This window comes from Phragmites australis, chromosome 10, assembly GCF_958298935.1.
Source record: "Phragmites australis chromosome 10, lpPhrAust1.1, whole genome shotgun sequence".
Lineage (NCBI taxonomy): Eukaryota > Viridiplantae > Streptophyta > Magnoliopsida > Poales > Poaceae > Phragmites > Phragmites australis.
In genome coordinates this window covers 16,130,469-16,202,557 of record NC_084930.1, presented here as the reverse complement: position 1 = coordinate 16,202,557, position 72,089 = coordinate 16,130,469, and the positions used below count along the sequence as shown (strand labels likewise).

At 45.2% G+C, this 72,089-nt stretch overlaps 2 protein-coding genes and 1 pseudogene across 5 annotated transcripts; 2 read left to right on the top strand and 1 right to left on the bottom strand.

The window, feature by feature from the left end:
- Positions 1-1,920: 1,920 nt before the first annotated feature.
- On the bottom strand, positions 1,921-2,716 carry LOC133883445 (agamous-like MADS-box protein AGL62). Its single transcript, XM_062322776.1, has one exon. The coding sequence runs from the start codon at positions 2,636-2,638 to the stop codon at positions 2,078-2,080; it is 561 nt and encodes a 186-aa protein (XP_062178760.1). The 5' UTR covers positions 2,639-2,716; the 3' UTR covers positions 1,921-2,077.
- A 1,678-nt stretch (positions 2,717-4,394) lies between these two features.
- Positions 4,395-10,122, top strand: LOC133930124 (uncharacterized; annotated as a pseudogene).
- A 21,016-nt stretch (positions 10,123-31,138) lies between these two features.
- LOC133883702 (uncharacterized) lies at positions 31,139-36,723 on the top strand. Of its 4 annotated transcripts, none has more exons than XR_009902944.1 (4): positions 31,139-31,692; positions 34,946-35,231; positions 35,318-36,301; positions 36,379-36,723. XR_009902944.1 is itself a non-coding variant. In XM_062323121.1 (4 exons), exons 2-4 carry the CDS (start codon positions 34,472-34,474, stop codon positions 36,003-36,005), a joined length of 1,257 nt encoding a protein of 418 aa, XP_062179105.1. In that variant the 5' UTR covers positions 31,554-31,692; positions 33,378-34,471; the 3' UTR covers positions 36,006-36,723. The 4 variants fall into 4 exon arrangements, 3 of the variants coding, with proteins under 3 accessions (XP_062179103.1, XP_062179105.1, XP_062179104.1); XM_062323121.1 differs by adding an exon at positions 33,378-34,754 and having other exon boundaries at positions 31,554-31,692; positions 35,318-36,723; XM_062323119.1 differs by having other exon boundaries at positions 35,318-36,723.
- Positions 36,724-72,089: the final 35,366 nt, after the last annotated feature.

Sequence of the window (72,089 nt, the reverse complement as noted above, 5' to 3'; positions counted from 1 at the left end):
CCTTTCGACACGAAACTTCAGCTTCTTTTCTCACAAAAAAAAAAGAAACATCAGCTTCTTGAAGTGGACGCAGCCAGAACAGCTGCTTGATCAAGCACTGAGCTAACTTCAGGGTGCCTAGGGCAGCCTAGTATTTTCTTCCGGTGCTAGTTTTACCACTTGCTCCTATCCCTTCAATAAAAATGACCAAAAGAACAGCATGGGATGTCTAGAATTGTTGTACGTGCAGCCATTCAAAAGAATCAAACAGTGTCAGTTTTCGCTGTTCTGTCGGTCCAAAGAAGAAATTCACCTTACTGGCTGAAGTTGTGCTGGGAGATTGGGACCGAATTCATGTTGATTTGATTATTCTTTTTGACCACATTTTGGGAAATAAGAACAACAATGTACAGGATTACATGATAAGTTGTGTAACTCTATTAAACAGTAGCGGATTCAGAGAAAAAAACTAAGGACTCTTCCTCTTCTTCCTCCTCCCCTCATCTTTTTCTCTCCCTCCTCCTCCACCTCCTCTTCTTTTTCCTCTTCCATGCCCAAAAATTGAAAGAGAGGGCTTGGGGTTTCCAAGTGCGCCCGGAATAGGGACTTGAGCCCCCCAACCCCTGGATCCGCTCATTCTGTTAAACTTATTCTCACTATACTTGAATTAAGATGAAAGATGCACCTCCAGAAATTCTCTCAATTTACTAGGTAATCATCTTGTAAGTTCCAATTGGTCATGCAGATCATCGAGAAATCCCATGCTCAAAACCTAAACCCTTAAAGAATAAAGGCCTTTTTGATAGAGAAACTCAGGCTTCATAGTTTTAGTTAGTAGAAACCTGATTTATCAAAATTCTGTCCAGTAAAACAGAATAAATTTCTACAATGGTAGGTGCAAATGTCGTGAATAAGGCACTGTGATCCCATAAAAGGAGTAGCCCCCAATCCAGTGTTATTTTCTTGTAAGATTATTAACTCCAGCGCTTGGATTCACAATGCACTTGTAGAGCCATTCGACAGTAATCAATGTAAAGACAAACTCAGCCACAGGGAGAAGGGAGAAGACGTATCTTTGGCTTTGCCGTAAAAGATGGGAGCACCAAACCCTTTAGGAAGGTACTCACACTGTCACATGCGGGTTCAAGCCGGGGTGAACAACCTCTCAACTAGAGGCTCTATCAACATAACTTTACTGACGCTCATCATCATGTCACCCAGTAAGATTCAAGACCAAGAATATTTATATATTCACCTAGGATTCAAACCTTCATTTGGCTCCTTGTTACAGTAGCACAAACACTTCATATATGGATCCCTACATATTCTGAGTACTATGCTTAGATGAAATTGAAATAGATGAAACAATTTTTTTATTTGCTCTTATGCTAAAGCTGTTTGGTTTCATATCCATCTAGCTGAGAGATGATAAACCCTGCTTCCAAGGTTAGTCATGCACTGATATTATTCATATGATCCTTGGTCAGGTTCATGGTCAGCAAGACAGAGAATGTATCTTCCATACTCTCTGGTGCATCTGGAAAGACCAAAGATGAGCATCCATAATGCCATCTATGAAGCAAATGCTTCTAATATTCCGATAACTGAATTTATTCAAATAGATGACAATAATGCTGCAAACATTTCTGTTACTAGTCATGCCTACCATTACTAGTTAAGACTTAAGATGTTAGCTTGATGATTTTAAAAAAGATGTTATGTCAAGGTTTGGTCACAGGCCGGTCTGCACGGCCTTGGGAGTGCATTGCATGCAATTTCTGCCACTGCAGCTTGCAGGTTACAAATTCAAGTTAAGGATCAGGTTCTGCTGCACTTCACTTGGAGGCCACAGCGCTACATCTATGTACCAAATATAACTGCTCAGAAGTTGCAGCTGTCTGCCATTTCTTATCTGACTGCCAGGTGCTGTTTAAGCTTGTCAAAGTAGCAAATTCCACCAAAATGCAGAAAATCAGAAAATAGGAAGCAGTTCGTCAGGCGAAACAAAGCAAGTTCGTCAGGCGAAACAAAGCATCAGTTACAGAGTTAAGTCAGATTTTTAGTTGTCTTACTGAAAATCAAGCAAGACGCAGCCCGGTCATTGCATCCATATGTAACTTTCCCCAGCTTTGAGCAGCTGCTCGGCGCGGCATCGCACGTTGTCCCTGAGCCGCTGCAGCGCCCTGGCGAACTCCGGCAGCTCCGCTTCCCCGAGGGCCTCCACGTCCGCCTCCCACCAGAACAACCTCCCGCCCCTGGCCTGCAGCACCTTCTCTCCGATGGCGTCCATCCGCGCCTGCTCCGAGGCCACGCGCGCCTTGGTCTCCTCCAGCTGCCGCAGCGTCGCCTCCACCACCTCTCGGTCGGCGATGGCGTCGGTGTCGTCCTCAAGTGCTGAGGCGTCGTCGCCAGGGAGGGGGTCGAAGCGGCGGAGGACGTGGTCGACGGAGGGGTTGCCAATCGCGTACGCCTTGTCGGTGGCGGAGGAGAAGACGGCGACGGCGACGTGGGCGCCGCAGAGCACGGAGAGCTCGCTGGTCTTCTTGAAGAGACCGGTGCGCCGCTTGGTGCAGGTGACCTGCCGGCGGTCCTTGTTGTCGATGTAGCGGATCTCGATTCGCTGCCGCCCCTTGCTCGATCTCCCGCGCGGCGGCACCATTGCCGTCGCTCGCCCTCCTCTTATTGCTTTCTTGGCTTTCTTGCCCACCTGCGCTGCCTCCCTCTCTTCTCTCGATCAACGTGAAACGAGTAATGCGATGGAAAGATTGCAGGCCGCGACCGTGCGTATTTGTACAGGCAAACATACCAAAAATGCGCGCGGGGAGGAGGTGGTAGGAAAGTTCGCAGCTTGGTAATCCTTGCGGGGATGGACCTAGTGATTTCTTTCCATGCCGGAAAGGAAGATTTGATTCTGCTTCCATACCAAGTTAAGAGGACATCAATGCAAGCGTGTTCCAAAAATAAGAAAGAGAAATCATGACGACGCGTCGATTTCTCGGCCTGGCATTGAGCCACGTCAGCCGTTTGTCTGGCGCCGTCCGATGTAAGGTAGCGATGACGATGGCCGTCCGATGGCTCTGACCACGCTGCGGGCTCCCGTGTGTTCTAGAGAAGCACGTCGTCCCCATCTCCGGAATCGAGCCCACCTCTCTATTTCCTTCCGCCTCCGGCTCCGCCGCCGCCGCTACCCGAGCAAGAGAGATAGAGACTCGCTCTTCCTTCTCCTCCGCCACCACCACTGTCCACCGCCGCGCGCGCACCCACCCCCGCACTGGCCGATCCAATCTCCCCGCCGGCGCGGGTGACTCTTTCTCCGGCGACGAGGGACCCTGTCTCGGAGGGTCCGGCGGCGGCGGTGGAGGCTGGAAATGAAGCCACGGGTTCGGGCTCCGTCGTCCCCTCCTCCCCCCCCCCCCCCCCCCAATCGATCTTTCTCGATCCTCCCCGGCTCCCCCAGTTCGCTCTCCTCCTTCCCCCATACGCGCTGCGCCGCCTCATCCGTCGCTCCTCCGCTGCACCATTCCCCACATGCGCTGCCGCCCTCTGCCTGCACGGCAGTCGCCTCTGCGTGGCTCTTGTAGGCGGGCGGCCACCAGCGGCGCGGCTCCTGTCGACATACAAGTGCGGGGCGACGGAGGCAGCAGAGCAGAGGCCCCGATCCGGCAGCGCGGCCAGAGCCGCTGTGGCGCATCGCCGCTGCTCATGTCGGCCAGCGGCTCCCAGTGCAGGGCGGCGCTGCGTGTACACGCGCGGGGCGGCGGAGGGCTCCACCACGGTGGCAGAGCAGAAGCCCTGGTGTCGGCTCCGTGGGCCGGCGTGGCTCCGGCGCAGAAGCTGCTCCCCCATCCAGTAGCCCCGCTAGAGCCGGCGTGACTCCTTGCCGCAGCTCCCTGGGTCGGCGCAACGAGACGGCCGCGCGCACGTCCGCGCGAGTCCTTGGTCCCAGCGGTCGCCTCCTCCACGACCCCGGTGGGCACCGGCCACGTGCAAGCCCATGTCATGACCCAACGGCCGGAGAACACAAGGAGGGCTCAGATGCAACGGTACCTCCTTGAAGTGAAGATGAACGGCTGAGAGTGGCTGATGCCTTTCGAACGCTAAACAGTTATTATTACCATCAAATTGAGCTCGTTAGCTATAAGCGGAGATTATTACCGTTAATTCGTATTAGCTTAAGGTAGTGATTAAGCTGTAATCATACTGGGTTGTTTAACCAGCCGAAACCCTCGAGTGAGAACACTTCTGTAAGAATACCAGTTCAGTATGATAGTTCAATGGCGATTTCCCCCGTAATCCTCTGATTCCCTCTGTTCTTCCTAAAATTAGATAGGATCCTTTGTTGTTCTTACAGCCCACGCCGTCTTGACCGAGCCAGTCGCACGTGCTACGTGCTCGCCACAGCATCCGCCTACCTCATGGCGCAGCACCTCTCCTCTGCCCCGCCATGTCCGTTTCGCCCACCGGCTCTCTCTACCTTGTCCGTTGCCATCGCCCTCCACTCCTCCAGCCTCTCCCCCCCCCCCCCCCCACGCGTGTGCCACCATCGCCACATCCTTTTCTGATACCATGAACTGGAAGGTTGCGAGTTCTTTTCTGCATGAGCTTCTGATCAAGCCTCTTGAACCTGAAGTTGATGATGATGGGAACCAGATTGCTATTGGAGACGGCGTGAGCCTTGGTGGAGACAAAGAGTGGGCGAAAGCAGTGGCCGAATTGGCCAAAAAGGTGCATTCATCAGTCCAATTGTCTTCATGCAGTGGATGCATTGTCTCGCTGTGACAGGTCTTCTTCTTGAGAATACTTCAACCTTGCGGACACTGCAGGGCAGAGCAATTGAGCCTTCAGAACTGCTTCACTCTTTGTTGCTTCCTGCAGTAAGTCCAATTGTTCCACAGTCCTCTAGGTGTATACTACTTTATATGCTAATATTATTCAGTTCTTGTACATACTACATTTGCTCTTAAGGCTATTGCATTGAGCTGTAGTCCTGAAGTTGCTGACCTTGATACTTTCTCATGCAGGCAAAACAGAATCATGTTGATGTACAAATGGCTGCTTTGAGATGCCTTTGTCTTCTCGGATTGTTAGATAATAGACCAAATGCAGAGTTGGTGAGGCAGCTGTGCTTATCTTTCATCAATGCACCTGACCTTGTTAGTGGCATGGCATGCAAGGCCTTGATTGATCTTGTAACTTGGCATCGTCCACAAGAAATAGACCAGGCCATTGCAATTGAATTGCCGGATGCTAGCTACGAAAAGTCTGGTTCATTCCAGTTGGCATCTCTGATCTGAATGATGATGATCTAAACATTGGAATTCTTGATTTTCTGTTTTCTGGATTTCATAAAGATGACTGGGAATTCAGTCTAGAGGGTGATAATCATGATAATGTCCTAACCATTCTTGGATTTTGCAATTTTGCAAGTATATCTGCTGATTTGCAGACTGTTATCCTAGCTCAACTCGTTAGATTGTATTTCTCAGAGGAAACTAAAGAATTTGAAAGGTCCATTGCTCATTTGTCCTCTGTTGTTTCAAGGCATTTGTTTGTCGCACATTCTCACATGCGTTTGTTTGTCCAGATTGAAACAATGTCTGTCTGTCTTCTTTCAGCATTATCCTGCACTTTCAGACAAACACAAGGCACGTTGATAAAGCGTACCATTCATCTCAGATTGACATTATTTCATGAAACTTAATTTTAAAGTAAATTTATTGACTGCACCTTTCTTTTTACAGAGTTGTATCTCCAACGCATTTGTAGCAGTCATGAAAGCCATGTGGCCTGGTTTATATGGTAATGCTGGGGGTAGTTCTCATGTTATTTCAAAGAGGCGGAAACAGGCGGTTCAAGCTGCTCGTTTTATGGTGCAAACCCAATTACTTTCAACAGAAAGTACAGACCAAGCTTCCAAGAGTCCTAAAAGTGCTTCAAATGCAGCAGATGCATCAAACAAATTTGACATCAGCGAGGAAGGGCTTGCCATCCGTATTGCAGTGGAGGTATATCGAATACTCATGAAATAACACATGAAATTTGATGGAAAACCAAACGACCTAGCTCCTCGAGCCACATGATGAGACCGAATTAGATTAGTATTTCATGCTGATTTGCTCTAACTAGTAGACAGTTGTTTCAAATTACAGTACGACTCCATGAATTAATAATTTACACTGTCATAGTATGGCCCCTTACACATTGCGAAGCTATATTGTCATATAATTTTTTTTATTTGAGTTGATTCCGGTATCTTGCATTATTCTTCTATTCTACAAAGGCTGTCGTAGATCTTGAGAGCATATGTGTTAGATCAGAACTATTTGGAAGTTATAATTACAAACGGCATTTGTATTTTACCCCTTAATCTGGAGGACTGAAAGCACCAGGATCTTAATTAAGAAATATAAGTATGAACCATTACGAAACAGTAAAAAGTATGACATTTGAAAATTGCATAATTTATGCAGGTATAATGAATACGTTCAGCCCATCTGTAGAGTCTGCAATATTACGATGTAGTCTGAAGCACTTTGGCCTGCACACCAAGTGTCATAGAAACATCACTGAGGTAAAAAAAAACCTGTCCAGGTTCACTAATTTGCACATGCAGCCTGTCATGTGGGTGTTTTTGGCTGGTTATTTACAAATGATTACTTGAACGGGTGTTTGAAGGCAGTTACACACAATATCACTATTCCGTCTTATCCTATATGAAACTAAGTTTTGTTCATTATTTCTGTCTGACCATATACTCAAATTGATGTGTTATAGTACATTTGACTTAAGAGCTAATTTAAACTTGTATATAAACTGCCTTGTAGATCATTTACTACTTCCTACATCCTACCATTCTTCTTCATTTGTTATCTGCAACGCTAACCATCTTCACTAGACAGGTTGCGCACAACATTATGTTCATAACGTTTTCTAACCTTACTCTCACCATTGTAGATGTCATAGGACAGATCACTACAGTACGCTACCGTAAGAGCATATGATAAATTTCAAGTAAAAAGGACACTGTAGTATCATTGTGAAGATTTCAGCCAAAAAAAAAAAGTATCGACAATGACCAACCAACTTTTGAAGTTATACATATCAAACAGTAGTTTGAAAAACAAGCAACAATACCAACAATCTGACAAGCTGAAATATATGGAATTTACCACTATCGTCGGGATCATCATTTCTATACAGAAAAAATCAACTTCTTGTGATACCAGTAAAATCAAAACAACCTAAGATACAGGTACATTTTTTCTTTCATGTTCAGTTTTGTCCTTTTAATTTATAAAACACAATTAGTATTTACACAACCCAAATCATGTACAGGAAAGCTCCCAGAGCTTCTTGAATTTGGATATTGATGATGATAGAATGGAAATAGAAGAGACACGGTAAGACCACCTGCAACAATGTACAACATAACTCAGAATTTAATTTGCATTAACACTAATCTCTTATTTTATATTATGCAAGGAATCCATCTTTATCAACTTCACTTACAGCTAAAAGATCTCATGCATCTATAACAGCCGAGATACAGGTAATTTACTATAATTTTTGCATCAAAGTTATGCATTCCCTATAACGCATTGTACTCGCATGTTGCATGATTGTTAACTAAAATCAGGAGAAAATGGTTTAACTCTTTGAAGATGACTACAAAGTAGTTGTTGTATCCGTTACACATTTTCCATAAGAAGTTCATATGACATATCTAACCATGTCATACATGTGCCTTCATATGGCCTCTTCATGGGTCGATTGGTATGTTATCTGATTGCTGTTGACACCTGCATTTCTATATCCTTCTGTTACTGTCAAATTTGCAGCCTACTGAACCAGGAGGCACGGATCCATATGTACATGGTATGTAAAATTGATGCAAAGTGTTGAAATTATGCTTTAGTTACTGCCAAATTCTCAGCCTACTGAACCAGGGAGCACAGATCCGTATGTACATGGTATGTAAAATTGATGCAAAGTGTTTAAATTGAAATGGTAATTTAAACTAGAATTTAAAATTTAAAAAAAAATGTCCATGGTTACTTAATGAAGATTACTAGAGTTAGCTTAACATAAGACCTGTAATTAGCATTTTGTAACGGCCCTATGTACGACAACAACTCATCTTCTCCGGGGAAAAAAAGTATAGGATGACCATTTGTTCTACAGTAAGAGAATATTAGTGATAATATCAGTCAACTCAATATGAACATTAAACTTAAGATGCAAATTTAAAACTTTGTTTATTCAATATATTCCAGTCTTCCTTCCAAATAGGTCGAACAATTATCTTCCTACGTAATAGATAATTTTCACCTAGAATGAACAAGGACAACAGGACATGCGTGCTGCTTCCAAAGTAATTGTTTGCCTCAAAGATTAGATGTTATATTCAATTTTCTATATCAGGCAGAAAGATGTATATAAATTATACTGCAAACCTCCTACTTTCTTAATTTCTTTGGTGATCCAGGTCCTGAATGGTATCATATCTCAAAAGGAGTTCTCAGGTTCCAAGCAAAAGCAATAAAAGTGCTTATATGTCCCGTCTCCCGGACCCTTCATTGCCACAAGATCGACAGGTTTGTTTGGAATTTGAATTGGTTCACATTTATTCTGAGCTTACTCCACATAGTTTTCTTAACACCTATATTAACCTAAATTCATGTGGCTCAATGATAAAATTGAATTTTCCGAAGCTTGAACTAGACAAACTTAGTTGGAATTAGTAAAACAAATGCAACAGGAGGCTTTCAAAGTTAAGTTTGGAAAACAAATGCAACACAAGGTTCTTATAATCAAGCACAAGTTTGGAAAACAAGCACATATTCCAACGTTCTAGAGAAATGAAGATAACATCATTCCTGTTCAAGTCCGTCCTACAACCTCTGTCGGATCACATCCTTTGTATGGTGCAAATAAGAACCTCCATCCCTAAGGCTCAAATCTTCAGATTTGAGAATTTTGGATTGATCACTCGGGCTTATTTGAAACTGTAGAAAGTATTTGGAAATCTAAAGTAAAATCTAGCAATAGTACTACTAAAATCTCAGCTAAATTCAAGCTTTTAAGGAAAGCTTTGAAAAGGTGGAGCAAAGGAATATCAAAGCTCAATAATCTTATAAAAGAATGCAACTCTGTTTTGGATGTAATGGATAAGCTGGAAGAGCAAAGACCCCTTTTCACCCAAGAAATAAACTTCAGATTGATCCTAAAAAACATATCATCAGATTATTACAGTACAGCAAGGATTATTGGAGAAAGAGGTACACTATCAGATGGACTAAATTTGGAGATAAAAGTACAAAATTCTTCCATGCTGCGGCCACAGAAAGATTCAGATATAATACAATTACTAGTTTAGAATCTCAAGATGGCATAATAGTGACTAATCATTTGGAAAAAGCTGCAATTCTGTTTGAGACCTATAAAGCTAGAATGGGAACCTCGCACAATCCCTTGATGCACTTTGTTCTAGAAGATCTTGTAATGATGAAAATTTAGATAATCTTTCTGCTCCTTTTAGCAAGGATGAAATTGACAAGATTGTTCTTCAAATGCCCAATGATAAATCCCCAGGACCAGATGGTTTTAATGGTCTCTTCCTTAAGAGCTGCTGGAACATCATCAAAGAGGATTTCTATGATCTTTGCAATGATTTCTTCAATGGCAGTCTTAGTTTGCAGGCAATCAACAGCTCCTTTATCACTCTCATACCAAAAAATAATAACCTAGTAAGGGTTAATGATTTCAGGCCTATCTCTCTGATGAATTGTGTTCTTAAGCTAATCACTAAGCTTATGGCCAATAGACTTCAGTCAGTTATTATTACTATTATCCATCAGAATCAGTATGGTTTCATAAAAAATAGAACAATTCAAGATTGTCTAGCTTGGTCCTTCGAATACATTTATCAATGTCAATATTCAAAGAGGGAAATTGTGGTGCTCAAGCTGAACTTCGAAAAAGCTTTTGATACTATTGAACACTCTTCAATTTTGAAGATGCTTCAACATCTGGGTTTCAACGACAAATGGCTTGACTGGACTCATAGAATTCTTGATTCAGGAACCTCAGCTATTCTTCTCAATAGTGTTCCTGGCAAATTCTTTCATTGTAATAGGGGAGTGAGGCAGGGCGATCGTCTATCCCCTCTTCTATTTGTCCTGGCTGCTGAGCTGCTTCAAAGCATAATTAACAAAGTCATGAGATTGGTCTGCTCAAACTTCCAATCCCAGCTGTGTGCATAAAGGATTTTCCTATTATTCAGTATGCAGATGACACAATTCTTTTTCTGAATGCCTCTCAAATGGAATTATTTTGTCTTAAAGGAATCCTGGAAGCTTTTACTCAATCAATTGGACTTAAATTTAACTACTCAAAGTCTTGCCTCGTTCCTTTGAATCTCAGTCAGGAAAAGGCTCAATGCATGGCTGGTGTTTTTGGTTGTAAATTGGGCTCACTTCCCTTCACATATTTAGGTTTGCCTCTGGGAACCTCTAAGCTAAGAATTGAACATTATGCTCCTCTTATGAATCAAACTAAAAGAAGGCTGAATTCTACTTCTTCTCTTCTCTCCCATGCTGGAAGATTGCAATTAACCAATTCTGTTATCTCTTCTCTCCTAACTTACACAATGTGTACCTTAAAAATTCCAAATGCTGTAATTGAATACTTGGACAGAGCTAGAAGACACTGTCTTTGGAGAAAATCCGACATTAATGCCAGAAGCATCCCATTAGTTGCTTGGAAAAAAGTGTGCAAGCCCAAATCAAAAGGTGGGTTAGGTGTTGTCAACCTGAGGAATCAGAACATTACTCTCTTGCTCAAACATCTTGATAAATTTTATAACCAAAAGGATTTACCTTGGGTCAAGGTCATTTGGGGTACATATTATCAAAATGGTCATGTGCCTCATGCTTCTTCTGAAAAAGGTTCTTTTTGGTGGAAAGATGTTTTAAGACCTAATGTTTTGTTCAGAGGTATTGCGGCTTGTTTTTTAGGTTGTGGGAAAATAATTATGTTCTGGGCAGATTTATGGAATAATCATCTCCTAGAACAAAAGTTTCTAAGACTTTTTTCCTTTGCAAAGAACAAGAAAATTTCAGCGGCAGACTTTCTGGCAAATAATAGTATAGATGAGCAATTCCACATTCCTTTGACAGCTCAGGCTTATGAAGAATACAATTATTTACAAGATCTCATTCAGGGTATTCATATGCAAGGAAATGCCAAAGACTCTTGGAATTACCTTTGGGGCTCACAAGTTTACTCTTCCAAGCAATGTTATAATCTACCTTACAAGTACATCTTTCCTCCGCAACCCTTCAAATGGATATGGAATTCTAAGTGTTGTAACAAACTTAAAGTTTTTTCCTGGTTGCTTTTGATGGATAGACTTAATACAAGGAACATTCTCAAAAGGAAAAACTTCAAAGTGGACAATGACAATTACAATTGTGTTCTATGCAGCCTGCATTTTGAGGAAACTGCCTTTCATCTATTCTTTGGGTGTAATTTCAGTCTGAAGTGCTGGAGTTCTATTGGCATGATTTGGGACTTCTCCAAACCTTTCTTTGAAATGATGATTAAAGCAAAAGATGTCTTCAATCATTCATTCTTCATGGAAATCTTTATAGTCGGAGCCTGGAACATCTGGAAGCAGAGAAATGCCTTCATCTTCGAACACAAGCAACTAAATTTTCCCATCTGAAAGAGGAATTTTAAGGACGACATCTTTCTTCAAGTTCACAGATTTAAAGATGTTTATAGACAGGAAATTCTTGAATGGGTTTCCTCCTCCTCTATGTAGATTCTTTTTTCTTCCCTTGTTATGGGGCTTTTCTTTTCTTTTTCCCCTCGACCTGAGTTCTCTGGTTTTGTTTTCTTCGGTTTCCTTCTCTGTTGTACAGGTTATTTTCTTATCAATATATTTTCTGCAGTAGGGGCTTCCCCTACTGTTTTCCCCATAAAAAAAAAAGTCCGTCCTACAAACGATGACCTACCACCTTTAGTTTCTATCATGTTTAAGTATGTAGAAAAGCAGGTAATACAAAAAAAAATACAAGGACATGAACCATCAAATTCGATTGCTCAATATTAATCTTCAGATGCTCCTGTCTTCACAGGGAGCATCAAGTTCGATTGCTCAATCTCCTCCACAATTTGATGCTATTCTTTAAATTCAATCCAATAATATGTCGTTTGAATATAATTTATTATCCTATGCGATATGGTGTGCGTCTTTAACTGGAATAGACAATGCTTATGATCGAGACCTCATTTGTGAACTTACTGAAAATTGTGATTACAAGATGTGGAATAAAATATGTATCATTCATATCTTTAATACAGAGCTAATTATACCGTTTTCTAGCAGTGTTACATAATATAGCACACCTGATATATCTTTATTAATGATAGATTCCAAGATTGCATAACTTTCCTGAGCAAAAGAGATTACAGGAGTATAATGAATGAAACAGAGGTTTTGACTCCTTTTGTAACAACATTGTTGCATGTTTCCTATCACTCATTTTTTGATCCCATTACTATTTACGATTGACCTTAGGATGATGATGAAAATGAGACTAAACAAGCGGATGAACCAAAAAAAAAACATAAGTTGAGCTCTGAAGCAAAAAAAAAGTCAAAATAGTAAGCAGCTATGTCATACCATCGGTTCCTTCTCATTACAAACTCATCTTGATAATACATACAGATTTATCAGATAACTCTTAGCGCTGTTCATCTCCGTCAGCTACTCGCAAGGCGTGCAAACCGGCGTGCCAGTATTCTAGTTGCTCTGGAAGCGCCTTTGATTTGGCTGGAGAGCCTTGCCGTCCCTCGCCTTCAACGGAGGCTCGGCGGAGTGAGTGAAAAACAAGGGAAACTGGTTTGCCCAAGCTAACCTAGAATTATACAAGTGCTAACTTAGACAACCATGGTATATGTATTATCATGAACTGATTGGTATTGTACATATTTGAAATTTTGAATTAATGGTATTATATCAAACTAATCATGACGATAATGTACTCAGGGCAAGAACCAAAAATCCAAGTGAACCATGTAGACAAATATCAAGACCGATCTAAGAAACAAATCAATCTCATATATGTGTTAAGCCTATGAATTCATCTCAACACATAGTGACTTCATTGATAATAATCATTACAATATCCATTCCTTAATCGAATGCATTGTCTTACACGAATGACCTTCAAGGGTTGAAGAACCAAATAAAACTTTCTAACGGATAACTTCAAGGGTCGAAGAACCAAATAGTCTTCATCTTCACCGATAACTCCACAGGGAAAACCGATGTAGAACACCTCCTTGGAATACATCCTCCACGAAGTCTTTCAATTCTTGCCCAAACTGAGTATTTTGGTGATAGAAGTGTGAGCACATATCGTACTCAGCAAGTTATAAAGAAATAGTATGTATATGAAGGCTTTAACAAGGATAATGCTAAATGACTCTTTTGCATAAAATAATATTTAAGTAAAAAATATTTGAAAAGCAATTGTAATTAAGTAAATAATTATAAATAACCAATCACCTCAAAATTCCATGCTGACTTAACCAACTAACCACCTCAACTAAGGTTCTAACCACCTAGGTTGAGCACCTAACACTTCAACTATGGCTCCCACTGCCAAAGTTGAACTACTGATAAACCACCTCAATCATGATTCCCTCCATCGTGATTGACCTACTCCTCAACTATGGCTCCCACCAATACATTTGACCAGACTAACCCAAACACCAAGTTATAATCATGGTGGGTTTTCCGTGCCGCTCGTGACCGTGAGCATGACTGAATATTCAGTTTAACTCTGCAGATGTTGCACTTTACTCACAAGTCATGATTTAATCACCCCGCAAGTAGGTGACTAAGTCTCCATTTTACCCGTGTTCGCAAGATACTTGCACACTTCTGAGGTATGTGGCACGTGTCTACCCGCTAAGATTTCACTGCCGCGTGATTCTATCTTAATAATGGAAGCCTCCTCTTGAGCCTTTCGGATCTCAAGACTTTTCATCCATTCACCGCTCTTCTGTCTAGTTTATACTATGCTAAGAGTAAAGCAAATTAATTAACTAGATCTGTCTCATATTAGGCTTGTAGCTGTACTATAAACACAGAAAGGTCACTCTACGAACCGGTCCTTAGATTTGAGCAAGACTATCACTTTCCCATCACATACCAACCTCATCATACCACTTGCTCAAATTCCTATTCCATGTTACAAAAAATATTCTATTATATTTTATAGATGAACAATTTAAGGTAGGGATTATGCAATCAACATAGGTTCTACCTATAAAAACCCGACATTGACTCCACATACATGCAGATCTATACATAAGTATAGTTTATCAATATTTAGATTTTATTCAATTTGACAAAGGTGCAATATGATAGATGCTTACCTTGCTGCTCAGGTAGCTGCCTATAGTTACCCACGCAACACTCGCAAAAATCCGAAAGATTGGAGTCATCTTCGACCACGATCGTCTCCCGCTCTGGCTCCTTGTTCGCTAAACAACAAGGTATGCCACAATGCTCCACAACATGCTAGAAGTATAAGATATGCGAATCAATGCAATACTAAACGATCTAAATGAAATCCGGAAAATAATAGCCATCCGGAGTATTTGGGTTGGTTCGGAGTATCCGGGTTCGGACCCTCCGGGTGAACCTCCGGAAGAGGCGCTCTGTTACTGCCTTCTGCTTGTCTGATCTGGAGTATCTGGGTGAATCCAGAATATCCGGGTTCCGGAGCCTCAGGGCCACCCTCCGGTGAAGGCTCTCAGTTGGCCACTATTCTAACTTAATCCGGAACCTCCGGGCTGGTCCGGACTATCCGGGATGTGCCAGACACTCCAGGTGAGGCTCCAGGAGAGGCTCTCGGTTATTTGTTAACGCAGCTACCCAGAATCACTGTGCTTACCCGGATTATCCGGGTGATACAGACTTGGATTCTACCACAACTTTTCCCTCGGTGATTCGACTCACTTTACAAATCTGTGCTACACAAACGTGTATATGCCCTATCCAAAGGATTCTAAACTCATCTTGCACTCTAAATCCTAACCAATTTTGAACACAATTCGATGGATGATTTTTGCTTAACCCGGAGTATCCGGGTGAGGCCGGAATATCCGGGTCAGCCCAGAAAACTGCTCTCGAGTGGATTTTTGGGTCGATTCGAGTTGCGATCTTTTCCAAGGTTAAAGGGAACATGTTAGGGATAGTCCAAGGGTCCTGGAACTTACTCATCAACTAGCAACACGACTCTAGAGCTCATATTCGCCCAAAACTCCCTTTTTGCTCCAAAAAGCTCAAGAACGCCAAGAACTTTAAGAACTACTCAAATCTTTCACGAAAATGAAAATGAATTGGATAGATGAGCAGCTCATAAGCTGGAGAATGCAATGGTACCACATGCATACCTTAAATCCTCCCCTTGAGCTCGGATTTAACAGAGGAAAAAAGAGTTTGAGAGATAGGGGGTGCTCCTCTTGCCTTGGCCGGTTGGAGCTCGGGAGCAAGTGGGAGCGAGAGAGAGGGAGTGGGCTACTGCCCATAGAGAGGTGGGGTGGTTGGCCCACATGTGGGGCCCACGCTTTAGAGAAAATGGTTCGTTTTGACTGCGAATTTCATTCTTTTCCCTCCCCAATTTCTCTTCTCCCATCCAATTGACTTTTAATAAAGTGCACAGTATTCCGAATTACAATTACACAAAATTAAACATAATGCTTAAAAAGCATGATTATGCTTAATTACGAGATTAAGGATTTGGGACGTGACAGGTTCACAACGACCGGTGAGGTGGCGAGATGAGCTAGCGGCAAGAGATGGCGGTGACGTCTCTCAAGACTCAGCGGAACTGGTGCTCCAGTGGACGAAAAATGAACTCGAGGGTGGAGGAAGCTTTTCGGGGTCTTGGCGGCGCTTTAGGATGCTTCGGTGATGGCGATGTGGCACGGGAATGGCAAGTCGACAAGTTTGACTGAGGAGCACCAATGACGGCTTGGCATCAGGCTTGGGCGCTATGGCGTTGATTTCTTGATGAAAAGCTGGAGAAAAGGCTCGGGTTGCTCCTAGTAGGGCGTAGGGGTGGCTATATATAGGCGGGGGGGGGGGATATAGATACAGTTCGAGCTCGGTTTGAATCCATGGCGATGACGTCTTGTGTCCAATACGGTTTCCTCATTCAAACCCAATGCCCTTGGAGATAAGGCTGAGATTCTTGCTTATCCGTAGCTGGTGAGCTTCTAGAAGACCTTCCCCATCGTATGCACGTCAGACTTGCTTCCTAGCCTGTGGCCGGCTTGGGTTTCCTTGGCGGCACAGCTCAACGACGTGAGAGCAAAGGAGAGAGGGAGAAAGGCTAGAGGTAGGGGACGAACGGGTGGTCAGGCTGGCGAGGTGGTCTGCGGCCTAGAGAACGAGAGGAGAGTGAGAGAGGGAGATGGTGACGGGCTGGGCTGGATCGGACCAAAAACAGAGAAAAAGGAGAAAGAGAGGAAGTAGGCTTCGGCCTATACAACCAAAAAGGCCTTTTCTTTTTAGATTCTATTTCCTCTTATGTGTATACACATATATATTTATACCTACAGTGTATATCTCACATATATACTTATATTAGCTCACATAATCAAGCAATCAAACAATTAATCAAGTATATAATCAACTAATATATACACACATATATATTGTTGGGGGTTGTTATCAAGGACCCCCGACAGCCCCTTAGCTTAATCAGCTCAGCCTCCCAAAGGCGCGGCCTCTCAAAACCTCCGCTTTCCTAAGCCCCGGCCTCCCGGAGCTCAGCCTCCTGAAGGCTCGGCCTTCGGGGCCTTGGCCTCCCGAAGCCTCCCCCTTTCGAAGCCCCGGCCTTCCGGAGCTTAGCCTCCCGAAGGCTGAGTCTTCGAGGCCTCAACCTCCCGCTGTCCAAGCCGACGTCCCGCAGGTTACTGGGTGAGTCATCAGGCCTCAAGAAAGATCTACCAAAAGGGAAGAATCTGTCATACTTTGCCTGCGAGGAGGTGACCGAAATTAAATGCCTAGGCTGAATAGATGCCACTCTGACACCTCAGCGTGATGAGGGCTATCCTGACACCCCTGACAGTGTGGTGCCAGGCCGCAATTGGCGACCAGCTCGCTCCCTTCAGGGGGCAGGCACCAGATAATTACCATGATGGATATTTATCTCCCAACAGGATAGAAGGTAGTTATCCGGGATAAGGCTCAGTAATTTGGCTGGATCCCGGATATTTGTACATTATGATAACTTGTACGCCAAGCTACGCATGACTCTATAAAAATGAGGCCATGGTCCTCTGGGCAGGGGACGGACACAGAACACGCATCACAGCGAACGTTGTGATACTCCTCCCAGAGTGACACATTTTTCTATCATCAACATATTCGTGGTGTTCCTTCGTCTCAAACTTCATCTCTAAGCTTGAGCCTCCTCCTTAGAAGAAACTCTCATCATACTTGCTGGGGCAAAACGAACTCTTGCTCCAACAGTGCACCGTCCGTGGGGACTCGAATGCAGAAGTGTTAAGAGAGGTAGGATGGCACTCAAGAAAAAGACCACTAAGGCCGCATCGGCAGCGGCCGACCCCCCAGTCACGCCTTCACGGCAGTCCAGCCGGCTATACGCTGTCGTCACTGACAACGCCCCCCTAGCCTGGGGGAATGAGAACCTTACGGCCACCACCGACCCAGCCATAACTACAGCTGTAGGTGACACCGAAGGGTTCTCTACGCTGGAAACCCAGCAACAGCAAGGCGAGGCCCCCGCTACACAGGGGCTGCGGCCGGCGCTGCCGCCGGAAACACCGCTCTGCCCGAGCGGCAACCACGCTTGGCGGCACTACTGGCGCAGATGGAGGAGCCACGGATGGCCCTACGGGTCGAGCAGGAAGCTGCCCACACCTTCGCCGCCACTCCCGGGATGGCTGGCGCATTTTCTACCCAAGCTCCACGAACAAGTGAGCCCCTTGGCGCAAGGACACGACCCGTTTGATCCCCGGAGCCCTGGGGCCGGCGTCGTGAGGACCCCATGTAGGACCACGACTCTCCCCTGTGGGCCGACCTATAGGCCATGCCCTTCCCAGACGGTTTTCGGACCCCAAAGTTGCCCAAGTTTAAAGGCGATTCAGACCCCGACGAGTTCGCCCGATTCTACGCCCTAGCCATAGAGGCCAATGGGGGTGGACCAGCCACCATGGCTAAATGCTTCCTCCTCGCCCTAGAAGGGGTGGCCATACGCTGGTTCTGGGCGCTGGACCCCAACACCATTCACACCTGGTCCCAACTCCGAGACCTCTTCCGCAACAACTTCCAGGACACCTTCATCGAACCAGTAACCTCCGGTAGCCTGTTCACTATCAGGCAGGGGCCAGACGAAACCCTCCGGGACTACTTTAGAAGGTTCTCCCAAACCAAAACCCAGATTAGGGGCATATCGGACTCTTCGGTCATCGATGCTGCAACCCAGGGCCTAGTCGAAGGCCCCCTGTATGATCAACTAAACTGGTGCCCAATATGCACATTAGAAGTTCTCATGAGCAAGTTTGAGGAATATGCGCAGAGGAGGAAAAACTCCGTCGGAGGTGCTCACAAGCTTGCGAGGCTTCCCGTACCAATCCCGAGAGACCACACTCGCAAGCCGGATCGTCACACACCCCTGCTCCCCCGGCAAAAAGGAGCTTTAAGGAGGCCCTTACCGTCGAGTCCCAAAGGGGTGGCAACGACAACGCCGAAATGTCAACAATATCAGCCCAAGCCACGAGGCTTTGAACCAAGGCCGCCGCAGGGGACACAGCCGAGGACGCTCCGGAGGCCTCCCGGAGCAAAGCCATGCCCCAAACTAGCATTTCGAGGAAGAGTCCTGGTGCACTCTACACGGCGCAGGACGAGGGCATAATACCAATAACTGTCGAACCCTCACCACCTTCCGAGAGAAGTACCTCGGGATGCAGGCGGCCTTCGCCTCCAACGGTGGGGCCCCCAAGGGGCAGTCTGAAGATAGCAGGCCATTGACCAACCGACGGGTCGACCACCTGGCCCTACAGAATCCTCCGCAGCTGAACCTATCTTCACCACCCCAATCATCCCTAGAATGGTACGGTGACGACGGAGCGCGAGGCAAACATATCGTCCTCGCCATTACCGGTGGAGGGAGCTCCGATGGCACTTCAAAACGACAGCAGCAAGACTACGCCCGCAGGGTACACCACATCGGAGCAACTAGAATCCATTGACCGGCCCCCGACTAGGCCGACACCCCCGTAACATTCACCGTCGACGACTCCGAAGCGGTAAAATTTCCCCACTCCGATGCCTCGGTCATCTCAGCCAATATTGCCGAAGTCGAGGTTCGAAGAATACTGGTCGACGGAGGCAGCTCGGCAGACATCCTATTCGTGCATGACTTCGACCAGCTCCGAATTCCGCGAAGCCGGCTCTCACCGAGTAGCAGACCCCTCTAGGGATTCAATGGGCCCCCCTCAACACCCTCCTAGTCATCTTCGGCGAGGGCTCTGCATCACGGTCCGAGGTTATCACCTTCGACGTTGTGGATGTACTGTACACCTACAACTCCATCCTGGTACAGGGGACCTTGAACAGATTCGGAGTTGTACCCCATCACAATTACCTCTACCTGAAAATACCCGGACCCCAAGGGCTAATAACCATCCACGACAACCAAGACCTGGCTAGACGCATCGAGTATGGGCACCCTGCTCCGCTTCCCAGTTGCCATATCCACACTATGACATAGGAGAACTCGAAAGATCCTCTGTTGGCGCACCCCGGGCACCGCTGCCTTTCGAGGCCACAACCAAAAGGGGATATAAAGCTGGTACCCATACACCAAGACCAACCTGGTCGGACCTTCCGAATAGGGGCGGACCTCACCTCCAAGAAAGAAGCCCAACTTCTGGCCGTCTTATGGAGTAACCTCGACATCTTCGCATGGTCCGCGCAGGACCTCCCAGGAGTCGACCGCAGCATCATCGAGCACTCACTCCAGGTCAACCCGAAGGCAAGGCTCGTACGCCAGGGGCTTGGCAAGCTCTCTCCGGAGTGGGCAAAAGCTGCAAAAGAATAAGTCCAGAAGCTGCTGAAAGCCGGTGTTATCCGAGAGGTCATCCACTCCGATTGGCTCTCCAACACCATCCTGGTCAAGAAATATAGCGGAAAATGACGTATGTGCATCGATTTCACGTCATTAAACAAAGTATGCCCCCGGGATCCGTACCCTCTCCTCCGCATCGACCAGCTGGTGGATTCCACAACCGGCTGCAAAATGCTAAGCTTCCTGGACACCTACTCCGGATACCACCAGGTGTGGATAGCAACAGAGGATGAGAACAAGACCAGCTTCATTACCCCCTTCGGAGTATACTGCTACGTCCGGATGCCCTTTGGTCTTCGAAACGCCGGGGCCACCTTCTCCCGCCTAGTACACAAGGTGCTGCAACCGTAGTTGGGCCGTAACATCGAGGCCTACGTAGACAATATCGTGGTGAAAAGCCAACTAGAAACCACCCACGTTGCTGACCTACAAGAAACATTCAACAGCCTTCAAGCCGCTGGCGTACGGCTAAACCTAGAAAAATGCGTATTTGACGCTAGAGGTGGAAAAATGCTAGGATAGTTTATAAGCCATGGTAACTTATTCTTCCTGCGTGGCTTATGAACCAGCAGTGATGCCCTATAACTGCCAACTCATTAGGAACCGGCAGTGATGGGTTGGCATATAAGACCGATTCTGCAGTAGTGAAATTATGAGCTTGCACAAATGAAAAAATAATATTTTTTATATGGATAACATCATAGATAAACAAAGCATAATTTGTATATAGTAATTGATAAATAAGAAACCAATACTTCTCTTATGGTGTGAGGACCTATCTGTAAATGATGTTCCTAGTGTATGTCAATGTTCCTTTTTCTTATTGTCATCTGAGGTGGCGAGGATCTTGATGTTCCCTCTAGCGGTGGCTCTAGATAGCACAACATAGAGGTGATCGTGAGAGAACACCGGCTTGGACAGGTACACACTGATGTTTGGGATGGTCTGTCCTTGTACCTTGTTGATTGTCATGGCGAAGCTGAGCCTAACAAAAACTGCTTCCTCTTAAACTAGAAAGGGAACATCTCATAATCAGAGGGGCACATAGGGATCTTTTCAAAATCTATGTTGTCATTGTGATAAGATATAACTCCGTGGAGTGTCACTGGATTATGGAGCCTGAGTTTCCTCCCCCCCCCCCCTTGGGTAACGCTCACCCTGAGCTCAGCGTCCACCCACCACCCTTCGCTTGCTCCTCCACCCCCGCCCCCGTGTCCCCAGCGCCCTCCTCCCCGGTGTCCCCTTTCTCTCTGTTGTCTCCTCTAGCACCACCCTTCCACCCAAGCACATCCTTGGCGGGTTGTTCCAAGGTCTAACACTGGCTTGACACTCCACTCTCTTCTTCCTCCGTCGAGCCATCATCGTCACCCGCTGTGGCCATCCTCAGCATCGTGAGGCTGAGTGTTGTGTAGAAGCGTAAATCCATCCTTCAGCGAGATGAGCCTCCCTTCCAGCACCAAGTTTCTCCATCTAGTCTCATGTTCGCGGCCAGGTGGGTGACACCACCTTTGCTGGGATCCCTCAGACGCTCGCTGCCTTGACCACCAGCGTCACGACTCACACTCCCTCAAGCAGACGACGATGGTTGGACACTAGTTACTAGTTATCACCACCTGCGGGCACCTAAGTCGCGTCATCAGCTACATGTGCGTCATCCTCCAGCAACTAAATGCAGCTCAATGGCGACCCTTGATGGGCGTTGTCTCAATTGCTTCTCCTGGACTCATCGGCATGCGAACTACCGTCTGCCTCCAAGATGCTTCCACTATAATGGCTTTCGGCATCACGCCAGAGAATGCAAGCGGCTGCGATCCTCGCCATCATCATTGGTGACATTAGGCCATCGTCACCAAATCTATCGTGTCGTTTCTTCTTCCACCATGCCAGAGGGCTCAACGACAAAATCCAACACACCACCTCCCCCCCGGGGGCCTATTAGGTAGCACTCCCGGGAAGGCTCCACCCCGACGGGTTCTGATGCCATTGGACCTACTCTGTTGGGTTCTCCCCCAGTGCCTACGGTCCTCTCACCGCCAACCCCCACCCAGGAGGTAGTTGTTGCCCAGCCCACCTCGGTCCCTAAGCATTGTTTCGTTCCATGGAACAACGCTTTCGCAGTTGAGGAGTAGCGCTTCGGTTGGTCCCTCCTTGCCTACGCTGATTACGCTCGATAGGGCATTCTAGCCTCTATGTTGTCTAACTACATCATCGATGACCTTGAAGTTTCAGTGGAGCACTTTGGCATCAGACACTTCTTCCCTGACAACTTCTTGGTGGCCTTCCGGTCTCTGGCCATGCGTGAGGCCGTTCTCGCTGCTAGTGGTCAACCTGCACCACCAAATTCCTGCTGGTTCTTCAGACCATGGACGAGGCTGGCTCATGCTACCGCGCGTCCCTGGCCTTCAGAGCCGTCATTTCTCTCAAGGGCGTTCCCCCTCACACGTGGTCCACCACGACGGCTCAATGCATCCTCAGCAACCACTGCTGGATGGAATGGCTCGAAGAGGACACGGCTGTGTTAGAGTGTGCCAACCTCACCGAGTTACGTGTTGTTGCCTGGTTCGACTCATCGAAGAGCATCCTAGACAGCGTGGTCATGGAGGTGCCAGAACCAGTTGACATCATTCATCACGATGATCCCGGCATGCAGCATCTCTTTGGCAGCATTCCGCCATACATTATGAAAGTGAGGTGCTTAACCTACAGCGTCTCCATCAAGCTCACATCCTCTTCTAGTAGTGATGGTGCTACTTCCTCCGGTGATGGGGGCGGTGGCGCTGATGCGGTCCTACCAAGTGGCATGGGCCACTCTAGTCTACCTCAAGGCCGTCGGATCTCATTCGTGCCCTTGCCTTCACCAACGGCTTCACGTGGTGACCCAACGATCCACGGCCGTGCTCACGGCGTTCGTTGGGCTGCAGGGATTCTCTCCCCTGCCTTGGCTATTGCGCCAATCTCCTTTGGATTGTTCTAGTGCCACACCGCCCAATGAAAGTCCTGTTCACACGTCTCCACCGGCTGGCCCCAACCATGCATTGTCAGCTTTTAGCGTGTCGTGGGCTGGTGAGTCTGACCCTACCGACCACCTCATCATGGCCAATGATCCCATCTTTTCGTGCGACTTTGACCCTATGGCAGAGGACCTCCACGCCTCTGATAGGATTGTCTCCCATACCCTAGCAAAACCTATGGCATCTCGACACATTTCATTGGTCTACTCGAGGAGGCGATGCCACACATCTATCTCTGCATCCACCTTGGGGAACAATGCAATCTCCATCGGTGCTCTCTCTTCTAACGGTCCCAACTCAGAGGTTGTGGGCCGCCCTCCTATGTCACCGCCAGCCACGGCCTACTCTCCTTCTTGCCTGCGTTCTATGGGCCGCAGAAGCCATTTCATTTCTTGATCTGGGAGGTGACCCTCCACACCGCGGCTTCCCAGCTACCGCCGCAAATGTTTGTGTTGTCCAACAACCTACAGTAGCTCTGTGATGCAATGCCTGAGTGACCCCAAAAGCCCCGACTAGTGATGACACCCATATGGCCACCCAGGCTGCTTCGGCTGACACCGCAGGATGCTCCACAACAAACGCCTTCCTCCATAACCATGCGAGAGAGATTCCAACCCCTTTGGCTTCACCCACCTATAGATCGACCTCTTCACAGCATTTGGCCTTGGTACCTAGAAGAAGTGCTCGGCTGGCCACGCACTCCACCATCTCTCATGTCTGGCCTGCCAAGAGAGGGGATGTTCTACTGATGCGCCGTCTCGGATTGCTCAAGGGTGATGAGACCATCTCGCCATAAATGTGTCAAACTTACCTCAATCTCTTCGAGCAACCTCTATCTGAGCAGCACTTGCATGTGATGCAAGCCCTTTTCCCTGGTCATGGATTGTCGGCCATGGCTGACACGCAGGCCACGGACTCATTGGCTTGCTAGGCGTCTGCCCAGGGTTGTTCGGTTCACATGGATAGTTTCAACGCCCTTTGTTGGAATGTCCGCGGGCTAAACTTCAAGGCCCGTAGGGACTTAGTTCGCACCATGGCTAGTTCGCACCATGGCTTCTAATCAAAATGCTTCAATAGTGTGCCTTGTTGAGATGAATCTTGATGTTGTAACTCCTTTCATATTTAAGGAGATCTGTGGTTCGACAGGGCTTCTCTTATTTGCCGACCAATGGTACTAGGGGGTGTGCTCGTGGCTTGTCGACATCCCTACAACCTAACAGAGGCCTAAGACCTGCACTTCTCAATGAATGTCAGGATTTCTTCGCCAGCGGACGATAATTTACATATGTCTGTTGTGTATGGGCCCACTGATGAGAGCCTCAAGGATTTCTTCCTCCTTGAGATCTCTAATGCCCGGTCGTTGTTGCCTGACCCTTGGTTGATCATCGGACTTCAACATGATATTAGCTATGGAAGACAAGAAAAATACAAACATCAATACACGGTCTTTAGTAAGGTTTCAATGCTTCATCTCAGATCATGAGCACAAAGACCTCCACCTTTTTTACCGACGCTACACCTGGTCCAACAAACAATCATCGCCCACTATTGTTAGATTTGATAGAGCTTTGGTATCTTTGGAATGGGATGAACTGTAACCTGGATGCCTGCTCCAAGCCTTGTCCTCTGATTGCTCTGATCATTGCCCACTTCTGCTCTCCTCTTCGGTCCTTTCTCGGCCTCGGTGGTGCTTCCATTTTGAATCATTTTGGACCAAGCTACCTGGGTTTATTGATGCAGTTAAAGATGGATGGACATTGTCTCCGGCAGAGCTCAACAATCCACCCCTCATCCGGCTTGATATCTTGCTCAGATGCACTGCTAAATCTCTCCACTGTTGGAGCAGCTTACGTATAGGTAATATCAAGGAGCAGTTGTTGCTTGCACGGGAAGTGATCCTCAGGTTTGAGTCTGCGCTGGACTTTAGAGCTCTCTCTGCTGCTGAGGATGGGCTTTGTAGACGCCTTAAAATCCTTTGTTTGGGTCTCACTTCACTCGAGCGCACCATCGTGCGATACCATTCCAAAATTTCCTGGATAAGGGAGGGTGACTCCAACACTAGGCTATTCCACTCCTTCGCCGAAAACCGCACGCGAAAAAACACTATCTCCTCCTTATCCTCTGCGACCGATGTTGTATCATCGCACTCGGAGAGGGAGGAGATGCTCCTAGATCATTTCACCTCTACACTCGGTGTCGCTCCGATCAAGGACTACTCCATTGATCTGGCCGGCCTTGGCATCTCCCCGATTGATCTACAGTCCTTAGAAGCCCCTTTCTACGAGGATGAAATCCTCCTAGCTATTAAGCGCATGCCTCTCAACAAGGCCCCGGGCCTAGACGATTTCACGACCGAATTCTACCTTGCAGTGTGGTCGGTCATCAAGCACGACATCATCATTGCCATCTGCACTTTCGGCGCGGTCTCCACTGGTTGAATAACGCCCTTATCATGCTATTGCCAAAGAAGGAGGGTGCAGTTTTAGCCTTGGATTTCCGACCAATTAGCTTAATACATAGCGTCAGAAAGCTCATCTCCACGATCCTGGCGCTAAGGCTCACGCCTCGGATGAACCACTTCATCTCTAATAGTCAAAGCACCTTCATAGCAGGCCGATCGATCCATGACAATTTCAAACTGGTTCACTCAATGGCAAGATTGCTTAAGAGATCAAAGAGGCCAAAAATTTTATTCAAATTGGACATCTCTAAGGCCTTTGATTCAGTTAGCTAGGCATTCCTTCTAGAGGTCCTACACGCTTGGAGGTTCAGCCACCGCTAGTGCAATTGGATTGAAGCAATCTTGGGCTCTTCCTCCATCCGGATCCTTCTCAACTCGATCCCAGGGCCGTCCCTTAGCCTAGCCTATGGAGTGCGATAGGGGGATTCCCTCTCACCATTCCTCTTGTGATGCTTATGGACATACTCAACCGGATTCTGGTCAAAGCGGGCGAGGCTGAAATCATTGACTCCATGGGACATCATTCTATAGTGCATCGTTGCTCCCTCTATGCTGATGACACTGTGATTCTCCTTTCGCCAACACCTCGGGACACGAGGCACATCTAGACATCCTTCAGTTCTTTGATTCGGCATCGGGGTTAAGAACTAATTTGAGCAAATATGTGGTTGTCCCCATATGCTGCACTAACGAGGATATCACAACCATCAACGAGCTCTTGACGTGCGGCCTTGCTTCTTTCCCCATTCAATACCTTGGGGTTCCTCTCACGGCTAGCCAGCTTCGCAAAAGCCATCTCCAGCCTCTGGTGGACAAGGTGGCGTCCAAGCTCCCGGCCTAGCAAGCCAAGCTCACCTCCAAAACCGGCCGTGCCACACTTGTGAAATCGGTGTTCTCTGCGACCCCTCTACACACTATCATGTCCATCGTAGTGCTGCCTTGCTGCCTTAGATCATCAAGGAAATCGACAAAATTCGGAAAGCGTACCTATGGACCGGCAAAAAAATCATGTCTAGGGGCTGTAGTGCCATCACTTGGCAGAGGGTTTGTCGTCCGGTTCAATACGGCAGCCTGGGGGTCTAGGACCTCTGTTTAGCCAAAATTGCTTTACGCTTGAGATGGCTCTGGTGGTAGCGTTCTGACCCCTCCAAGCCATGGGCTGCACTCCCCCTGCACCATGAGCGTGACATTGTTGCCCTCTTCGATGCTTCAGTCAGGTTCGAAGTCGGAGATGGAAATTCCACTATTTTCTGGACTGACGCTTGGATTGATGGCCGCGCCATCCGTTCCCTAGCACTGGACCTCATACATTCCATTGCCCCTTCATGTTTGAACACTAGATCAGTCAAGGAGGCTCTACTTAATCGCCGTTGGGTTCGTGACATCTCTGACCCTTTCTTCATCGCTGTTATCTCCCAGTATCTGCACCTTTGGTCGGTACTCAAACACACCCATTCGAATGGCGGACAAGACCACGCGGTTTGGCGATAGAGCTCCTCTGGTCTCTACTCTACCAGGTCCACATACCTGATGTTGTTCCAAGGATCCATCCACTTTGCCAGAGTCGCTATGCTTTGGAAAGCTTGGGCACCTCCCAAAGTCAAAATTTTCGCCTGGCTGGGGCTTCACGACCGTCTGTGGACCGCCGACCGGAGGAGGAGACATGGCCTCCAGGAGGACGGCTCTTCACGCACTACTCGCAGTAGCCAGAGACCACTACTCATCTTCGTGTGCACTGCATCCTAGCTCGTGAGATATGGTGCTGAGTGCTGGGCACCGATGTTCATTCGGAGGAGCTCTCCTTCCTCGACTGGTGGACACACCTTTGCGAGTGTGTGACAAGAGATCTTTACAAAGGATTGGACTCCCTAATCCTCCCCACCTCTTGGCGGATTTAGTTGTCACGTAACGACATCATCTTCAGTGGACGCCAAACCTTGACCGATAACCTGGTGGCTCTTATCAGGGAGGAATCCACTCGTTGGTGCGATGCGGGAGCTAAGAACCTATCTGCTCTCCAGGACCGGTTGTGTTCGCACGGCTCGGTTTTCTAATTAGCGTCTCTGCTTTGCTTTCTCAGTTGCAAACTGCACGTAATAGTTCTTTAGGATTCTCTAGCCCTCGCATCCAACCGTTTCACGGTTGTTGTATAAGCGCTAAATTTTCTTCCACTGAATACAAAGATACGTAGCTCCCCTGCATATTCGAGAAAAGATATGACTATGTGTTACCATTTTCATCTATGTGCTTCTTTGGTTCAATTAATCTGACCTTTGGCATAATCACTAACTTGCAATCCTAATGTTTGGAAAGTATGCACATCAGCACATTTGAGTCATTAAGGGGATGTTTGGTTCGCTCCGTATTTTGCCACACTTTACCAAACTTTCTCTAGCAGCTGTTTGGTTTCTGTCACAATTTTGATATTCCATAGTTTTTCAACTTTTGACCCCACCTGTTATAGATAAAAAAAAAGTTACCAAACTTTGCCTAAGGTGTGGCGAGCAATTTGTTCGCTATACCTTAGGCACGATTTTACCAAAGATGAGATAATCTATGGTAGTGAACCAAACACACTCATTGTATTTGTAGTTCAGACATTAATTCATCTAATTTCGTGCATCCTTGAAACCATTGAGCTGCTTATCTATTGATTTTATGATATTATACTTATCCAAGTCGTAACCTTCAAATGAGTCTCTCTGTCTTGAACTTATGCAACTACAACTTTCTAGGTATATTTCAGTGGAGGGGGTGAGAAACTAGGTTCTTGACACAATTGGTCACTATCTCAGCCAGAAGTATCACAACAGAGTTATTCAGGTACCTCTTCACAGTACATGCTGTATTTTTATTATCTGAATTGCTTGAGTTTTGAATACGTTCTTGGATGTTGTTTCAAGTTGATTAAAAGAAAACTTTCCAGTCAGTCTAGAGGATGCAAGATTGAAGAACGCATTGATAAGATCAAGAACCCTGCCCAAGAGGATGCAACACAAATCTGCCTAGGGACGACAACGCCCCGGAGCCCACCGTCAAATCCTTGCAAACCCCGCACGGAGCCCACCGTCCTCTCCTTGCAAACCCCGCACGAGGGAGAGCGTGGCCTCGTCGTTCCCCTTGCGCAGCGCCTCGTCTACCTGCTCCAGCACCGCCCTCACCGGCGCCGGAGACTGAGAAGAGGAGGTGTCCGCGGCACGAGCAGGAAGCACCTGCAGCCGGACAGCAGCGTCGGTAGGCTGTGGGTGGTGGGCGAAGTCAAAGCAGCAGGAAGTTTTTGAGGCGCACAGGAGGGGATGGCCTGAATGGGTTTGGGCCGTAGGGATGAATGAGGCAATGGGGTACAGTTACGTGGAGAGTTTTTTTTTAATATATTTTTTAACATAAAAATTTAATTAAATATATCTCGAATGAAAAGATTTACGAAAATAGACGTCTACCGCCCTCTTATGTAGCGGTCAGATCTGAGAGGGCGATAAGTAGTCGGTCTGTAGCTTACCATCACGGGTAGGCTTACAACCCTCTGTAGGTGCGGTAAGTCCCCGTGTATGAACAGTACCCGTGGTGAACAGTATTTTGAATTTCAATTTCCCTCCTATCTTATTTGTTCAAAATAGTAATATTTTGTTACTAAAAAATTCTAAAACTTTTTATATGTGTTCCATAATTCATGTGCAACCTATTTTAATTGAATTTACCCAAAAATTATATGTAGAATTTAAACTAAAATGCTAAAAAAAAGTTACTTTTATAACTTCTAACAATTGTTAGAGTCTTAAATAAATTTTTAAAAAGCTGGTAAAATTCACTAATATTCTTCTTATGTGATGTGATAATTTCTAAAATTATTTTCAGCACTAGGTTTATATATGTTTGAATTCAAATTAAGTTAAAAGAAGAATATCATATGAAATTATAAAAATACATATAAATGGTGCATTACAAAGGAACTCACTTTTTTACCACATAATATAGGGCTGAAAATAATTTTAGAAATTATCACATCACATAAGAAGAATATTAGTGAATTTTACCAGATTTTTAGAAATTTATTTGAGACACTAACAATTGTTAGAAGTTATAAAAGTAGACTTTTTTTGGAGAATTTTAGTTCAAATTCTACACATGATTTTTGGGTAAATTCAATTAAAATGGATTTCACATGGATTATGCATCACGTACAAAAAATTTTAGAACTTTTTTAGCAACAGAACATCACTATTTTCAACCTATAAGATAAGAGAGAAATTGAAATTCAGAGTACTGTTCACCGCGGGGGGGTACTGTTCATGCAAAGGCCTCTATGAGAGGGTGTTAAACTACGGACCGATTGCTTACCCTTCTCTCAGGGGGCGGTAAGCTTAACCGCTTTATGAGAGAACAGTAGGTATATATTTTCACAAATCTTTTCATCTTAGATATATTTAAATAAATTTTTATGTTAAAAAATATAAAAATAAAAAAAGCTCTTACATGGAGGAGGATGTGGACGACTAGTGCGGAGATGCAATCGACGGTGACTGCGGTGACGCGTGAGGCGATGAGATCCGATCGAACGCAGTTTTAGCGATTGTACCGCGGTGAGGAGTCGGCAATTTGTGCGAGGGGATCGAGAGACTGCGCAACCTGATGACAGGGCGCTCGAATCAACTGGCTCGGGAGAGGAAACGAGAGGAGATGAATTAAATGAAGCATATAATATGTAAGGTAAATAAAAGTGATTGATAGTATTTTTAGAAAAAATAGAATTTAATTTTACACGATGACCGTTTGATAAATTTGGATGGACGATGAAGATCATTTAGATCTGTTACAACTGGTGAATTATATAGGATATAGACATAAATGAATTTCTCTTTTTTTTTCTCCTTGTATAAGTAGTATTTTAATTTTAAATTTTGTGGGATGCTAGAAGACATTATACTCTATATTAGAAAAATATTACATTTTTGCCCTTTATTTTCATACATTTTTGTACCTCACGATTTGAAACCGTATCAAGTAATTCTAGCCTATGAATATAATAAAGAAAAATTCTATTTTTTTAACATAGGGTTTAATGTATTGTGTCATAAAAAAAATATAAATCTAAAACAAAACTTTTACAAGGAGGAACAAATAAGACAAATTTTATCGAGGTAAATTGACCATATATGAATAACACAGTGGAAGAGATTGTTGTGGTTTTGAACAAGTTTTTGTTTTTCAATGAACGTGTACTCCAGCCGGCCTTCACAACCACATTGGGTAACCTCATAGACTATCCCTAACAATATTTTCTTCATTTCACTCCCTTCCTGATTCCTTTTCTTATTTTCATTCCCTTTATTTTCTCTCATCTCCAACAGCTTCCCTTCGAAGGGAATCGCGAAGGGAAAGGAGAGACAATTCCGATCTGGAGGGAATGACCCTGAGAATCCTTTCGCGACGAAAATTGTGAAAGAAATTCGTCAGAGCGCTTAACCTTCTGAAGGGAAACAGTTGGACACAGTCTTAGCAACCTCTCCCGTCCGACCCTTGACGCGCTTCGTCCCACGGTGGTTGAGTCAAGCCGCAACGCGTAGCCCCTCCAGCCCATCTCTCGCTCTCCTCCCCACAAACCCTAGAGCGGCGGCACGCCGCAGCACGCGCAGCGAGATGCGGCCGCGCGGCAGGGGCAACGACGCGGACGACGACGACGAGTACGAGGACACCACGCCGCCGCGGAGCATGACGGAGGCCGAGACCGACCCGGCTCCCGCGCCCGCGCGCGCCCCTCTCAGCAGCCTCGTCGTCAGGCCCCCGCCGCCGCCGCAGGAGAACGGAAGATCCTCCCCGCCCTCCGCCGCCGACCGCGCCGCTCTTTCGTCCTCCCCCGCCGACGGCAGCCTCCGCCGCGTGTCACCACCCCCGCGCCGCCGGCATGGGTTCTCGCCACCGGACACCCGTGAGTCGGAGAGGCGCCGGTCGCCGCCTCCCCTGGAGAGGCGGCGTCTTGCGAGCCCCCCACCCCAGCGCCGCCGCTTCAGCCTGCCCAGGTTCCAGCCTTCTCGGCCTCCTCGCTTCCACGACGAGCCGCTAGGTCTGTTGGACACCCAACCCTTGAATCTTTATTTTTTTATCTAATATTCTGTTTGCGAATTCTGTGAATCTATTTTGTTGATTTACATTTTCTTTGGATGGTCTGTAGGATTTTAAGGACTTCTTTTGTACTGTCTTGCTGACTTCACACGCTATTGTTTACTTTATTTCTGACTTCACACGCTATTGTTTACTTTATTTTTTCTATTTAGATTATCTCGATTTATTACGCATTGAGTGCCCATACATGAGTAGGTGGTTTCGTATCTTGAAATTGGATGTAGATTTTTTATTACAATTAGATGTATTGTGATATTCCTTTCTTTGTATTGGTTGCAATATTTGATTACAATTAGCTCTGTGTTAATATATGTGGAAGAATTGTTATGCTATGCAAGCATTTATTGCTATTAACCTACGCCATGGCTGTTTAAGTAGCATTAGTTTTTATTTTGTTTAAGGCTTTCGATTATGTTTGTAAAGATTACAAAACTGCAACTTTGATTGAATGATTTTTTTGTTTTGTTGAAATGTGTCAATGGTGGTGGAAGTTGAAAGCTACATGATATGTTTTGACCTCAGAAGATTTCGGTCCCGTTACTTTTACTGTTATTTTGATTGGCACAGTTTAAAATACACAATGCTGACTATTTCTTTTTCTATTCATGTTTTAGAAAAATTATATTGGAAATTAAATGATGTGAAGATAGTTTTTATGGCAAATCTACCAATATGGCTTTTTATGTGACAAATCTAAATACTTATATGTGCTTTAGTGATCAAAGTTAAAAGGTGACTGCATGCATTATAGAACAACAAACAAAAGAGGCCACAGATAGTATTATTTTCAGTGAGCAATCATACATTTGAGGTTGTTATTGTAAGTGGTCTTGTTGCACCTATCAATTGCTATTTGAGTAATCTTTGATTGTTCTGAACCTTTTGACCTATACAATACTTCTATGGTTCATGTTGCTTGCTAGCATCATTAGGAAATGATCTAGCAGGCCTCCATTCAGAGAATGTATATAATGATGTTATTTTTGCATGTATCATGTGCATGAAGCCAAAGGGGACAGCTGCCATGATAGCTGGGTTCTCATTTCCCATTAGTTTGATGTCAAGCATGTTTCAACCACCATTCCATGATTCTTTTTATCAATAGGTGTTATGTAATGTGCATACCTAGAGAATTGACCCCTGTACGAACTGTTTTTCTTTTCTGTTTTGGTTTCATCAATGTATAACTCTATTTTTTTTTAGCATTTCATTAAGTAGATTGCTCATCATCTTAAAATTCTGGTATGCAAGATCTAGCATTTATGAAACTGGGATTTAGTACAATTAAGATTTTTTATTAACTTACCTTAGCTTTTGAATATTGTATGTTTTCATTCATGATCATTTCACGCATAGTTTGTAATCATATTACTATTACCAAATGAGATGCATTGTCGTAGCATTGATTTCATCAACGTTTTACTATATTCTCTGTGTTTGAGCCACATCTCACCCGCTATAACTGCTAAATAGTTTAATTTATGTAAGCCTGCTGTATATGAATATTTTTAATTATTGAAGCACCATATCTAGGAAAATAACACACACAGTGTGAATGTCTGAACCACCTGATATGCTTGAGAAATTGTAAATATCTTCTAATTCTTTGCTGGCTTGGATGTTCAGTGTAATGGCTAAGCACTGCAAGCTCCACTAAACATCAAACGAAGTATGGAACTTACTGTTCTACTGTAACAGTTTCCAACTTGTCTGGCTTGGGTGCTGCCATTGCTTTTCAAGATGGGACATAAATGTTGATGCTTTGGTACCGGGTTATATATTGCTCTGTCTGATGGTTTATATTATTTGCTGGGCATACGGTATGGAAGCATTCTGCCTTCCTGATTCAAATATTGTGAAAAGGCAGTCACATTTGCATGTGCAGTATGGTATACTCTGAAAAGGTTTGAAGTGTTGTGATAACAAGGAATGAGATGGACTTCAGGCTTGAAGTCATATCAACACAGCTGTGGCATGCAAGTGTTTGGAGGGTTGCGTGAGAACTATGAAAATTGGAATTAGCTTGGAACATGAATATATAGGTACTCCGATTCAAATGTAGTCAGTTGGTTCTTGCTGTCATCAATACTTGAACCATTGAGCTTTTGAGATCAAGGCTGAGATGGACTTGAGGTGTTATTCAGGAAGAGGAGCTGGTTAAGTGCTTGTGTTTAGTGGTTATTTAAGAACTAAAATTCCTGAGTTTGTTGAAGTTAATTTGGAACATGGATATGTAGAGACTCATACTATGAATCTGAAGCTGGCCAACATGCCCGAGTTTTTGATATCTTCTGATCACTGCATAATGGCCAATTCATTGGGTACATTTTAGAAATAGGACCATGCCATTTTTGTTAGAGCCTTAGAGGACAGGATAATGTTGTTGAGACAAGAAAGTAACTGGGTGCTGCAGAGACTGTTTTGCAGTTGTATTGCCGAGCACACTCACATCTTGATGTCTTGAAGCATCAAGGGATGTACACATTGCCTCAATATTGGGTTGTCTCAGTTGCCATGTGGGACACTCAAAAGATCACTTTTCTCCAAGACACTGCACGCTAATAAGCTGAAGCGCCTTTTATGGGTGAAAAAGCAAAAGCAAAGAGTTGACTTGGTAAGTTTTAAGGGAACATGGCTTGGTAACATTCAGTCGCATAGAATGCCTGGTTAGGTTCCCATGGACGATTAGTTGATGTGTGATGGTTGCATAACCTTATGAAATGATGTGGAGGGAGAAGTACCTTGTCAGTGGGCTGACCCGCCTGAGTCTACTATTTGATACCAACGACAAACTGCTTCAATGGTCTACTTATCACTTAGTTATGACCTGGCAATTGTTTGAGTGCTACTTTAACTTGCATGGAATTGTGGGATGTTATTGGCTAAAGGAACTAAGATTTTCATTGCAACATCCAATTCCAATCTTTGGATGTGTAGCTACTAACTACACTGTGAACCGTGGAGGAGAGGTAGTTCATTTTCAGTTGGGCTGCAGTTGCAATGGTATTTTCCGCTCATATATTTTGCCTTCACAATTACGATCTCTTTTGACATTTGGGGAGTAGCTTTGTTGAAAGTAGTTCTGAAGTGATTGCCTATTTCAGTTCCATGTGGCTAGTGTAAGCATTCCTAGCTGATTGTTTAACTGTCTGTCTTTTAGTGCTGATTTGGATTTTTTATTACTTCCTTTTCAGGATATAGAATGCATTCTGGCCCTTCACCACCGCGGCCGCGCAGACAAGAAGCCAGCATTTTTGATGATGCTGTTGGTCCACGTTACACCCGTGGATATCAAGGGGATGGTAGAGGACGTGCAAGGTTCCGAGAGGGTTCTCCACCATATGGAAGAGGGAGCAGATCATATGGGAGGGGCTATAGTGCTCCTGGAAAGGAGTTCATTAATATTGATGGAGAATATGTTCACAGGAATGATCCAAATTTGTCACCAAGAGAAGGCGATTGGATATGCCAGATTCCAAAGTAATTTTTTAGTTTATCAACATTACTGCATTTATATTCTTAGTTTATCTTGATGTTTCTAACTTTCTTCTTGCTTTTCATGTCAGTTGTGGAAATCTCAATTTCGCTCGACGCACTCACTGTAACAACTGCAACAAGTCCCGCTATGCACCTGAAATATATGAACCTAGCCACAGCCCTCGCAGGGGTTACATCAGCCCTCCACGAGGGCCTCAAAGGATTGTTGGTCCACCAGGTGACCGTGCCCCTCCAAGAGAGATGACCAGGTACAGATCACCACCTCATGGTTGGGGTGTTGATGATCCTAGGGGATATGCAGCTCGATCCCCTCCAGATCGTGCAGGACGATTTACAGAGCCATCACTTAAGGAAAGAATGGGCTTCCGCGGTGAGCGTGATCTGAGGGATCGTGCAAAGTTTGAGTGGTCTGCCACTGACGACTACAGTCAGAGGGAACGTCCACATGATGGGTTGTATCCTGACAGGAGTCATCGTCGATCAGGGTCTCCTCGGGGTAACTGGGGAAATGATCTGCGTGACAGAAGCCGGTCTCCCCAGAACAGACCAATGAAGAGCTCTTTCACCGGGAGAGGTCGACCTGATGACTATGCTGATCCATATGTAAACCGAGGCAGGCCTAATCTGGAAGCTGGCCGTGGCCGTGGCCGTGGCCGTGGTGGTTACAGACCAGGAGGTGGTCCATTCCCTGGCGAGGGTCGAGGTGACCGCCATGCTGCTCCTGCTCTCCGTGGTAGGAATGAAGACGGCTACTAAATGAAGGGAAAGCCTAGTTAACCTGGAGCTTGAGAATTGCTGCAGCTTGTAATGTTTAAGAGTCCGTACTTTGTCCTAAACTGTGGTAACTGTGTCGCTTATTTGGACATGCCTGGTTATAATCGACTTCTCTCTTTATACCCGCGGTGTTCAGTGCATCATCACTAAATGGGGAGTTCAGAGATGAACAAGTTCACTATGCTTAACAGTCTGTTGGATGCACATATTGGTCATATGAGCTACTTTGGCCTTTGGTCAAGGCAGAGAAAAGGACGGGTTAATGAGCACAACTGCAGGTTGGCCTGGCTGCTTTCTCGTTACTGCCTTGGTCGGTTGTGAGTTGGCGTTTCTGAATGGTCATCCAATTTTGTAGAGAAGCGTTGGAAGTTGTACGTTGGACTGGGCAGGGCATGTGGGAGCACATTCTTCTCGGCATGTGTTGGTTGCTCGTCTTGCGGCTGTGCATCGCGTTGATGCGCGCTACTGATCAGGTTTAATTAGTTAACTTAGAGCTGTATTACCAACGATTGATTTTTGTAATTAGCGGTGAGGTATGACTGGGAGCTAGACAATACGAGGATCAGCTGTTATGAACAATGCTCTAGGATTTAGTAGTTCATAGTGCTGAAGCTCAGTTTTGACTGATAGTTCTTAGTGTTGTTATTGGATTCGATTATGGGCCTACAGCTATTGGAAAACTTCATGGGATTCGATCTGATCTGGGTGACATATCTAGCTGTTATTCTGCTTATGCCTCGTGCAGCCACTGGAGTCTGAAGATGAGATATGCCCCAACGAGCATACAGAGATGACATAGCTGAACGGAATATACTTCAGTATCAGAAGGTACATATTCAGATAAGGTCGTTGTTTTGTGTTAGTGGAATAGTGGTAGGGAGCACGTAACCAGCTTATCGTGCCAAACCATTACACAAGACTTGAGTCTGACTGAGCTAGGGGCCTGCGCCTGTTTATTTGTCGATCATCCGATGAAATTTACCAAATTTTCGGTCACCTCGTCAACCATTAGATCTTTGCCAACTCAACTGTTGTCTTCCTCCCTCGATTTGTCATTGAAAAATAATGATCTTTTCTTTGCCATTACTTTTTCTTTCCTTTCTTTGTGTGCTATCACATTTTTTTCCTCCATGCTATCGCCGTCAACTCTATTACGACGGCGATAGCATATAGAGAAGGAAAAAAACTTATTTTTCATCCCTCGTGTGTCACTATTGTTACCTTCGTTATGACTGCAATGACACTTAGGAGATGAAAAAACTAAGAAAAAAGTTTAATTTTGATCCCTCAACTATTGAGTTGGTTTAAAGATCGTCTCTCATCTTAGAAACTATAAATCTTAAGTCCTCCAAGTCGCGAACCCGTTTCGAGCTCGTCCCTCATACCGTTTTGGCACCGTTCTGAGTGGTTTTGTTCGCTGATGTGGCATAGGAGGGCTAATTCAGCCTCGGTATTTAATCCCCTCCCACTCAAGCTCGCTCGCTCTCCAGGCCAAATCCCTAGTTCTCATTTCCCTTTCTTCCTCTAGGCCGCCATCTTCATAATCCCGCCACCTCACACCATTGTCGGTGTTGCACCATGCAAATCTGGCCGCCGCAGGTCCAGAATCCCGACATTGTTGGAGAATACGTGGGAGTTATGTGCGGATAGAGATTGCTAAGTGAGGGAAAATGTGAGTGCAGCTGCAGCTATATTGTATTGGAGATTTGCATCGATCTGTTCAAACTGAATAAAATAGACCTAGTTAAGCTGCTAGTTTGATTAGTTTCTGCTAGTTTGATTTGTTAAAGCTTATGTGTGATTATTTTAGTTGTCCATAGGTGTAGTGGTGGAGCTTGCATTTTTTACTGTCTAGTGGCACCCATTTTGCCCCATATAGTATTGAGTGAATTCTATATGCTTGTAGGTTGACAGAATGGATATTTTAGACAAGTTGGCAGTGAGATTTCATACAATGGAGAGTTTTTCAATGATGGCAAGGTTAGTGCAGTATTGTGGAGGTTCAGAGGAGATGACATACATTGACAGAGATAAAATATCGTTGATAGAGATAAGAGGCCATCTAGAAGACCACTGCAAGGACATTGATGTTGTCCTTTTGCGTTGGTTGTTCGCTAGCAAGGAGTTATCAAATGGACTAAGAGTACTTTATGATGACAAGGCATGCCAAACAATATCAGATTGCATCACTGATGGTGGTATGGTTGACATTTATGTGGAGTCAGTGGGTCTCCTTGTGGAATCTGATGCTAATGCTAATAAAGAAGACAATTGCGATGATTGGGAGAATGAGATGGAGGCTGGTGAGGCTTTCGGAAGACAAACTGTTGAGCAACCACTAATGTCATCAGAACAAACACATAGGGATATAGCATTTCTCAAGTCATTTTATTCATCTCCATCTTGTTCAAAAGGCAAGAGTATTAGGTCTCCATACACTTGCAAAACCTCTCTGACATCTAAACACATAACTGAAGGCAATGCTGACAAGCAAATAGAGGTTGTCTCAGACAGTGGTTATAGTGACTACCTTCTGGGAGATAATGACAGTTCTGAGGAAGATGAAGAAGCTTTGGAGAACCTGACAAAGTATATGGAGTTCAAGAAGAAGTTCAAGGAGGGAGAATACATGGTACATGTGGATCCTCAAGGTGTTGAAGCAATCACCAAAAAGGTCTTGGAGAAAATGCTACTGGATCAACAAACAGTTGTCTTCCATGAGTACAGTGACACTTCATATTTTTCATCTAGTGAAGAAGAAGATATTTATGATGAATAAGGCAATGATGGTGAACTGGTGAGAAGGAAGCCAAGGTATCCAAGGTTTAACAAGAAGGCATCCATTCCTACTTTCAAACTGGGCATGACTTTTAGAGAAAATGAGCAGTTTATAAAGGTGAGAAAGTATGGTCTAGCTAAAAGGAAGGTCATCGAATTTGCTAAGAATGATCTAAAGAGGGTGAGGGACAAATGTGACTGGGCAAATTTCCCATGGTTCATCCTATTACAGATACAAGCAGAACTAAAGGATGGCATGTCGTTACTTTTAGATATGAGCATAGTTGTCCACCAGGGAGGGATAATTCATTAGTGACAGCAAGAAGGATTGTAGAAAAGTTTGAGACATCCATAATGGCCAATACAGCTTGGAAGATTGAGCATATGAAGCAAACAAGGAAAGAGGTGATGCTTGCCGATGTTAGCATACAAAGTGCAAGAGAGCCAAGTCCATTATCATGCACAAGTTGTTGGACTCAATGAAAGTGCAGTATGCAAGGTTGTTTGGTTACCAAGAAGAGATGTTGAGGAGCAATCTAGGTAGCACTATGATTGTTAAGTTCCATCCAGACAACACATATGATGTATTTGAAAAAATGTACATCTATCTTGATGCCTGTAAAAAAGGTTTCCTTATAGGATGCAGGAAAGTAATTGGACTAGATGGATGTTTCTTTAAGGGTCATACCACTGGAGAATTGATTTGTGCCTTGGACATAAATTAGGAATAATCAAATGTACCCAATATCTTGGGTTGTCGTTGAGAAGGAAACCAATGAATCTTGAGATTGGTTATGTGATATTCTATGCAGGGACCTGTAGCTAGGTGATGGTGAAGGATGGGTTATCATCTCAGACCAACAGACAGGACTAATCAATGTTGTAGAGAAATGGGTGCCACAAGTTGAGCATAGGATATGTGCTAGACACATCTATGCAAATTGGAGGAAGATGTTCAAGGACAGGAAGTTGCAGAAGAAGTTTTGGAAATATGCAAAATCTCCATGTGTTAATCTCTTCAACTATCATAAGACAAAGCTGGCTGAAGACACACCTGCAGGGGTAGAGGAAATCATGAAAACTGATCCAAAGCATTGGAGTAAAGCATGGTTTAGACTTGGATCAAATTGTGACTTAGTTGAGAACAACATGTGTGAGAGTTTCAATCACTCCATTACTAAGCCAAGGTTCCTCCCTATCATTAGTATGCTAGAGTGGATCGGGAGAAAAGTGATGGTAAGTATCCAAGTCAACTTGAGGAAGGCATAAAAGTGGATAAGAATAGTAAGTAACAATGTTGAATGTAAGTACCAATATTGAATATAAGTATTGGCACAACAATTAAGAATGTAAGTACTAATACTGAATGTAAGTACTAGCACAAGAATCCACCAGTTACTGAGTTTGCATATATCCTTTTGTGCGGCCTGAAATCTCAAACCATAGGATAGTCATGACTACTACAAGGGCCAGAGTCTCCACACACCAAGGAGGAACTGCTTCTGATAATCTAGAGGCCAATATGCCAACTAGAGCAAGTTTAAGGGTGAACATTTCTGTCACCTCTGGTTCTGCATCTGCTCAAGTCCATGCCCAGGAACCCAGCCACGTCCAAGGCTTCTGCCATCTTCTAGTACACAATGATCTAGTTCACTTGCTTTTATATGTGTGATGTGGCCAATGTGACTTATCATACCTAAATGTTAAAATGCCAAAACAAGTTAAGTGTAGAATCGAATTCTAACAGCATGATGTAAACATGTTATCCTTAAAAGTCATAGGCTCGGACAAGACGGTGGTCCCTGAAATGTACGAGATGTTGCTTAGAGGGGGGGGGGGTGAATAGGCGATTCCTGCAATTTAAAAACTTGACAGCGGATAACTGGATCCGAATACTACGGGTTAATCTGGAGACTCCGGGTTATACAGAACCTGGATACTCTGGATTATACAGGAAATCAAAACTGAATAACTGTTGAGTAAATCTAAGTGATTCCAAGGGTTACCACAAGTTCTAGAGGAGGTCTAAGTACCTTATCACCAACACTCTGCAGTCACAAGCACACTAACGAGTAGATCGGAAAAAATCCCTAAATATTAACTAAAGCAAGTTAATGTGCAACAAAATAAAATGGACAAGAATTTGTTTCTAAAGTTCGACTACTTCACAAAGAGGTGCCTACGTCTCTGTTGAGGAGCTCATAGAGAGCCGGGTCTTTTCCAACCCTTTCCTCTCCCAAGCGACCACAAAGATCAAGCGAGGGTTCTTACTCAAATCAACGAGGGTAACACAAACTTCCCGCGACACTCCAAAAATTTGGGTGCTCTCCAGGTGTTGCCTTGCCGTCTAGGAGCTCACAGCTCCAAGAGAAAAGAATGCAAATCAAAAGCCCGTTGACGACCTCAAGTGCTCAAAAATGGAATTTTTGCTTTCTAGCACTCAATCTCACTTCACAAACCCTAATCTCCAAATCTTGCACAAATTTGAGATCTATAGGAGTTAGGGAGGCTATTGGATGGCTTTGGAAGTATGTGTGCACGAGTTGGTTACAGTCTATTTTGAACTGACCCAGAGTATCCGAGTTCACCCGGAGACTATGGGTAACACACGAAGACTTAGGCAAAATCATTGTCCGGAGCCTCTCTGGAGGGTCCAGAGACATCAGGACCCGGAGTATCCGGGCCAACCCGGAGACTCTGGGTAACACACTTAAGGCCTACTCGAGACTCTCTAGCGGAGTCTCACTCGGAGACTCCGGCCACGAACAGAACTCTGGAGTATCCGGGCTACTCTGAGTTAAGCACACAAGGCTTTACCCGAGACTCGCTGGCGGAGTCTCACTCGGAGACTCTGGTCGCATCCAGAACACCGGAGTATCCAGGCCAACCCGGAGACTCCGGGTTGAGCACACACGGCTTTACCCGAGACTCGCTGGTGGAGTCTCACTCGGAGGTTCCGTCTACTAACAGAACCCCGGAGTATTCAGGCCAACCCAGAGACTCCAGGTTGAGTTTCTTCGACTCAAACCAAGACTCTCCGGGTAACTGGATAGAGTCCAGAGTATCCGGGCTAACTTGGAGACTCCGAGCTCAGACAACAAAAACTATTTCCCAGTGTCTATGAGTGATTGTGTCTGTCATCTTTTGGTCCTAAAAGGATATTTTGAGCACTGAGACATCTTCAAAACTATCAACATGCATCCCTCTTGATAGTACGGCTATCCTTAACTCTAATTCAAAATGAAATAAATTTAAACCTATTGAGTAACTATGCCGCTTCTCTTTTCTTTTTAATGGATGCCAACAACTCTTATCTTAACCAATGGGACTTAAATCTGTTCATAAACTTAGCAAACAATTAGTCCCTTAATCGTTTGTCATCAATAAGCCAAAACCCACTTAAGAGGCCTAGATGCACTTTCAATTTTCCCCTTTTTGGTGATTGATGACAACACGATTAAAGCTTACAAGAAATAATTGAATTAAAGAGTTTTGAATTTTAAGATCTATGGTGAGCTCCCCCTAAATGTGTGTGTTGATTTGAAATTGGAGTTTGAGATCAAATGCACATATTTAAAGAAATTTTGTGAGAGCTCCCCCTATATCTTAGAATCCGTGGGGTGTAAGTGTGTGAACATGATAGTACGTGATGCATATGACAATATAAATCACAAACAAAAGAAAGAGAGAAACAAACATCAAAGCATCTCATGGCATCACACTAGCACACATTTAATTAACTTACAAATACAAATTTAACAACTACCACACCACACATAGTTCATCACAAATAGATACAAATATCTTATATGTCCAACGGAAAGATAAAGACTCGAAGAGATAAATGGGAGAAGATGAACAGTCTAAGAGATTACATTATCTCCCCCTTTGGCATCAAGCACCAAAAAGAAAGAGAAGCAACAAATAGAAACTAATCACTGTCCGCTGCGAAGTCCTCATCGCCATCATCATTGGAACCATCATTGTTGTCTAGAGAGTTGTCCTCGGCTCCTTGCACATGTTCTTCTTTTGTCTCCTCAGCATCATCATCTTGGACATGAGAGGTCCCAGCTGCAGCTGATTGTGCCTCATCATATCATGCCCAAGGGTTTTCAAATGCTGCTGGTTCACTCACTTCTTCTTCTGAGGCAAGTGGAGAGCAAGGAGGCTCAATCCTCAAGTTGGCATAAATAGCTTTCTACCTCTCTTCTATCTTCCTTAATCTCATATTTGTTTTTCCTTGTGCTCTTTGATCTTGATGGCATTGTGAGTGCACACTTTGAAAATTGCCTTGAGAGCTCTTTTTATGAAAGATGGAGAGCTATGCGAGGAAGACATACGTTGTCAAGCTTGCCTGTGAGCACTTGGAGCTGTAGGAGGAGGTGAAGGAGGAGGTGTGGCTGATCTATTGCTCACCAACCTCATTCTGTAAGGCTCATGCTTCACTTCCTTGAAAAAGTTTTTCTGGGAGATTCTTTCAATCATGAACATCATATAGGGAGCATATGGGCAGCTTTTGCTGGGAGTATGAGATGTTGTGTGCATTTCTTCCTAAATAAAATCAATCGCACTGAAGGGATCTCCTTCATTGGACATTCTTGCAAGAAGATTTCTTGAAATTCCTTGTACAGTGATGGCATCTCCACTTTTAGGAGCCAAAGTGACCCTAAACAATGAGTTCATGCATTTATAGAAAGGCCTCAAGCCGGTGACCATGCCATGAACTACTCTTTCGTGATCCGAATACATGAAATCCATGTATTTTGCTGAGAGTTGATTTTCAATATGGATCTTAGTCTTCTGAGTGTTGCAGATGTCAAAGCCAAAAACATGAGCAAAGGCTCGATAGAAGATTTCATACTTTTCTCCTTCGATAGTCCAAAATATGGATTGGTTCTCTTCCCGGTCATACCAGAGTGTAGTGTAGAATTGAGCAATTACTTCTTCACTATAGTCATATCTCAGACCCATGATGGACTTGATTCTTTTGTGGTCACAAGCTAAAATCACCTCATTGAAAGTTGGATCATTTTTGTTGGCCATGTAGTCCCAATCAATCCATTGCATATGAGTGATTGACTTCTTGTTTGTAAGGATCACTGTTTCATGAAAGTCACTCCAGAAACGATGATCAGATACATTCTTCACATACTGAAAAGGGTCCTCATATCTCTTTTTCTTGACTCTACTTGCCCTCTTCATGCAATTAACCACTTGCTTTGGCATGTTATTTGTTGTGTGAAGTCTACTGGGTCGATGAAGCTTCAAAGGACTCATCATTGGAGCTTCTTCTTCTTCAATTTCTTCATGATGTTGACTCCAAGAGCCAGAAGCAGCAGCTTTCCCTTTTCCTCTATCTTCCATTGCACCTCTTCCTCTACCTCTCATAGCTTGTATCTTTGATCTCCAATGAGTTGAAGTTGTTGTGGGAACATGCTCATTAATATGAATCCTTGTTGATGAGCGACGTACTTTCTGAACAACTGATCGAGATCGACCAAGATCACTCCCATGGCCACTGCCATTGCTACTCTCACTTCCTTCTGCTTGATGTGGAGAAGATTGGGTAAGCGGATCAAACTTCACTTTAGTTCTTCTTTGATAAGCGTTGCCCTTGTATTGTCCCATCGTTACAAATCCTGAGGCAGACCAGAGGATGAACATATTAAGATACTAGAAAGATTGCTCACGAAGGAATCGATGAAATAGGCTTTTGCAGAAAAAATTCACTAACCCGGAGTATCCGGGTGAACCCGGAAACTCCGGGTAACCGACTCCTGAGCAAGAATTTAGGGTATGAGAGATTGGAGCAAGGCATTGCGAAATCCTTTGAGTATGTGATACTATGATGTAAATGAAATATATCTACCAAAGGAATCGAACTCTAGATCGAGGATTTGAGAGATCGGGAGAAAGAGTTCTTGAAATACCTTTTTAGGGCAAAAATACCACCAACGATCGATCCGGAGGGAACCTCAGAGAATCTGGCCTAGAGTTGAGATATATTTGAAGAAAAACTTGCAAAATCCTTGGAGGATGCTTGAAATCGCGAGAGAAGGATTTTCATGGAAAGGGAGAGATGAAATAGGTATTTTGGGGTTGAATAGGAGGTGTGCTGCTCGAGGAAGGCTAAAAAGCCTGGATGACCCGGAGTATCCGGCCTGACCAGGAGACTTCGGGTTGGAGTTAGGCACGAGACAGAGACTCCTTCCCAGAGGGTAAAGCGGACCCTCCGGGTTGAGTGGCAAGACCCGGAGTATCTAGGTGAACCCAGAGACTCTGGGTTCTATCAACTCAACAGAAAAAGAATTGGTCGTCCAGAATCTGGACACTCCGGATCTATCCGGATACTCCGGGTTCTGGAACTTGACATGATTGAATTTTGAGCTAAGATTTGACAGAGAATTTCGAGAGAAGGATTGTTGTACATATAAGAACTTCTTACTACTTGTGATCAGCCAACAAATAATAATACATAACAATGATCACAAGTAGCAAGCTATCATCAAAAGATCAAGAATCAAAAGACTTTTTAAAATAGCAAACAAGAAGATTTTCGCAAAAATCTAGCTACCAAAACTATAAAGCTACAATAGTCAATTGCATTCAACAAATCAATCCACGTTGCGGGAATCAAGGATGTTTAGCTCATTTCTCAACTCGCAAAACCTTTGCTCATCAAGTGGCTTTATGAGGATATCGGCTAGTTATTTTTCGGTTCTCACATGGCGAATACCGATATCCTCTTTTGTTGAGTGATCTCTTAGGAAGTGGTGACGGATGTCTATATGTTTGGTTCTTGAGTGTTGCATAGGATTATTGGCTATTTTGATGGCACTCTCATTGTCACAAAAAAGTAGGACCTTAGACATGTTGTAGCCATAATCTTTCAATGTTTGTCTTATCCAAAGGAGTTGAGCACAACAAACACCCGCGGTAACATATTCAGCTTCGGTGGTGGACAGGGCTACGGAATTTTATTTCTTTGAAGACCAATACACCAAGGACCTACCCAAGAATTGGCAAGTCCCTGAGATGCTCTTCCTCTTCACCTTGCAACAGGCATAATGAAAATTCGAATAGCTGTAAAGGTCAAAGGATGAACCTTTATGATACCATAAGTCAAGGTAAGGGGTATGAAGCAAATATCTAAGAATCCTCTTAACGGCCACTAAATGACACTCTTTTGGAGTGGCTTGAAATCTTGCACATATGCACACACTAAGCATAATATTGGGCCGAGATGCACAAAAGTAAAGTAAAGAACCAATCATGGAGCGACATACCTTTTGATCCACGGCCTTACCATGTTCATTTAAATCAAGATGTCCATTTGCTTGCATAGGAGTCTTGATGGGTTTGGCATTCTCCAAGTCAAACTTTTTGAGCATGTCTTTGATATACTTTATTTGACATATGAAGGTTCCTTCCTTAAGTTGTTTAATTTGAAATCCTAAGAAGAACTTCAACTTGCCCATCATTGACATCTCAAATCTCTTTGTCATGATCGGACTAAATTCTTCACAAAAACTTTTGTTGGTAGAACCAAATATAATTTTATCGACATATATTTGGCAAACAAATAAATTATTATCTACATTTTTAGTAAAGTGAGTAGAATCAGCTTTACCTATTTCAAAGCTATTTTTAACAAGAAAATTTCTAAGGCATTCATACCATGCTCTAGGTGCTTGCTTAAGCCCGTAGAGTGTCTTATGGAGTTTAAACACATGATGAGGATGTGAGGGATCTTCAAACCTAGGTGGTTGCTCCACATACACCAATTCGGAGATTAGTCCATTAAGAAATACACTTTTCACATCTATTTGATACAACTTGAAATCATGGTGAGTAGCATAGGCAAGTAATAATCGAATAGATTCAAGCCTAGCTACGGGAGCATAAGTCTCACCAAAATCCAAACCTTCTATTTGTGTGAAGTCTTGAGCAACCAACCTTGCCTTATTTCTTGTTACGATTCCATTCACATCTTGCGTATTGCAAAAGACCCATTTAGTGCCAATCACATTTTGATTAGTTCTTTCCACCAGTGACCATATTTCATTTCTTTTAAAGTTGTTGAGTTCTTCTTGCATGGCCATTACCCAATCCGGATCACCAAGTGCTTCTTTCACCTTCGATGGTTCCAAAGAGGAAACAAAAGAGTAGTATTCACAAAAATTTGTAATTCTAGAACGAGTTGTTATCCCCTTTTTGTATATCAATAAGGATATTATCCACCGGGTGACCTCTTTGGATGCTTTGATGAACTCTTGGATGTGGCACCTGGGATTGTGGTCAAATCGCTTCCACTTTATCATCATCAAAGAACTTGTTAGAGTCATCATTAATTTGATCTTGATCTTGAATAGATGTTGATGACTCTACTCGTGTTGATGAAGATGGTTGAGCTTGATCATTGTGATCCATTTGTTGCTCTTAGGGTTCTTGAGGCTTGATTTCACCGATTACCATCTTCTTAATTGCTTCGCTTGGAATTTCTTCATCACCTAAAACATTAGGATCAACTTGCTCCACTTGGGAGCTGTTAGATTCATCAAATGTCACATCACGCGCGATTTCAACACAACCAGAAGTTTTGTTGAAGACACGGTAGGCGTAGGCATTTGATCCATAACCAAGCATAAAACCTTCATTTACTTTAGGAGCAAATTTAAAACTTTTAGCCTTTTTATTTAGAGTAAAGCATTTACTACCAAAGACTCTAAAGTAAGATACATTGGGTTTTTTACTGGTTAGAAACTTGTAGGTGGTCTTCTTCAAAATCTTGTGAAGCTATAAACGTTTGATGGCATGGCATGCGGTGTTGACAGCTTCCGTCCAAAATTGATCTGAGATCTTGTATTCATCAAGCATTGTCCTTGCCGACTCTATGAGAGTCCTATTCTTCCTTTGACAACTCCATTTTGTTGAGGGGAGTAAGGTGCCGAGAACTCATGCTTGATCCCTTCTTCATTAAGAAATTCTTCAACTTATGTGTTCTTGAATTCACTTCCGTTGTCGCTTCTCACTCTTTTTATCTTCACGTCAAACTCGTTTTGAGCCCTTCTCACGAATTTCTTAAATATGGCTTGTGTTTCACTCTTATCATGCAAAAGAATACACAAGTAAAACGAGAATAATCATCAATAATAACTAAGCCATATTTATTACCACCAATACTTCTGTAGGCGATTGGTCGAAATAAATCCATGTGTAGAAGTTCCAATGCCCTTGTGGTTGTCATTACATTCTTGGCGGGGTGAGGAGCTCCAATTTGCTTTGCCGCTTGACAAGCGCTGCAAATTCTATCTTTCTCAAAAGAAACAGTTGTTAGTCCTAGGATGCCAATATGGGCTAGTCGGCGATGCCAAAGGTAACCCATGCTAGACTTAGCAATCAAGAAATTTTTAGGCCTCACTTCATCCATTGAAAAATCAACAAGCTAAAGTTTACCCTTCAACCTACTGGTGAAAGCTATTGAGGCATCATCCCTTCTAGAGACGGTCACACCCTTATTGGTAAAAAGACAATTATATTCTATTTCACAGAGTTATGAAATGGATAACAAATTGTAACTAAGAGATTTAACTAGCAAGACATTTTAAATGGAATGATCATTTGAGATGGCAATTTTACCTAAACCAATTACCTCTCCTTTTCCATCATCACCAAATATGATATTTTCATGTCCTCCATCTTCTTCAAATGATGAGAACATACCCATTTCTCCGGTCATATGATATGTGCAACCGCTATCAAGCACCCAACTTGATCCACCGGAGTAGTATGCCTACAAAACATCTTTAAGCTTTTGCTTTAGGTACCTAAATTTGTTTGGGTCCTTTCATGTTAGTGACAAGTACTTTTGGTACCCACACACTCCTTTTTATAACTCTATTTTTTTGTGCGGGCACCAACATATAGAGCAACCATTTTACCACGGTGGTTCCTCTTGAGCATATAAGAAGCATAGAAAGTAAATTGTGGAGAATGAGTCTTCAGTTGCTTTGCTTGAGAGATATGATCAACTTGCTTGCCTCCCTTGATGAATTTGAGGCACTCCTTGCCATTGATCACTACACGCTTATTTATCTTACTTGTATACATGTCAAACCCAAGACCTCTCTTTTGCTTGTTATCCTTGGTCTAAATGGTCTTGTATAGTGCATCTTTGGACTTGTAAGTTTTGATGCATCTATACTTAACCAAAACATTTAGTATCTCATTTTCCTTTTGTAATACTTGCAAAGATTCAACATTAGTAATACAAGCATTTATATCAACATTATAGCACTGAGAGCAACCATTACTAGTGGAGGCACTAGAGAGTAAGTTTGCATCGTTAGAGATGGATGTGCTATTCTTAAGAGTATCAATTTGCATTTCAAGAGTCTTATGAGTTTCATCCAAACATGATAGTTTCTCTTGAAGTGTAGAATTTTTACTCTCAAGACTAGTAATAGAGACATTGGCCAAATCAAGACATTTGGTGAATTTCTCAACCTTCTCCTTCTCTTTAACAAGGATCTCCTCAAGTTCAAGGTTTCTCTCCTTTTCAAGGATGAGAAAATCCTCTTGCTTCTTGAGGATCTCTCTCTTGACTCTCTATTGTTTCCATGAGCTCTTTTAATTTAGACATGGTATTTTTGCTAAGACCTTTAAATATGCTTTCACTACCACTATCACTATCACTATCTAGAAGCTTAGGTTGTGATTTTACCTTGCGCCCTTTCACCATTAGATACTTGGGCGTGTCGTCGTCGCTCATGTCACCAAAAAGTGACTTTGTCGGTATAGGGGCACGAATGGCGATGGTGGCGACTCCTTCATCATCGGAGTCAGAGTCAGAGTTGGAATCCCACTCCTCTCCAATATGAGCTTGACCCGAGTATTTCTTCCTGTGGGTCTTGTATTTGTCCTTCTTAAAAGTCTTATTCTTTTTTTTTCTTCCTTGTCCTTATTCTTCTTGTTAGGACACTCGACGATGAAGTGACCAACTTCACCACACTCATAGCATACCCTCTAGGATGTTCTTTTCTTGGGCATGTCTGTTGGAGCAAGAGTTTGTCTTGCCCCAGTAAGTACGACGAGAGTTTCTTCTAAGGAGGAGACTCAAGCTTGGAGACGAAGTTTAAGAGGAAGGAACACCACAAATGTATTGATGGTAGAAAAAATAGATCGCTCTGGGAGGAGTATCACAACGTGACTTGGTGTGTTTTCACCTTTGTGTCTTTTTTGCTATCTTGCCCATTCTCTGCCCAGAGGACCATGGCCTCCTATTTATAGAGTCATGCATAGCTTGGCATACAAGTTATCATAATGTACAAATATCTGGGATCTGACCGAATTACTGAGCCTTATCCCGGATAACTACTTTCTACCCGATCGGTGGAGATAAATATCCATCATGGTAAATATTGTGGTGCCTGCCCCCTGGGGTGCGATGAGCCGGTCGCCAATTGCGGCTCGGCGCCACACTATCAGGGGTGTCAGGATAGCCTCTATCACGCCAGGGTGTCAGAGCGGCGTCTATTAGCCTATGCTTTTAATGCCAGTCACTTCCTTGCAGGCAAAGCACGACCGGTGGTACTCTTCTGGCAAATCTTTCCTAAGGCCTGCTGACTCATCTTGTAGCCTTTGGGAAGGCAGCCCAAGGCGGGGACCCCGGGAGTCATGGAACCGGGAGGTGAAATCTTTGGGAAGCAGGACTCCGGAAGGCCAACGCTTCAGGAGGCCGAAGCTTCGGAGGACCGAGGCTTCAGGAGGTCAAGTTTTTGGAGGCTGATCCTTCGGGAGACCGAGCCGACTGAGCCAAGGGAAGGCTTCGCATGTACGAAGGGGTACCGTGAAGGGATCTGATGACTTTGGAGTTCGAGCCTTTAACTGAGGGTCCAGAGATCAAGGCTCCGGAGGGACCTGGATGGTAATCTTCAACTATTATCCTCAAGCTAGATTATTTTCCCCCCAACAGTACCCCCTCATTCTTGGGTCCTGATGTTTCAGAGGGGGGAGAGGATGCAGAGGAAAAATCAACCCCAGCCTGGTATAGCATCAAGGATGCCCGATGGCAATTCTCTGTCCTTTAAGAAGTTTTTTTGTTTTAGAAACCTTGGACGTCGATGGCGAGCCCAAGGCTGACGGCGTACTGGTGGTGGCGATCTACCCCGGAGCTTGTTGGAGCTATCATGCGCAGCGTAGGGACCCCGGGTTAGAGGGATGTGGATAGATGTGGTGTACTTTCGGGGTCCATGTTGAGACTGATATAGGTTATCCGGATTCGTTTGGTATGGCTCTTCTTGCCCTTTGAGATCGCTAGAGTAGTGGTTATGTGTGGGCTTGGAGGATCCCACGCGTTTGCCTAGTGGGATAAGAAATGCCACTACCGCGCTCTGATTGGACAATGCGGGGGGTCGTTTAGGGTCTTGTGCCCACGCCCGTGTCACGCGCCAAAAGGGGTTTGGGTTATTAATGTGACGGGACGTCCGTTCGAGAAAATGATGCATTCATCATGGAGCGTTGCCACGTGTTGGAGGAAACCCGGATATGCCCCCCCCTAGGTATTCAATGGGGGGACATGGCGGTGTTGGTTCCGCTTCATCTTCCGGGCCTACGTGGCTGCTTGGCCTGGGTATAAAGCTGGAGTTACCCAACTTGAGTCTCCACAGCCCTCGAGCGAGCAGTTATCCTTGACTTGAGTATGGCATCGTCTTCCTCCTTATCCTCTTTGGAGATGTCGATGATCTCGATGGCTTCTTTGGGAGCCGAACCATTTTGGTCGTCAGCAGAGGTGCCGGTGGCCAAGCCGCTTCCATCTCTGCAGCAGAGGTGGTTGCCCATCGCTCCGGCCTGACCTTTGGCCGGGGAGGCCATGCCTGTCAAGATCATCGATATCTCTGATGATGATGAGGAGATCGACTGGGATCTCCTGCAGGGGGAGAGCGAGCAGGAGTTTGTGGAGCTGGCGGCAAAGGAGGAGGCCGGGAAGGCGAGGGAGAAGGCCCCGCTGGTGACCTCATCGGACTCTTCAGCGTCCTTTGACAACTCAGGAGCCGGCTACTATATCGGCTTCCATAGCGGTAGGCCGCAGATGAGGCGCATACACCGTCCCATGCGTGGCCCCTGCCGGAACCCGTAGGAGGTGAACGCGGTCACTGGGATGGCATACTTGGTGACGCCATGATATATCCACATCTCATGGTCAATCATGGCCTTGTCGTGGGCTCATGGCTGAACGTAGTCACCTTGTACTCTTTCTGGCCCTGTTTTGCTCCATAGGGATATGTCTTCTTCGTGGCAATTTATGTATTGTTGCTTCAGTATGTGTCCCCTGGATGTACTAGTTGTTTAATAATATAATATGGACCTTCAGGAACGGTCATGTCTCCTTCTGTATCGGAGTGCGAGGGGATCTTTTGAATGGGTGACCGCATGCGCGCGTATCTTCGTGCCTCCAAACCATGCTTCTTTGTCCTCTTCGAAGGCGATGGCTAGTTTTTCGAACGACCGGGGCACCGAGCCTTCACATAGATGATCGCTGATTTCGTTCCTTCTGGGGGAGAGGTGGCCTCAGGAATTTGGTGGTGATAGAAACGCATGGTAACTAAGGAGAACTGGGTGGAGCAGTGGTGACCTCATCGTCCCCGGTTATTGCGTACTCCTTGGACCTGGCACTGGTAGGGCCTCCTTCCCAATTTATTCTAGATTTCTGACTCAGTGAAGTCCATTTGGAACCTTTGGGGACGAGCTCCAGAGGTGGTCCTTGACCCTTCGGGCTCCTTAGCGACTGCCCGGGTCGAAGGCGATGGTGTGTCGGAGGCGGAGCCGAAGGCTAGGTAGGAGAGGTGGTTCGCGACCCCCCTTGGCCCTTAGATGCTGCCCGGCTTTGGAGGTACTCCGTCCGAAGCCTGACGACAGCGCGTTGGAGGCGAAGCCGAAGGCTAGGTGGGAGAGGTGGTCCGTGACCCCCTTAGCCCTTAGCCGCTGCCCGGCTTCAGAGGTACTCCGTTCGGAGCCTGGCGATGGCGCGTCGGAGGTGAAACCGAAGGCTATGCGGGTGAGGTGGTCCGCGACCCCCTCGGCCCTTAGCCGCTGCACGGCTCCGAAGGTACTCCGTCCGGAGCCTGGCGATAGCGCGTCGAAGGCGCAACCGAAGGCTAGGCGGGAGAGGTGGTCCTCCATCCCCTCAGCCCTTAGCCACTGCCTGGCTCCGGAGGTACTCCGTTCAGAGCTTGACAATGGCACGTCGGAGGTGAAGCCGAAGCCTAGGCGGGAGAGGTGGTCTGCGACCCTCTCGGCCCTTAGCCACTGCCTGGCTCCAGAGGTACTGCGTCCGGAGCCTGGCGACGGCGCATCGGAGGCGAAGCCGAAGGCTAGGTGTGAGAGGTGGTCTGCGACCCCCTCGGCCCTTAACCACTGCCAGGCTCCAGGGGTACTCTGTCCGGAGCCTAGCGACGGCGCATTGGAGGCGAAGCCAAAGGCTAGGCAGTAGAGGTGGTCCACGACCCCCTCAGCCCTTAGCCGCTGCTGCAAATTGCGGTCTCTGCAATGGGCAGTCGAGGGTTCCACTATGTTTCCCGTGCCATGAAGCACGGGCTTTTATTAAATGTTAGTATAACACTCATAAAATGACGTATGAAAAGTGTATTTAAGGGAGATGGTAGGGTAATGATTTTACTTTTTACCATACATGTTTGAGTCACGCGGGTCATACCTTTCCCTGTAGAGAGGGGGATTTTTATACCCCTTTGATCTGTGTGTTGTACTCTATGGAGGCCAGCGGGTTTCGTATCCCTTCGGCACGGAGGCATTTACCTCCAAGATGTCGGGATACTCTTCCTGTTAGGTCTTTTTAGAACCTTTTCGCCCGGCGGAGTTTTCAGAAAGCATCCCCATCGCAGGGGTTTTTGGAAGTCTCTATGTTTTGCTGGAGGTTTTGTAAGGCTCTCCATTGTGCGGAGGTTTGGTAAAGCTCTCCGTTTTTTGCCAGAGGTTTGGTAAAACTCTCTATTTTTACCCGAGGTTTGGTAAAGCTCTCTATTGTTACCGGAGGTTTGGTGAAGCTCTCCGTTGTGCGGAGGTTTTGTAAGACTCTCCGTTTTTGTTGGAGGTTTTGTAAGACTCTCCGTTTTTGTCGAAGGTTTTGTAAAGTTCTCTGTTTTTGCTAGAGGTTTGTAAGACTCTCCATTTTTATTAGAGGTTTTGTAAGACTCTCCGTTTTTGTCGGAGATTTTGTAAAGTTCCTCGTTTTTGTCAAAGGTTTGTAAGACTCTCCGTTTTTGTCGAAGGTTTTTGTAAGACTCACAGTTTTTGTCGGAGGCTTTGTAAAGTTCTCCGTTTTTGCCGGAAGTTTTGTAAGACTCTCCGTTTTTGTCAGAGGTTTTTGTAAGGTTCTCCGTTTTTACCGGAGGTTTTTGTAAAGTTCTCCGTTTTTTCTGAGGTTTGTAAGACTCTCCATTTTTGTAAGGTTCTCCGTTTTTGCCAGAGGTTTTTTTAAGGTTCTCCGTTTTTGCTGGAGGTTTGTAAGACTCCTTTGCATGTATTAATGCCGAAGGTCCTACACACTATCGGAGCTACGCAATACCTTCCAGGAAACCTAGGCAGTCTTGCCTTCCAGGTGACCTAGGCATGCTACGCCCGCGGTGTGTAGGCTTGTCATGCTCCTGAGGAAATGCCTAGGGTGCACCGCAACACTGTCCACCAAGGATGTGCCCTGTTGTGTGGCATTTATACGACCAAAGCTATGCAATGCCTTCCAGGGCACTCTGGGCATAATCTGCCTTGCAGGTTACCTAGGCACAAGCGATGCCCGTGGTACATAAGCATGTCGTGCAGAGAGGATTCCTTACGAAAGCATTCCTCAGAGCACCGCATCCTCACATCAGGGCAGTCCCTTGATATGTTGTGTCCACACACTATCGAGGCTACACAATACCTTCTAGGAAACCTAGACAGTCTTGCCTTTCAGGTGACCTAGGCAAGCTACGCCCGCTGTGTGTGGGCTCCACTTCCTACCAGGGAAAAGCCTACCCTCTGGGAAACCTTTTCAGGTGACCTTGGGTTTAGGCAAGCAATGCTTACTGCTGCGTGGGCTTATCACGCCTCTGAAGAAATCCCCTGGGGGCGCCGCAACTACATTACCAAGGAAGTCCCTTGATAACCAGTATCTACACACTATCGAGGCTACATAAGACCTTCCAGGAAACCTAGGTAGTCTTGCCTTCCAAGTGACCTAGGCATGCAACGCCCGCGGTGTGTAGGCATGTCGTGCAATGAGGATTCCTTGCGACAGCATTCCCGGAGCACCACAACACCGCCACCGAGGACATCCCCCGGTTCGTGGCTTCGACATCCGAGGCTATGCAAATGCCTTCCAGGGCACCCTGGGCATAATCTGCCTTGCAGGTGACATAGGCATAAGCGGCGCCCGCGGTGTGTGGACCTCACTGTCTACCGAGACTACGCAATGCCTTCTAGGAAATCTAAGCAGTCTTGCCTTCCAGCTGATCTAGGCATGCTACGTCCGTGTTATGTGGGCTTGTCACGCCACCCGAAGATGTCCTACGGGTGATGCCGCAACACAGTCTATCAAGGAAAATTCATTGATACGTGACAACTACACTTCCGAGGCCGCACAATGCCTTCCAGGAAACCTGGGCAAACCCGCCCCCCAAGCGACCTAGGCACGATGCGTCTACGGGAGTGTAGGGATTTTGCATGGTTATACTAACTAAGTTTTGCAGTCTACTGTTAGCAATAAGAAGCTAGCAGTAGCGTAGAATATATCTAGGTTATATAACTATTCATGCTGAATGAGAATGTAACTTAAGTTCTATTGCTTCTACCTAGTGGGTATCTATTGAAAAAAGACTTCTAGCAATAAGGTTGGAGGCCTCCAATAGACTCTAACATGGCCGTATGAAAGATGAATCACTAGGTAAACTACTTGGTGGTTAATAGGGGGGCATACCTTTGTAGGAATAAGGCCTCTATTGCGAGGCTTGGTGGCCTCGAAGCCTGTGGCTAGGCTGGGAGAGATGGTGCTTGACCCCCTCAGCCTTTAGCCGTTGCCCGACCCTGCAGGTAATCTGTCCGGAGCCTGGTGATGGCATGTTGGAGGCGTAGTTGAAGGTTAGTAGGGAGAGGCGGTCCTCGACCGCCTCAGCCCTTAGCCGCTGCCCAGCTCCGGAGGTGCTCCATCCGAAGTCTGGCGATGGCGTGTCTGTGACTCAGTTCTCGTTGTTGGACGTGGTACCGTTGGTAGGGTTGGTAGCTATGGTGCAGGGTTAAGGGGCCGGGGATTTGCTCGGGAGTTGGCCCCAGGCCTCCGGACCCTGCGTCATCCTTCTCCCACTCCTTCTGTGGCCAGGTATTCTGCTTGCCTTCCGAGGTAATCCTCCCAGAAGATTATGAGGGTGCGGCAGTCGTAGGTGTTATGGCCGCACCCTGGTCCATGCAGGACGCACCCGTGTGCTTCCAGGGGCGCCAGAGCTTGGAGTTGTCGTTGGGGTCACTGCCGAAGGTGGTGTGTCCCGGAGCCTGTGGTTTCCCCCAGGCCTTCTTCCCCTTTGGGAGACCATCGAGGCTGCCCGGTGAACCAGCTTTTGGGGTCGGAGTGGTTCTAACTATGCCTCCCCGAATGAGGTGGGCTTGGGGTTCCCTGTGTGCGGTTGGCATTGCGAGGTCGGCGTCGGAGGCGCTGGTGGGGTTCGTGCACCCCGGAGCCCTCTGTCTCCTTGGAACCCTCTTTCACCTGAGGGGCCCAAGGAGGGTGTTGGGTGGACAGACTTTCCGAAGATGTTGGCTTGCTTGGGGTATCCCAGGCGTCGTCGAAGGGGATACATGGGGACCAAGTCCAGATGGGAGAACTCCTGGGTTGGACCACCCAGAACCATTGGAAGGCGGCCTGCTTGGCCATGGCTTCGGCCGTGTCCTCTCTTGAGGCGACGAGGTCTTCGTCATGCAAAGGCTAGAAGGCCTCCGCGCCGTCTGGCGTTCCTGTACCGACCCAGGGTTTTGAGTTGGCCAAGGTCGGAGGAACACCGTCCCACACGGCAGCGGGGCTAGAGCATGCATATGGTGCGTATGGCTGAGGTAGCCATGCATATGGTTGCATGCTTGCAACGGTGGGTATGGTGATTTTAGCTAACCCTTTGGTGATTTTCCTAGTGGATTCCTGCCTCTTTTAGAACTTCTGTGTTCGAGTCCCGACGGACGGCGCGCTGTTGGAGCAAGAGTTCGTCTTGCCCCAGCAAGTATGGCGAGAGTTTCTTCTAAGGAGGAGACTCATGCTTGGAGACAAAGTTTAAGAGGAAAGAAAACCACGAATGTATTGATGGTAGAAAAAATGGATCGCTCTGGGAGGAGTATCATAGCGTGACTTGGTGTGTTTTCACCTTTGTGACTTTTTTGTTGTCTTGCTTGTCCGCTGCCCAGAGAACCATGGTCTCCTATTTATAGGGTCGTGCATAGTTTGGTGTACAAGTTATCATAATGTACAAATATCTAGGATCTGACCAAATTACTGGGCCTTATCCTGGATAACTACTTTCTACCTAACCGATGAAGATAAATATCCACTGTGGTAACTATCATAGTGCCTGCCCCCTAGAGTGCGGCGAGCCAATCACCGATTGCGGCCCGGTGCCGCACTGTCAGGGGTGTCACGATAGCCTCCATCATGCCGGGGTGTCAGAGCGGCGTCCATTAGCCTAGGCTTTTAAGGCAGCTCGAGCAGCCCGAGGCGGGGGCCTCGGGAGGCATGGAACCGGGAGGTGAAAGCTTTGGGAAGCAGGACTTCGGAAGGTCGTGGCTTTAGGAGGCTGAAGCTTTAGGAGACCGAGGCTTCAGGAGGTCGGATTTTTGGGAGGCTGAGCCTTCGGGAGACTGAGCCAGCTGAACCAAGGGAAGGCTTCGTAGGTACAAAGGGGTACCGTGAAGGAATCTGATAACTTTGGAGGTCAAGCCTTTAACTGAGGGTCCAGAGATCAAGGCTCTAGAGGGACCTGGATGGTAATCTTCAACCATTATCCTCATGCTAGTTTATTTTACCCCCAACAATGTCTTTCTTGTATTTGCTATAGCCACCCTTCTTCATAATTTTTTTTACTTTTCTTACAAAGAATGCTATTTCTTTATCATCCGAGTCTTCATCCTCACTTGAACTTGATTGTTCGATTTGCTTGCTCTTTTTTGCTTTGAATGCTACTTCTTTGTTCTTGAAGGTTGAGCTTTTCTTTGCAAGATTTTTTACTTCATTGGCTCCTTACTCCATAAGCTCATGAGCAAGGATCCTTCCAAATATGTCACTTGGAGTGAGCCTCTTGTAGTCCCTTCTTTCTCGGATTAGTGTGTCCAAGGTGGGATTTCTTGGTGCAAAGGCTCTAAGCAACCTCCTCACCACCTTGTGATCATCGACCTCTTCACTTCCAAGCCCTCTAATCTTGTTTACCAACACCATCATTCGGTCATACATGGCTTAGGGGGTTTCATCATCCTCCATAACGAATCTACTCAACTTTCCTTCAAGCAATTCTATCTTGGACTCTCTCACACTAGTGGTGTCTTCATGGGAGACTTGGAGTGTATCCCAAATTGCTTTAGCCTCCTCAAGCCCATCCACCTTGTTGAATTCCTCAGGGCTTAAGGCACTAAGGAGAACGCTTGTTGCTTGAGCATTTCAATGGATTGCTTGCTCTTGTTTGGGTATGAGTTCGATATCTTCTGCCAGAAAGTCGAGACCTACCCACACGATCTTCCAAATACTCGGATGGAGCGAGATTAAATGCACCTTCATCTTGTGCCTCCAAGCGACGTAATGTGTGCCATCAAAGAACGACGCATGCTCGGAAGGCACGAAGATGAAGTTGTTAGATGGAGAAATCAATTTACTACATTCAAAACTAAATTCGACTCCCCTTCTATCTTTGGAGCCACCAGCTGTTGAAGCATCGCCTGAATCCATTGGCCTTCTTGAGCCACCACACGAAGTCTCACCTTTTGGACTCCTCGGGCTTTTCTCTCTGGATGCAGACATCTTCAAATCCTCCAAGCAGTCAAGCCTTAAAGGAGGTTAGGCTCTGATACCAATTGAAATGTATGAGATGTCGCCTAGAGGGAGTGAATAGGCGATTCCTGTAATTTGAAAACTTGACAGCGAATAACTAGATCATGATGCTGCGGGTTATATAGAACCTGGACTCTGGCCTTATCCGGATACTCTGGATTATACAGGAAATCGAAACTGAATAACTGTTGAGTAAATCTAAGTGATTCCAAGGGTTACCATAGGTTCTATAGGAGTTCTAAGTACCTTATCACCAACACCCTGTGGTCACAAGTACACTAACGAGTAGATCGGGAAAAATCCCCAAATATTAACTAAAGCGAGTTAATGTGCAACAAAATGAAATGGACAAGAATTTGTTCTCGAAGTTGGCCACTTCACAAAGAGGTGCCTACGTCTCCGTTGAGGAGCTCACAAAGGGCCAGGTCTTTTCCAACCCTTTCCTCTCCTAAGCGACCACAAAGATCAAGTGAGGGTTCTTACTCAAATCAACGAGAGTAACACAAACTTCCCGTGGCACTCCACAAATTTCAGCACTCCACAAATTTCAGTGCTCCCTGGGTGAAGCCTTGCCGTCTAGGAGCTCACAGCTCCAAGAGAAAAGAATGTGAATCAAAAGGTCGTTAATGACCTCAAGTGCTCAAAAATGCAATTTTTGCTTTCTAGCACCCAATCTCACTTCCCAAACCCTAATCTTCAAATCTTGCACAAATTTGAGCTCTAGAGGAGTTAGGGAGGCTATTGGATGGCTTTGGAAGTATGTGTGCACGAGTTGGTTCAGCAGCACCCCAACAAAGGGGGTGAGGGGTATATATAGCTCACTTCAAAAAAACTAGCCGTTACAATCTATTTTGAACTGACCTGGAGTATCCGGGTTCACCCGGAGACTCCGGGTAGCACACGAAGACTTAGGCAAAATACATTGTCCAGAGCCTCTCCTGAGGGTCCGGAGACATTAGGACCCGGAGTATCAGGACCAACCTGGAGACTACGAGTAACACATTTAAGGCCTACCCAAGACTTTCTAGCAGAGTCTCACTCGAAGACTCCGGCCACGAATAGAACACCGGAGTATCCGGGCTGACCCGGAGACTCCGTGTTAAGCACATAAGGCTTTACCCCGAGACTCGCTGGCGGAGTCTCACTCAGAGACCCTAGCCACAACCAGAACACCGGAGTATACGGGCCAACCCGGAGACTTCGGGTTGAGTACACATGGCTTTACCTGAGACTTGCTGGTGGAGTCTCACTCAGAGGTTCTGCCCACTAACAGAACCCCGGAGTATCCAGGCCAACCCGAAAACTCCGGGTTGAGTTTCTTTGACTCAAACTGTGAGTCTCTGGCGGAGTCTCACTCGAAGACTTCAGCCAACTAGACAGAGTCCGTAGTATTTGAGCTAACCCAGAGACTCCGGGCTCAGACAGTAAAAACTATTTCCCGGTGTCCGTGAGTTATTGTGTCTCTCATCTTTTGGTCCAAAATGATATTTTGAGCACTGAGACATCTTCAAGACTATCAACTTGCATCTCTCTTGATAGTACAGCTATCCTTAACTCAAATTCAAAATAAAATAAATTTAAACCTATTGAGTAACTATGCCGCTTCTCTTTTCTTTTTGAGGGACGCTAACAACTCTTATCTTAACCAATGGGACTTAAAACCTATTCATAAACTCATCAAACTATTAGTCCCTTAATTGTTTGTCATCAATAAGCCAAAACCCACTTAGGTGGCCTAGATGCACTTTTAGTCCCGATATTAAAACCTCTCAGAAATATATAGATCGTATCTATGAAATCGCTATGAAAATCTCATCGGTTTGATCATATGAAGTAAATTCTAAGTCATTCATAATACCTCAATTTCCACTAGACCAATCATATTGATCATCATGTGAGGTTTTCCAGAAACCATGACAACACACATAATCATGATCTGTTGCTCATCCAACCATGCAGCAGCGTGTGCTGTTAGCCTCGATAGTGATTCTAGCTGGTAAGGGCAAGTTGCAAGCGTGGCCAGGTGGGAGATCGAGCTAATCTTTTGGTCATAGGGTTCCATCGACTCACACCTCATCCGACCCCAATTACAACAAACCATGCAACAACCGATCCATCACATGAACCAATTAAGATCCAATCTTTTACTACCACATATCACCTATATGTGATCGATCTAGATCAAAAACTATGTATGTAGGCTCTGATACCATTGTTAGGGAACAGATTGGCTACGCTAGCCTAAAAACAAAAAAGAATATACCGTTTCACCCAGGAAACCACGCAAGTAGGAGATCATAGATCGTTACCACTTGATGCATAGTGCAGTAAAAGAAGAGTTGGAGTAGACCGATCCAACGTCGTGCGTGTCAAACTTCTCGAGCAGCTTCTCGATCAGATTCGTGACCAGCCCCACGCAGGTGGTCACGCTTCTTTGACCAGCTCCGAGCAGGAGGTCGTGCATCTCAACCAGTTCCTCGAGCAGGTTTGTCGCGTCCTCAACCAACTCCGAGCAGGTGGTTATACTTCTCGACCAGTTCCTCGAGCATGTCTGTCGCATCCTCGACCAACTCTGAGCAAGTGGTCGTACTTCTCGACCAGTTCCTCGAGTAGGTTTGTCGTGTCCTCGACCAACTCCGAGTGGTCGCGTCATGCTCCACGACCGGGCGAGCAGGTATGTTGACCAGCCAAGTAGGTCCTCGACCAGCCGGACAGAAGCATCACAATCTTCACACCGAGGAGATCAGCGCCACAATAGCTACAGTGCATCTACGATATTCACACATACTCGAAAGGATCGACAAGTGCCGATGTGCTAGCACCGCGCGTGTGGCTAGGGTTTTGGGAGATCGTGTGGAGGGTTGCGGCTAGAGTTTCTGAGTGGCTCACCTCTACATGCCCCACCCCACACCTCTCATAATATAGAACTCGCTAATGGGATCCTATATTGGAAACCACTTAGGACTCTAACACCTCATTAATCATAATCAATTCAAACACATATACGAATCCAATTCGTATGTTTTTTGTTCCAACCCATTAAGTGTGTGACCCGTTAGGTTCATGTACAAACAGCTACGACTCAGAAACCATTTCCAAATCGAAATCAATAGCAGTCCCTAGTAGGACATGTTGACTCATGAGTATACATAGAGATCATATCGGTTGAACCTTGATATACACATGCACCGATCCTTTTGTCTCACGATACCAGTCAAGCTCAAGGCGAGATACGTGCCACCCTTCTGATAGCAAAACCATTCACTCGACCAAGTAGTGGATTCATCATGATTAACTCTTTAATCATATTGGCATGGCCATGCACTTTCTCAATCCAACTATCTCGAGAGGACTAGAGATATCTCTCCCGTTATCAAGGAGGGGCAAATTCCATCTTAATCGCTTACACCCCAAGACATGCTTTATGACAAACCTGAAACTACCTTTATGACTACCCAGTTACGGAATAACGTTAGGCAGCCCCAAAGTATGTCACTACACATTCTAGGAATCAATGACGATCTCAGGTCTAAGAATCTTGTAGGTACATCATTTGAGATAACAACTGTTGGCACATCATAAATAACAATCCCAGCAATATTTCAAAGTGGGTATGTCCAACAACGTGTTCTCCAACATAAATATCCACATTATTGACCTGGTATCTCTATACTATGATCCGTAAATTGTGATCATTAATCAATACATGTGCTGGTCCTATGAATCATCACAATGATACATGATCAAGGGTCAATTTAGAATAACATCATGATACAAACAAGGAGTTTCACTAACAAGTCACATATTTACCAATCAATGTAAACAACAGTCATTCTTGGAATAACACATTATTCTTGGGACCAATTATGCGATGCCCTTTTCTACAATTTCCAAGGCAATCGTCTAGAAAAAGTCATGGAAGGTGACCTCTTCATAGTCAAGCAGCGGCCAATGGAGCTACTCAAAGACTACATGTGTCGTTTTGTGCATGTACGCTGTCAAGCGAAGGGTGTGAATGAGGCCACAATCATCGATGCCGTTATCTAGGGCATCAAAAGAGGGCTACTAGCAGCATGCTAACATGCAAGAGGCTAGAAAGTGTCTAGGAACTCTTCAACAAAATAGAGGAATGTGCAAGATCCAAAATAGACCATGGCGAAGGAGAAGAAAAATGTCAACGTTAAAAACGTTGAAGCCTTCTCCCTCCAACAAGGAAGGTAATAGTGAGCAACTGAAAGACAGGCCGAATCATTCAAAAAAAGCGATGTCTTCGTGTATACTTCAAAGCAAAAAGAAATCAACCAGATAGAATCTAGGCCTGAGGAAGTCTTGCAAGAGGTCATCGAAGCCTAGGGTGGTGGAAGCCGCAGCGGCCGAAGCGGTAGAGGCCATAGAGGTCGAGGTGGCCGAGGAGGATGAGCATCACGTGACCCAAGCACAATGTATTATGAACTACAAGGTGAAGGTGTTGTTCATACAATTAAACAATGCCCTCATGTTATAGCCATGAAGGAAGGCCTAGGGGAGCCTTTCGACCCTGCAAGAGTAGTGCATCAAGACACGTCATATAGGCCGGGCAACACGTGGCAATTTTGATAGGTCCAGGGCCAGGCTCACAGGCTTCTCAATGGCGTACAATGGCTTCGATGCAGCCATATGTTCATGCACCATCGGTTTCAACAGATCAAACCTATACCCAAATAGTGATTTTCAAAGCATTGCTTCCACCCCCTCCACTAAGGCATACAATCGAAGCTCCCTCAGAAACCAGTAGGTCAGTAAATACACTAAAACATGGATTGAACATGGTGTTGGCAATTACTGGTGGCTCTAATCAAGAAACAGAGTCCAAGAGGCAATGAAAAGAATATGTCCAAAGGGTTAACAATATCTGCATAAGCCCTATCTTCATCCATTCTAAGTGGTCTCATGTCCCCATCACCTTCTCATAGGAAGACATGAGGGTCTTGGACTACCCACATACAGATGCCCTCGACATTGCGGCTAACATTTTAGGAAACGAAGTCCACAGGATCCTGATAGACGGCGGCATTATCATCTTTTTGGATGCCTTCGATAGGATGGGTTTGCAACGAAGTGTCTTACAAAAGGCTGGATCTCCGTTGCTAGGCTTCGGTAGCAAAGCAATCACCGCTTTGGGTAAGGTCGAAATACCAGTCTATTTTGGTGAAGGGTCAAAATTTTGGACAGAAAGTATTGCCTTTGATGTTGTCAATATACCCTACCCATATGATGCCATCCTCGGAAGAGGGGTGCTAAACAAGTTTGGGGCAATACTACACGATGGTTATTTATGCATGAAAATGTCCATCCCTGGAGGCATCATCACAGTGTTGGGAGATCAAAAAATGGCACGCTAAATTGAAGTGGGAACTACTCTGGGTCGATGCAACGTTCATGTCGTGGCATATCCTTTGTCGAAGCCGTTATAAGCCAAAGACCTACTCCAAACACAGTGAGCACCAAAGGTTAAACCCAGAGGCCAAACAAAGAAAGTGTTAATGTGTCAGGATAGACCAGGAAGAGTTGTGGTCATAAGAGCTGAAATGACAGAAGAAGCTAAGCGAAGAATGCATGGTCGCCGAAGGATTTGCAATGGATCAACAGAGGTATATCAAACACACTCTAAACGTTGATTCAAAGGCAAAGCCAAAGAAACAAAGGCTTCAAAAAACATCAAAAGAAATAGAAGACGCAGCGAAGTCTGAGGTGCAAAAATTGCTCAATGCTGGGGTCATAAGCGAAGCATTACACTCTGAATGGCTGGCCAACCCGGTGTTAGTCAAGAAAAGCAATGGCAAGTGAAGAATGTGTGTTGATTTCACAGACCTAAACAGAGCCTATCCAAAGGATGCTTCCTTTGCCATGCATTGACCAGTTAGTAGACTCCGCAATTGGCTGTGAAATGTTAAGCTTTCTTGATGCATACTAGGGATACCATCAAGTTTGGATGGCGAAGGAGGACGAGGCAAAAACAAGCTTTAGAACCTCCTTCAAAATATACTACTTTGTAAGAATGGCCTTCAGCCTTCAGAATGCTGAGGCCACCTTTGCCAAATTGGTCCAGGTTATACTGTAGTCATAGTTGGGAAGAAACGTATTTGCATACGTTGATGACATAGTTGTCAGGAGCATCAAAGAAGGCGATCATTTGAATGACCTTCGGGAGACTTTCTGCAATCTACAAAGTGTGGGTTTAAAGTTGAATCCAAAAAAATGTGTATTCGGTGTGCCCTCCAAGAGGTTGTTAGGATTCTTAGTACCAAAAGGGGCATTGATGTAAACCAAGAAAAGATACAAGCAATACTTGATATGAGGTCTCCACAGAATAGGAAAGAGGCACGTCAATTGGCTGGAAGATTGGCAGCTCTAAGCCAATTCATTGCTAGGTCAGTTGAGCGAAGTCTGCCCTTCTTCAAAACTCTCAAAGGCTCCAACCTGTTTAGGTGGAGCGCAGAGCAGCAGAATGCTTTTAATGAGTTGACAAAGTATTTGACAAAGCTCATAGTATTGACTAGCCCAAATCTGAAAGTTGAGATATTAATGTACATTGCAGTTTCCCCTTCGGGATTGAGCACAGTACTTGTGCAAGAAATGCAAGACAACAAATAATTGCAATAGTTTCCAGTGTATTATGTTTCGAAGGCATTAGCGTTGCTGAAGAGGTTCTATTCTGAGATGGAAAAAATGGCATATGCAGTGATGATGGCCTTGCTAAAGCTTTGGCATTATTCACAGCAAGATAACGGTACCAACATGATATTTTTGAAAATCACGAGGCTATGGGAAGAATTAGAAAATGGGCTGTAGAGATATCACCGTTTACACTATCTTTCATCATGCAAACAGTGATAAAATCTCAAGCCTTAGCAAAAATTTTGGCAGATTGGACACCGTAGGCTGAAAGCCAATAAGAAGTACCATTAGACCCAGTGCGTATCATATATTATGATGGAGCCTTGGGGGCTTCAGGAGCTGGCACCACAGCGGTTGTATCTTCGCCTTCGGGCGTAAAACTGTGATACATAGCCAGACTCAATTTCCGGTCAACAAACAATGTTGCAGAATATGAAAAAGTCCTCCTCGACCTTCGTAAGTCATGAACCCTTGATGCCTGAAGGGTGCTAGTCAAGACAGATTCCCAGGTAGTCGTAGGCCAAATTGACAAAAATTTCCAAGCTAAGGAGCTAGAGCTTGCTAAGTACATGGCAGCTATGCAAAGTATGAAAAAGTATTTCTTGGGTTTCACTATCAAGAGCATCTCAAGAAACGACAATCCCGAAGCCAATGACCTTGCAAAATCTGCGGCACAACAATTGTCGATGCCTCCGGACATTTATCAAAATTTGAAGATATCAGCAGTTGAAGCCCCATAGTAGGCGGCCCATCATGTCTCTATAGTTGGGAGCAAAGATTAGCGATCTTCCATAATAGCATACCTTCGATGCCATTATAAGCCCGAACATCAGGTAGAGGCAAATCGTATGGTGCAAAGAGCCAGAAACTACGATTGTGAGGGTTGATTTGTACAAGATGAGAGTTTGTGCACGAAGCTTCGATACATATCCCAGATAGAGGGGCAAAGTTTTCTTAAAGAAATACACAAAGGGTTGTGTGGCACGCGCATTGGCTCTCAAGTTCTCGTCGGAAAAGCATTCATGTAAGGATTCTATTGGCCGAAGACCATCTCTAGTGTGGAGGTCATAGTCCAAAGATGCAAGAAATTCTAGTACATGGCCAAGAGCTCTAACATGCCTTCATCAGCGATATAGCTCATCCCACCGATTTGGCCCTTCACTCGGTGGGAGATTGACATCACAGGACAATTGCCGGCCACTCTAGGAAACTTTCACTATGCTATAATGGCAGTTGAGTACTTCTCCAAATTGGTGTAGGGAATTCCATTGGCGAAGATCATGTCAAATAATGTATAAAAATTCTTATGGCAAAACATCATATGTCACTTTAGCATTCCATACAAAGTAACAGTCGATAATGGAACACAGTTTGGTAGTGAAGGCTTAAAGTAGCTTTGCGAAGGCATGGGAATTGAAATTCGTTTCGCTTCAGTGTACCATCCCCAGTCAAATAGAGCTATGAAGAGGGTGAATAGCAACATTTTGGTTGGTGTGTCAAGGTGGCTGTAATGTCTTCCGAAGGGAAAGTGGGTTGAGGTGTTGTCAAAAGTCATGTGGTCACTCAGGACAACAACAACCAGACCAACGGGTTTCACGCCATTTTGCTTACTCTTCAACGAAGAGGTTATGACTTTGAGGAATATAAAAACAAGTCATTTCGTGACACCGCTAAAACAGCTTAGAATGAAGAGCTAGTAACAAAAGATGCGCTGGAGGAAATCAGAATGCAGACTGTTGAAAACTTGGATAAGTACCAAGAAGAAACAAAAAGATAGAGGGACAAGAGTATGTCTCTGAAGGAGTTCACTCCGGGGGACCTTGTGCTCAGAAGGCTTCCCAATGCTTTGATTGTGGGAAAGCTACGAAGCAAATGGGATAGACCTTTTCTGGTTAAGAGTTCAAAGAGGCATGGGTCTTATCACTTGGCTACTCTCGAAGGAGAAGAAATCTCACACACTTGGAATACGGATAGCCTTCACAAGTATTATATGTAATCAAAGACATCAAAAGGGGGCTTCGTAGTAATAGGTGAAGCATCTGTAGTAGATTTAAATTTATGTAGTTTTAAATTTAGCTTTTCAATTCAAGTAATGCACAGGTACTATACTCTTTTTCTCACAAGGGGAACCCCTCATCGAGGCGTGAGGTTTTTAACGAAGTAGTCACCTTTGTAAACCCTTATGATTATACTAAATTAACCCTAAAAAAGCATGTGCTTCGATGGAATTCATGCATGATTCATCGTCGAAGTGAGGCAAACCTTCATTTGAAGGATGCACACCAATTGAGGAAATAAGACAAGCCGAAGCTAGCTAGGAAAAAGTCAAGGTAAGAAATGTTAAAGTGTGCCTAACACCTTACCCTTCGACTTAAATATGAGTACACACACGTAGGAAAAAAAGTAAAAGTGTTGCTAGACCTTAAAACAAAGGCAACACACCTCTCGACTTAAAAAGGAAAAGGTCGAAGTGTTTCTAGACCTTAAAACAAATGCAGCACACCTCTAGACTAAAGAGGAAAAAAGGCAAAGTGTCACTAGACCTCAAAGCAAGGGCAGCACACCTATCGACTTTGAAGGAAAAATAGCTTGTTTCGATAATCCATAGTGGAAATTTTACACCTCGGCATGAATGAAGTTAAAGCTCTGCCCGAGTTAAAGAAGAATAACGCACACATCGAATCAAAAAGTTCAAGAGACTTTGAACTACAAAATAAAGAACAATACACCCTTTGGCTATTACATATTTGGCTTCCCTAAAAAAATGTAAATTCGTTGAAGCAACACTCAACTAGGTGACGGCTCATCCCTAAGGCTTAAAAGTTGGGGGGGAGGGGGACGACGTTCTTCAATCGACACTTCACACACGTTGCTATCGAAGGCCCCTATGGCTTCAAAGTTAAGGGGAGGGGGACAACATTCTCTCGATCGATGCTTTGTGCATGTTGCTATTGAAGGCTCCTACGGCGTAAAAGTTGGGGGACGACATTCTTTCAATCGATACTTCACGCATGTTGCTACCGAAGGTCCCTACGGCTTAAAAGTTAGGAACCGAAAGCTCAATGGAAGAATACAACAAAGAATAACGAAAATTCATTCTGCAAAGTCATCAATATTAGGATCTACGAAATCTTTATACATTTGAATATGAGTAAGTTGGAAGGCAATACCTCGCCTTGCGGGAAAAGGCTCCATAGAGTCCAGCGGGGACCCGACATAACTATCTGAAGAAGTGTCAGGCCAAGGCACAGGCTGAGCCATGACGTTCAAAAAATGTTGCTCCTTGTGAAGGCTGAGGTTGCTGCCGATAACGAAGTGCAAGAGCGAGGTCGAGTTATACTCTTCAGGCTTCGGCTCAAGTAGCCCTGTCGGAGGGTCAAAGTCTTCACCCTTTATCCTACGGATTTCCCATTCGACCCTTTGGATTTCTAAGTCTGAAGGGCGGAATGAATCCTAAAACACTTTCATTTTAGTGTTTCTAGCATCATAGGACCTAGCCTTCGCTCGCCAATATTTATCAAATGATATCTCAGGATAGCGATGATGAAATGAATCCCAGCAAGTCCACAACATAAAAAGGTTATCCCGCGTCATAGTTATAGGGAAAGCACCTTCGACTACCTACGCAGAGTCCGAAGGGAGGACCTACACAGGAAGCAAAGATTGTCAAAATACTTAAAAAGAAATCAATCAAAACTATATTACAGACCCTTTGAAAAACATCATGTTTTAGTCACAAAAGAAAATACGGTAAGTCACCCCTCACTCACAACTGCTCCAGCCCCACATTTTGTGCTTCATCAGCATCCCGCGAAGGAGCAGGTGGCGATGTTGGCTGGGCAGAGATTCCTACAATGTCCAAAGCATACCTGGTCTTCGCGGTAGCCTATAATAAAAAGCATAAATGAAAGAATAATAAAACAATGCTAATACATAGCAAAAAGGTGCTTACTCGTCGGTGGTTGTTCTCCCCCTCTTGAAGGGCGAGGTTGCACCCGTACTTGCACCAATAGTTGTTGGTGAAAGCTTTGGTGGCAGCCTTCAATGTCTTTGTCACCGCCTTAGTTGACATGTCTGGAGTGTAGCGGAATGAAGGGTTCGAAAGCGCCTTGTGGTGGTCACAACCTGTCATCTCTAAAGATTGTATAAGGCTTCGGCCTGAAATCATAGTGCAAAAATTGCCATACAAGTGGGTTGCTTACCGAAGGCCTTCAGATGATTCCGCGACCCACCCGAGAAGGCCATCAAGGTCACCGTGGTCGAAGGCGGGGGTTGAGGTCGAAGTGCCCAATTCTTGCAAAGTTTTATCAATAGCTTCGCTGGCCCTCAGTGCCTTTGGCTCCAAAACTTCAACATGTTTTTCGACCGCATCCCAAGCAAATTGCCTTACCTCGCACAACGCTTCGACTAGGCATTGATTTTCAAGTTTCTCAGCCATGAAGGCAGTCCAGAGTTCTTGATTGTCCTTTTTAAGATTACCAATCTATGCAACATGTGCTTTGGACACCTCTGCGCGTTAATGAAGGGTGTCTACCTCCTTCTCCAATTCCTGCATGTGCGGAATGGCCATTTTTATTTGTTGGACATATTCACCAAGATTACCTTCGACCTTCTCCACTCTTTGGAGCAACATGTCCCTCATCGCCTCCTACCCTCTCGTGTGAGCCTCCTATTGTTATGCATGCTTGCGCATAGCACAAGCGAGAAGCATGCCCTGTAACAATATTATAAGTACGACTATGTGAAGAAGATCATAATAATAATCAAAAGTACCTTTGTTGTCACAATGTCGAAGGCATCCTCAGGTTCAGAAGTAAGTTTCTACACCAGTTGTATCTCGAGTTTGGGAAGGGTGAATATATCAAAAATGTACTTTGCGTCCTTCACCTCTCCGGCACTCGGTTCAAACGAAGTTAGTCACATCGCTTCAGCCTCAATGATTCTATCATTGCGTGAGATGCCACTAACATAAGATCTTTGCCATCGGGATGACGTAATTGTGGTGAAGCATCCCCCTCTTCGGTCTCCACAGTCTATTGACTTTCGGAGGAGTCAGAGTCCAAGCTGAAAGAAGATGAGCTGGCTAACTTGGATCTAGAGTCAGTAGGGCTAGCTTCTTCGGCCCTCTTGTCGCACTGAAGCTTGGTCTCCCTCTCTTTTGCCATACTTGTGGCAACAAACTGAGACGCCTGTGGCTCGTCATCATCGCTATGAATTATGATGGGGGCATAGTTGACCTGCGTAGAGGCCACGATGTGCTTAGGAGAAGGAGTGACCATATCTGCCTTCAGAGGCTTGTCGGAGGCGTACAGCTTCAACGGCCTTGGGGCCCTCGAGGTCCTCCTCATCTCGTGCATCACCAAGGATTAGTTAGTGAAGCCCCTTCTTCGATGCATTTATCTTCGTTCTTAGCTGCTTGAGCCAAAGGATTTACACCTTTCCTCTTTTTCTGAGCTTGGGTGGCGGAAGGCTCACCAGTGTCAAAGTCTGAGAGGCGCCCCCCTTTGGCACAACTCGTAGAAGACCTAGTGAGCTTCAGTCTATCCTCATAGGCAAGGCCACGTAGCTCAAAGATCTGGTTTAGCCAGCAGCCGAGAGCCTATTCAACATAGGTTTGGCCTTTGGCTAGTGTGAACTTTCTGAGGAGGAGTCGGGCTCTGACTTCCACCTCATTAATTGTCACAACTGCATTAAAAGTTCAAAGAAATTTAGATAAAATAACAAGAGAAGTTGAAGACTAAGTCGAGATCAAAAGACATACCAGGTTTTCCCCTAAAATCGAACTGAGGGTGGCACAACCCCTCTGGCCCCTTTAGCCCGAAGGATGGAATATCCCAGCCTTCGCTCAGTGCCCAAACCCCTACAATGACAAACTCTTCGATAAGTTTGTGGGTACTCAGATGCTTCACGCATCTAGTGAAGGCTTCAAAGGCAACCTGCTAAGTGCTTTTTAGCATGACGTCTGGGGCACGGTTGCTCTTGTAGTCCTGGCACTTGGACACAAGATACTCCCTCTTCTCCACTTTGTGGTAGAACCACCACTGCGTCCAGTCCTTCTACCATTTGTTCTTATAGGCCACAACAGCTATGGCCAGGTTGCTTCAGTAGCAGAATTTAATGCAGTCGTATTGTGCTTCGCTCTAGACATTTTCCACATAGTACCTTTGTTGTCACGACGTCGAAGGCATCCTCAAGTTCAGAAGTAGGTTTCTACACCAGTTGTATCTCGAGCTCGGGGAGGGCGAATCCATCAAAAATGTTCTTTGTGTCCTTCACCTCTCTAGCACTCGGTTCAAACAAAGTTAGTCATAGCGGTTCAGCCTCAATGACTCTAGCATTGCGTGAGGTGCCATTAACATAATATCTTTGCCACCGCAACGACGCAGTTGTGGCGAAGCATCCCCCTCTTCGGTCTCCACAGTCTATTGACTTTCAGAGGAGTCAGAGTCCGAGCTAAAAGAAGATGAGCTGGCTGACTTAGATCTAGAGTCAGTAGGGATAGCTTATTTGGCCCTCTTATCGCGTCGAAGCTCAGCCTCCCTCTCATTTGCCATAGTTGCGGCAAC

Coding starts and splice junctions, on each gene's coding strand:
- LOC133883445 (XM_062322776.1), bottom strand. CDS start 2,638: ATGGTGCCGCCGCGCGGGAGATCGAGCAAGGGGCGGCAGCGAATCGAG.
- LOC133883702 (XM_062323119.1), top strand. CDS start 31,269: ATGCGGCCGCGCGGCAGGGGCAACGACGCGGACGACGACGACGAGTAC. Junction 31,693..34,945: donor CTTCCACGACGAGCCGCTAG/GTCTGTTGGACA, acceptor CTTCCTTTTCAG/GATATAGAATGCATTCTGGC. Junction 35,232..35,317: donor TGGATATGCCAGATTCCAAA/GTAATTTTTTAG, acceptor TTTTCATGTCAG/TTGTGGAAATCTCAATTTCG.